Source organism: Jaculus jaculus, chromosome 13 (genome assembly GCF_020740685.1).
Source record: "Jaculus jaculus isolate mJacJac1 chromosome 13, mJacJac1.mat.Y.cur, whole genome shotgun sequence".
Taxonomy (NCBI): Eukaryota; Metazoa; Chordata; class Mammalia; order Rodentia; family Dipodidae; genus Jaculus; species Jaculus jaculus.
In genome coordinates, this window is record NC_059114.1 from 79,897,838 (window position 1) to 79,969,926 (window position 72,089).

General features: G+C 36.7%; 1 pseudogene; it reads right to left on the bottom strand.

Moving 5' to 3' along the window:
* Positions 1–7,341: 7,341 nt before the first annotated feature.
* LOC123454076 lies at positions 7,342–42,125 on the bottom strand (annotated as a pseudogene).
* Positions 42,126–72,089: the final 29,964 nt, after the last annotated feature.

Sequence of the window (72,089 nt, forward strand, 5' to 3'; positions counted from 1 at the left end):
TGACCCTAAAAATGTGAGCTTTAATTTAATTCACTAAAAAAAGAATGTTTTGCTAATATCATGTGGATTTTCTACTCTTGCATTTGTTCCCCTATCAGTTGGCCTCATGCTTGATTCTTAGTATGAAAAATACACAAATCATCATGCAATTCATTACCAATGGACCCTTTAATAATTTTGTCTACAAATATTGAGTGAACAGTCCTTATCTGCAAATCATGACTACAGGCATCATTACTGAACACATAATGAATAGCCACCAAGTAAGAGAATTTACATTACGTTCAGTTATCTCTGCACTGTATTTGTAACTACAAACATCTTTCTTTATATTGTGTGGATAGATATCCCAAGAAGATGATGAATGAGAAAGGGAAGAGGTCTTGGCAGATATTCAACTAAATCAATATTTTTAGAGAGAAAGGTATGAGCAAAACTGCCGTGGCAGTAAATGCTTACTGGCATGGAGTCATGAAAAGATCAAGAACTCACACATTCAGAAGCATGGCATATGCTGGGGTTTCATATGATTCATGTCCCTTGATGGCTTATAAATTCAGAAAGATGATTCTAGCCGAATAGATTACAGTAGAGTGCTATCAGCAGCCCAAGGAAGCTAGCCAAACAATGCTGAACGCAAACTACAAAGTGCTTTTGGCATTTGCTGTTATTTAGACAATATTGGCATTATAAGGGAAATTTATGGGAACACAATCATAAAATCTAAGCAACGTATCCCTGTGGTAAGAATAACATGGTTTCTGGGTAAAAGAGGCTAAATGTGTATATGTATACAGGAAAACACAGAGCTGCAGTAATGTGATAGATGCAAGTGGTTTCTTGGGTAAACGGATAAATCAGTTTCTGTAAAATACATTCTATGTTTCAAATAACTTAGATGGCTTGGATTAATTCTCGGATTTACAAACTGCTTCTTTTTGCTGAAATTCAAAACCCTGAATGTGAAGAGGAGCAGTGGTCCGTAACCTGCAAGCTAATATTTTGGAATGCCATGTTTTATCATTCCAGGGAGTTTGCACTTGCATGCTGCACAAACAAAATCTTTAGAAGCATGCTGCCTTCTTCCCTCTGTAGCTCCTAACCACGTTAAGTTCACAGTCAAATCTATCTCCATAATATATGGTATATTTATTTATTATTTTTCTTTTTGACAGGAGGGGGGAGAGAAAGAGAGAATGGGGAATGGGAACACCAGGGCCTCCAGCCACTGCAAATGAACTCCAGACAAATGTGCCACTTTGTGCATCTGGCTTACATGGGTCCTGGGAAATAGAACCAAGGTCCTTTTGCTTTGCAGGCAAACACCTTAACCGCTAAGCCATCTTTCCAGCCCACATATGGTATTTTTAGATAAACCAACAATGGAGTAGTGAAATGATCAACTGAATCTCTCTCTGTGTCCCTCTCTGTGTCTCACTCTCTCTCTCTCTCTCTGTCCCTTCTTGATTCCCAACCACTCTCCTCTTCTTTTCCTTGTGTGTGTGTGTGTGTGTGTGTGTGTGTGTGTGTGTGTGTGTGTGTGTTTGTGTGTGTGTGTTCTAGGACCCAAGAAATTTCCAGAGTGACATATAATCTTATTGATTTACAACATAAAATGATACTTGTTAAAAATATCTGCACTTAGTTGACACAATCTATATAAACTTTAACATTTCTATTAAGATATAAATGAATGGAAATAAATGTACCATTTGTCTGTATTCAAGTATAAAGTGACTGTCAACAAAAATAAATATTAGGAGGGGCTGGAGAGATGTGTTAGTAGTTGAAACTCTTGCATACAAGGTTGGATGGCCCCTGTGTGAATACCCAGTACTCACATTGTGTAACGCCAGAAGCACAAAGTGTAACATGGACCTGGAATTCATTTGCAGCAACAGGAAGCTCTGGCTTGACCATCCTCTTTCTCTCCCTCCCTCCCTACCTCCCTCCTTTCATCTCTCCTTCCCTCCCTCCCTCATTTCCTCCCCCCTCCCTCCTTCTCTCTCTCTCCCTGCTCACATAAAAAATAATAAATACATTTTTAAAAATACAGTTGGATAAAAAAATGATACTTGGATTCTTGAGAAAACTTATGCCTATAAAAATGCCCCATTGAACTAGGGGGCCCAGGGGCTGCATGTGGTGGTTTATGGGGGACACCTGAATAAAATTATTATATTCTGTCCCTGGGCCCCATTAATGGAGCCATCTATGATATAACATTCAATTCATTTGGTCTAACTTTAAAAGTCCCCATAGTTTTTATTAATCCCAATGATGTTCAAATATCTCCATAGTTCAGTATCTTATAACTGAGCCATAATACCAACCCCACCAAAATTTAAAAAAAAAAAAAAAAACCATAATGACACAGAATAAACACACCCTGTGAAAGATGGCAATGGACATTGCAAAGAAATATTCAACTAATACAAGATGTAAATAGGGCAAATGTCAAACTCTGTAGTGCCAATAACCATAGTCAGTGAAAAATCTCTTTCTCTGATAATTCTAAGCAGTGACAAGTCTCTGGAGTTCCAATTCTGCCCCTCCAGCTAGACTACTCACAGTCTTAGAAAATTTCATCCAGTGCTGGCTGCTCTCCTTCGCAGCCATCCCATAGTCCTAGTATCACCACTGGGTCTCCACTGCAACCCACAGTTCATCCTCATGGCACCGTCAGACTCCACACAGATAATTCAACAAGCCTGCTTCACACATCCCTTGGTCATTTCCAAAATACAAAATCATGTTGCACTTTCAATGACCCTCTTTCCTGAATTTGTTATACTCCGTAATACCAGGTGGGCTGCCAATTTGTTAACCTGGGTAGAATAAAACATACTTTGGATAAGTCAATATTTCTTTTCTAAATTTTTAAATTATTTATTTATTTATTTATTTGAGATCAACAAACAGAGAGAGAAAGAGGGAGAGAGGGCACGCCAGGGCCTCCAGCCACTGCAAATGAACTCCAGATGCATGCGCCCCCTTGTGCATCTGGATAACTTGGATCCTGGGGAATAGAGCCTTCCAGGGTCCTTAGGCTTCATAGGCATGCACTTAACCATTAAGCCATTTCTCCATCCCTAAGTCAATATTTCTTGTATCATATTTCTTTTCTGAGAGATGAAGACATTTCATATGGCATGAAATCATTTTTTCATGGTTAGCAGTTGCCAGGCCCAGAGAAGGCAGAAGAAAGTTTTCCAGTTTCCACTGGCATGAACTGACACTATTACAATAGTTATGATTATAATGGTAACAAAAATGTGATCCAAGATACCACAGCAAACGAAGGCCTCGGATTATTTGTCAGCTTTCCTCTTGAGCCTCTTACCCATACTCCAGAATACACAGAACATCATCAAACGAAAACAGTCACAACATTCTTAAAGAAATTCTTGACTTTAGACATGTATCATTTTCAAAGGGGCAAGTTTTGGGAGGGAAATTAGAGCCTAGCACTTATTAAGGAGAATAAGCTTAGTTACAGTATTAGTGTTGTATTTCTCTGCACGGCAAAAATGAGCCTAATGATGCAGAGCTGCGAACTGCTCACTCACTCATAGATTTCCATCCCTGACCAGCATCAGAATGAATGAAGCTGGCCTTCAGTCTTATCGCCTAATCCTTCTAGTACTATAGACATATAGTTTAAAACTTTTATAATATTTCAATCCACAATTGCCACTGTTACTTCAATGTACTAACCTGATAAACTATAGTTTTGTAGTTGTTTGGTAAAACAAAAGTCTACATGATGTTATGTTTTTTTTTTTAGTTTATTTTAATTTAATCAGACTAGGCTTAGTACTTTGGGTATATCATCAGAAATATTAAAGACAAAATGGAGGGTTTCTGGAGAAAACCTGTGTGTGTAGGAAAGGGGTAGGTGCTGAGAGCTGAAAACTGTAGCAAGAACTTTACACATTCTAGGCAAGCTTTCTATCGCTGAGTCCCAACCACACACGTGTATGTGTATCTATCTGTATATAAACACACACACACACACACATACACACACATTTAATTGTGTGAAATAAATTGGTTTAATGGCTAAAGCCACACTTGAATTGAGTTGTAGTAACCCGATCTGCATGCTTTGGATTTACATAACTCTGTGAGGAAACACTTTGCACTCTGCAATCCTTGAACACAATCCAGACCAGTAACAGAACTACTCCTAACCTGAACTTTGGGTATTTCAGACACACTATTACATTCATTCACAGCACAGCTATCATTATCATAAGTTCAGGTCACGACGGTAATGGGACATGCTGTGGTCTGTTCAATACCATGTGGAAGCCTTCAATGCAAAGAATGACACGCAAAAGGGAGCAGTGTTTTCTTAACTAGTGTGTAGGAAATGTTAAGAAAAACATATTTAGTTTAAAAAATATTTTGCATTAATCAGAAGTACAGAGGGATTTGAAAAAAATACATTTGAGATTAAATTATTTTATTACCTTATGAAACTCACTGTATTTAACACAATCTAATATCCTAGAGATAAAATGATTCTCCTCTGCCTTTATTTGTTAAGTTCACCTTTCAGGTGTTGCACAAGATATTTCTGTACATAAAAGAAGTTAGATATTACTTCAGTTCTCATAGAACAACAAGTAAACATGTATTTTATTATTGTATTGAGGTTATCACAAGAAAAATCCTAAATGCCTCATTACGTTCACAGGTGGAGCAATTTGCATCCTTTGGTAACAGTGGCTGTGGTGGTAGTTGGACTTAAAATGGCATTATGTAAACGTGGCAAAGGTTGGTATACAGAAACTTTGATTTCTTTGTTGGGGAATGAAATGGATAATCACATTTAAAAAACAGTGACATAGAGTATTTTTCACTAGGCGGTATTAGAACAGAACAAGTTCTGTAACAGTAGAGGAGGTCAAAAAAACTCATTGTGATTTTATTTAGACAGATCAAGGCCAAGAAATACAGAATCTTGTCTGAGTACTCAAATTTCACGGATATTTTGCTTAGTTTTTCATTGGTTCCTAATGTGTACCAACATTGAAATGCACTGTTAATATTTCAATAATACACTGAGACTAATACATTACTCTGATTAGATTTGGATACCATTTTAAGGAGAGATTTAGTAATGAACACCAATCTACTGTTAATGTTAATAGTGAGATTGTGGAAGTCCTGCAGAACAGCAGTCACACTGAGACTACTAAAGAAGAAAGTAGCAAAAACAATATTATATAGCTTAAGTGAATTATGTCAGAATACAGACCAAAAATGAACCCAATATGGCTCAGGGAAATTTTGCAGAAGAGGGGGCGGAAAGAATGTCAGAGCCACATGTTGGGTCATGATACGCAGAGACATGTTTCCTACCCATAACTGTGGGCTAACTCCACAAGGCATGACCCATATACCTCAACAAGGAGGGGCCAGGGGGAAGGGGTAGGTCATGTTTGAGAAGGTTGTGGAAGGCCCTAAGGAGCCCTGCTGGAAGAAATTTGTCAGACAGGGAGGGTGTGGCCAACATGAGCTTCTAAAATATCTGTCTGAAACAATAAGACAAATTAAATAATTTTTTCTTCCGGATTTACTTAAGGTTAGGTAGTTTGTTTCATCAAAAAAAGCTGGGCGTGGTGGCACATGCCTTTAATCCTAGCACTTGGGAGACAGAGGTAGGAGGATCGCTCTGAGTTCGAGGCCACCCTGAGACTACATAGTTAATTCCAGGTCAGCCTGGGACAGAGTGAGACCCTACCTCAAAAAAAAAAAAAAGAAAAAAAAAAGAGTAACTTGAAGTCAGTACTCAAAAATTTACTAGTACGGTCACCATTTAAGATTTTGAAAGCTGTCTAATTTGATACAATAATTTAATCAATTTAATAAATTAAAGAAATTATTTCAAATAGTAAACTCTTAAAAGTTTTCACAGTCTGTAAATTTTAACACATATAAGAAAGCTGTATTAGAAAAAATAAAACAGATTTATTAAAATATTTCAAATGAGTCAAGTTGTTGGTTAATTCATTAATGTCGTAGTATCAAAGGTTTGAAAAATAGTGCTTGAGAATGAAGCTCTTCTGAGGAAATAGTAGCTAAGAGGTCTGAGTGAAAAGTTCCCAGGCTGACTAGAAACAGCCAATGAAGTAAAACTCTAAATAAATGGATGAACTAAACCCAACATACATAAATTAATGACAATTAAATAACAAAACATAGAAACATGAGCAGTCATGAATCTCTGAAAGTCAGTGATGTCTCTGCAGGTGATGGATGAAAATTGTTCAGCTCTAGTAGAAGTGTTAATGTACGTGTGGTTTGGAAGTAAATGTCCCCCATAACCTCAGATATTTTTGACTAAGCTTCCTACTTACTCCCCAGCTGGGGCACTCTTTGGGTGATGAAGCCTTGCTGTTGGAGGTGGATTGCAGTGGGCGGAACTTGGGGATAAGGAGTCCAGCTCTGTTACATGTTCAAAGCCAGTTTATGCTTGCTGTTCTCTTTCCTGTGGATGTATGATGAAATAAACCAGCTTCCTCCACCATACTAAAACTTCTTAAAACTATAATACAGAAATAAATCCCTTCCCCTCTCACAGCCTGCTTTTGTTTGGGTGTTTTGTCTGTGCAATAAGAATGTGACTGCTGCTTTGTATTTCTCCTTTTATTCTCCTTTTATGGGCTTTGTTTACAAAGTTTCAATTCTTAGAGTTGATCTACAACTATTTATTTTATTAAGGTAATAAAACATAAGATAATTTTTGAATTTTAAATGATTTCAAAGTAGGTATAATAATTTCTAACATAATTACTTCGTTGTGAAAGATCAAATTATTCTTCCTGTATATAATTCATGATTTTGATATGTTTATTCACAATTTAGCTAAATCTCTATTGTGTACTATATAATGTATATGAATAAATTCAGTGAAATTACCTAGAGTTTCTATTGTCTTTTCTTTTCCAATCTCAAGACATATACAAGTCCAAATTCACCGTTACGTAGTTGTACGTGAGTTATTTCCTTTCTAGATCTCCAACACATAGGCAGAGAGATTGAGATCTCTGTGAAGAACCTAACTCCTCAAAGGCAGCAACATCATCCTGGGAAGTGGAACGAAGTGACATTGCTGGGGATGAAAGCATTTAAAATGAGAAGGCTATCTCACCACGGCGCATGGCTAGGAGGACGTGCCACGCAAGGACAAGTCAAGAAAGCCATCCCACCCAAGACGAGGTCTCGTAGCTATAGGCAAACAGATGGATGATGTCACACTCTAACCTATACCTTGCAGAAAGAGTTCACACTCTCCCTTGTCATTTTAGAACAGTGTAACCTCAGACTTACTTATGCCAGTTCACTCACACAGCCATCTGTGACCAGCATTTCTGAAGCACAGCTTGTCACACACTCTGTGCTCTCCAGTGCCATAGGAAGTATTGTCCTTCCATTAATATCCATTCCACAAGGGTTAACAATAGTACCTTCTTTTTGTCTGCATTTCCCTTCAAGATGTGGGGTGACCAACTTTGCAAACACTCTCATTAGCTAAAGTGTGAAATGAAGAAAAGATAGTTTATCCCTTAGAGTATTTCATAACATACATTCAAATTTTTAATCATACTTGCAAATTAGTTCTGTGGTACAAACGAGTATATAGAACTTACCTGACATCCTACTCTCCTTCGAGTCTAAACACATATCAATTACAGCACAGGAAGTATAGAGAAATAGTCAAATTTTCTGGCTCAGCCTTACTCAGAAGTAAATCACGTTTTTTTTTTTTTTTCAAAGTAAATGTGACTTTATGGAGATTTACATCTAAATTTATCTGTCTAGCCACCCATCATTATCATTATCTACTTTTGAAGTGGCAATTATTTGAGCATATATTAATATTTAATTTCTTGAATAGGCTTAAGGTCCCAGATGAAATGTCACTCCAAAATACTGGGTTTGCCCCTGCACTCTTTCCTCCCACACTCATAGCAACTGTGAAGTCTATTTTTTTTTTAAGAGACTAAGAATGCATTTATTCCCTTGCTGAATCACCATGCCAACTAAACAGGATGTATTTTATCTTTACTTGCTTTACTGTTATTATGACTGGTATTGTGGGGTCAGCCATTAAGGAAATATTTGCATGTATAAATAAACAGAATCACTGTTATTTAAGAATGTAAAATATATGCTATAACATTGTATTTTGCACTAAAACTATGCCTCATAGCTAACCATAATAAAATAAGGTGATAGTTTAAAAATATTACTAAGAGAATATTAACCAATAACTTCCATGATTAGTATTTAGTTATTAATTGTATGGAACATGTGTTTATGCTAATTTTCTTCCCTTAAATTTTCCTTAACTGACAAATGTGAGAAAGATGTTAGCTAGTTTGGGTAATAAGGATTACTGATCTTGGTTTTCAATAAAATGGCATTAAATCACTGAACATATGTCAATACTTACTAAAAACTTATGATGATTAAGCAAACTAGCAATTGAAAACAGATAGTAAAAACTACATGTATAAGAAAATATTATACTTTATGTCAATAATGCTTCAACTGAATCAGAATGGTAAATATCTTTGAGGCAATTCATTATTGAGATAAAAAATAGGTTAGAAGGTTTTTTTGTCAGAATATTAAAAAGTGTCTGATATGAATATAAAATACATAATAGATTTAATTAGTAAAATGACTTACAAGGTACAAGAATATATTCAACAAATAAAAATTGAAAAATTTGAATACATTAAATGCTAAAAAGAAAAACATGGCATCTATGAAATAAATGAGAATCCATAGACATAGAACTACTACAAATTATACCACATATAAAAATGAAAATATTTTTCTGAATACTACAGACCAAGTAATTAATTTAAAAAAATATACAAATATCATTTGTCTCTTCATCCATAGTACTATTTACTATAATTAAAATTTGGATGACTATTAGTGAATGTATAAAAAGAATATGGTGATTATATATGAGTGAATATCATTCGTCCATGTTGTAGTTTGACTGCTCAATGCCCACCATATACCTCCTATGTTTAAACACTTTGTCCTGAACTCTTTAGAAAGGTTAAGGAAACTTTAGGTAGAGCATTTCTGGAAGAAGTGTGTCCCTGGAGGTGGGCAATGGAATTGTACAGAGGAGTCACGCTTTGTATTTTTTCTCTACTGCTTATGTGGGACTGAGTCGTGTTTCGCCTCGTCCAGCTCCTCCTGCCACACCTTTCCTGCCCTGATGGACTGTACCCCCAGGAATTACAAGCCGAGGTAAACGTTTTCCTTCCTAAAGTTTCTTCTCATTGGGGATTGGTCACAACAATGAGAAAGTAACCATCAAAAGCCATAAATGTGAAACCTTGTCATGTGTAGCCACTTGCATGGAACAAACGGTCAGCATGGGAGAATGGACTCATCCAGAGGAAGAAAGACATCTGCTTTCTGAGTAGTCATTACCACTCATTTGTTACCCAAAGGAAAATTTCAGAGAATAGGATGAGAGTGTGCTCACTAGAGACTGCAAAGGATGCAGAGAAAGGGTCTGAAAGATAGTCAATAAGGTACACCCATACAGAGTTAAGGATCCATTCTGGTTCTTATGTAGAAGAGTAGTTTGTTAAAGTTGCTGTGACCAATAATTAATGACACATAAATATGAAATTCTAAAACAAATGAAAATAACTAATGTTTGAAGAGATATAAAGTTTTGAGTGCTACTTATTGTATGCAAGCATTGACTTACCATAATGTTTCACATTAACATGTACTAATATTATATTTGAATAAATGCAGAAAGAGAAAAGAAGGAAGCAAACAAGGAAGGAATAGCCAGGCAATCTAAGAGCAAGGGATTGGCTTCTGGCCAACTTCTGGTAAGGACCTCTTATTTTATTAACACATGGAGGAAATCAGAAGAGCTTAAGGATACATACAAAAAAGACAAATACAAGGGTAGTAATGGTTTATAAAAAACCACATTCATGGGCTGGAGAAATGGTTTAGCAGGTAAGGCACTTGCATGAGAAGCCTAAAGACTCATGTTCAATTCTCCAGGTCCCATGTAAGCCAGAAACACAAGGTGACGCAAGTGTGCAATGCTGCATATGCACATAAGGTGGTGCATGTGTCTGGAGCTCAATTACAGAGGCTGGAGAATTCGTATGCCAGTTCTCTCCCTGCCTGAGTCTTTTTCAGTTTTGTTCTATCAAATAAAAAGAAGTCCAGTCAGTTGGGCATGCCTCAAAAAAAAAAAAATAAAATAAAATAAAGAACTATATTCATAATAGCTAATATAGACATGCAAGAGAAAGAAATTATTTTTATTGTTATTATTATACTTACTTCATCATTAAGAAATAAGTAGTATTTTGGGGAATTTTTATTGGACATTTTGGGTTGCTGTGAGTTTAGGTAAGTGCATTTTATAAGGTTGGCATTAAATATAGGGCTTTATTTATGCTAGCAAGTTCTCTACACCTAAATTACACTCTCAGCAAAAAACAGCTACTTTTTAATAGTAGGAAGTTAATTTCAAGAATCGTTGATGACAATATTCTGTGTGATAACCTGGGCAACATTTTTCTTTGGAATTATACTTAACAAGATTGGAAGCACATTTACATTTTATGGGTGTAGTCCCATTAATATTGCATAAGATATAACTGCTAAGTTGTTAAGAGCAAATTATTTGAGTAAAAACATTATATTTATACTCACATTACAAAATAGATTCAACTGAGTACCAGTAATAAACTTAAGTTGAAATTTAAATTAAAAGTGTAATGTATTAAATTTTAAATATTATTTAATATTAAAAATGCAAATTATATAACGTTGGGTATATTTATATCATCAAAAGGTATTTGAAAGCATCAGTTACTATGTATTAAAAATATGAACATCACAGTATTTATTTATGTACTCGAAATTCATGAAAACTTAGCAAATGGTAGAATATTCAAACTAGATAGATAATGCAACATTGTTAATTCAGTTGTTGAATATTTTTGTAAGTAAACTATGATAGTTACAGAAACATCCAAGTCTATATAAACCAAGTTATTTGACCTCAAAAAATCAACTTAGGTCTTGCTCAAATATAGCCATAGATAATAGTATGCGCTCTAGTGGTGAGGTCCATGAACTTCCCTCTTGTGGTATTATCCTCACTGCTGTGTGACTGAATGTATTATATACATTGTTTTACTTTGTTTAATTTTAAAATTGCACTATGACTCTACTTAGTCCTCTTTGTTAAGTATGTGTATTGAGCTGTAAATGTATTTGGGACAGGTATTATCTCACTTTAATTCATAAGGCTGCAGCAGGAAGCTTAAAAGCTTAAATGCAGACTGGATTACACAGTGATGCGCTATCTCTAAATAAAGAAAAAAATAATGGCTGTGAAGATTTCCCGGTGGATTAGGCAATTTGCTTGCAAAACCTGCTGACCTGGTTTCGATTCCTGAACTACCCACAAAGGCAGGGCACAAAAAATGGCACAAGCATCTGGTGTTCATTTGCAGTAGCAAAGGGGTTGGTCTTGCCCATGCATGTGTTTGTGCATATGTGTAAATAAAATTTTAAAAAATTAAAATAATCTGAGGATATTTCAGTGTAATAATGAAATGACTAATGAATATAATAATTTCACTTATATAAGTATTATAACTTTGAATGGTGAAATATTCCTCTTTTTTAATTAATGATAAATCATTTTTAAAAACTGATTATGCCTTTGGTTTGCTTGAAAAGCTCTTCACATTTAATAATGGTGCAAGCCCACATAAACCTAGAGTAAGAATTTTCATTAACATGTGATAAACTTGATTTAATACTTTTGTGCTTCATTCAATTATTTGTGCAATGCCATTTGTTATCAAAATTTATCTAAATACATTGTGTAGATACTACAACATGACAGCCTCCTAAATTTTCTCTTTGCATTGCAATCTAATATCATAATGCATTTAAAATTATTCTATTTTTTGTCTCTTGCTGTAGCATTGATGCTATTTTATATCTCAACATAAATAACAACAATACAATATACTAAGAAACAAATAGCAATTCATTTTAAGAACATATATTCAGAAGTATTCCTATATTTTTGATATCCAGAACAAAATCATACATTTAATATAATATACAGGGCACATTATGATAGGGAGCATTTATTCTATGGCTTGCTTACAAATGCATGTAACTTGGGGAGCCAGAACACTGATAACATAACTTCTACTTTCTGTTCTTTCTGTCACGATGTTACTTGTGGGCTGCAACAGCAGGGACATTTTCAGGAGTCGAGCTCCTTGAGGGTGTGAACCTGTACCTGGTGTAAAGAAGGTCACCTTCGCGGCAGGACCTGTCATCAGCAGTAACCTGTGAGCAGCAATGTGCATTTCAGCCACTTCATGTAAACCACTTGCACACTAAAGGCCCACTAACGCCCTCCTACATTCAAGAAGCCATTTGATGTTGGAATTTTACTATGAGCCAAACTTTATGGTCAGATAACACTCAGTTTATGACAGACAACTCAGGTCACATGGCAGTTTGGCATTCACATAATGAATGTTCCTTTTCTCCTGAGGCTTGTTAAGCAATATAGAGAGAACTTCCTCTCACAGAGAGAGTGCTCATTCAGTAGACTAACAAAATCTCTAATTTGGCACATAAGGGCCCTGGAGAAAGCTCCCAACAACATCCCTTTCCCCCACTTTCACTCTAAGTACCATGGACTGTGATATATCTTGTGCCAAAAGTGGTGGAGAAGCTCTCACCCCAGGCTAGTTTGTTAGAAAGCCTCTCTGTCACCACTCAAAACTAGCAGCTTTTTGGATCATTCAGTAAATAGACTCGATTAACATGTAGCAATGTGAAAACACGTAGAAATATGTTGCCTTTGAAACCCAGCTAGGTACAGGAGCTTTTCTGTGGTTGTAGGACCTTCCTAAAGACCCAAGAGGAAAATGACATGTCAATGGCTTATCAAGAAATCAAGGAACTGGAGAGATGGATCAGCAGTTAAAAGCACTTGCTTGCAAAGCTTTACTCCCTGGGTTTCATTTCCCAGTATCCACATAAAGCCAGATGCACAAAGTGGCACATGATCCGGAGTTTGTTGGCAGTGGCGAGAGGGCCTGGCTTGCCTATTCCATCTCTCTCTCTGTTCTGCCTCCATCTGTCTCCATCTCTTTAAAATTAATAGATATTTTTTTTAATTGAAAAGAAGTATAGAGTCTTTATGATTTATTCCCAATGCTCAGTATATAAATATAATATCAAGTCATCAATGCAATGCATCTGTGGAATGTCTTATGCAAGATAAAGCAATCCAACATATATGTAAATGAAACCCAAATGCTGGCACATACCTTTCATTTCAGTATTGAGGGTGCGGATGCTTGAGGATCCCCATAAGTTTGAGGCAAACATGGGATAGAAAGTGAGATCTTGTCTAACAAGGCAAAAAAAAAAAAAAAAAAAAAGAAAAAGAAAAGAAGAGAAAACAGGGCTGGAGAAATTGCTTAGTGGTTACGGCTCTTGCTTGAAAAACCAAAGGACCCAGGTTTGATTTTCCAGGACCACATAAGCCAGATGCACAAGATGGTGCCTGCGTCTGGGTTCATTTGCAGTTGCTAGAGGCCCTGGAGTGTCCTTCCTCTGTCTTCTCTCCCTCTTTCTCTTTCAAAAAAAAAAATACAATATTAAAAATTGAAAAGAGAAAAATCAAATACAGAAACAAAAACATCTGTAAATAAAACTATAACACGGGTCTTAATAGTTGATACAGCTCCAATAGCAAGAAAGTTAAAAAAAAAAAAAAAGTCCCTCTCCTTCTGTCAGCTGAAAGTAAACATTCATGGTTTACCATGTGAGGTATAGACAGAAAAGAAACTTGCCAGGTCAGTATCTGGATACCACAACCAGGTCATGGAATTATTTGATCAAATAATGAAATGGCATTGCAGCTATACCTCTTGGTTAAGCTTATGATAATTAACAGAAATTCTTCAAACAAAATCTGTCTTCTACATAGAATAAATGTGAGTTATATGGAGATGTATTTGGATCACCATCCCTGCATCTTTCAAGATATTGATGGGTGAATTAATCTCCATTGCTCTTCCAATTGCTTTTGTTCTTCTGGTTTCTTAGGTATATGTATTTCTAATGATACTCACTAGGTCTTTACCACCATAATGGTCCTTCTACAGGTCAGGGAACTAGTGTGGGGATTTGCAAATTTCTAAAACTATTCTCAGGCTGGAGAGATTGCTTAGTGGTTACATGCTTGCCTGTGAAGCCTAAGGACCCGGATTCAAAGCTCAATTCCCCAGGACACATGTAAGCAAGATGCACAAGGTTTTGCATGCATCTGGAGTTTGTTTGCAGTGGCTGGAGGCCCTGGCTTTCCCATTCTCTCTCTCTCTCTGCTTCTTTCTTTCTATTTCTGTCTGTCGCTCTCAAATATATGAATTAAAAAAAATCTATTCTTATTAGACATCCTAAAATCAAGGAAATAAAAGCAGGAGGGCCTGAAGGTCTCAATGGACCCATTGGGAGATGGACATGATTTAATCAACATTGATCACCTGACCTCCATTGGTGTCTGTGACTGGAGTGTCATGGTTTGTTTTCCATCTCCTGGATTAACTGCCAGTTCATGGTCATTGTTGAGTAGTGACCGAAAAACATAACCCATGGTAGATACAAGCTGTTGAATTATATCCTGTCATAAACTACCAAATGCCAATGGATAGTTGGAAGACATGAGGGTGGGGACACAGCCTTCCAAAGATTAGAAAAAGACACTAAGAGAGGAACAGGAAATGCTAAGCACTACTACAGCTTGATAGACTAAACACATTGAGTCCTATCATGCATTCTGCGGGTCATCCATGAACACTGCTAAAGCTTAGGTTTTGTGCCCTTTGAGAGCAATGAGTGATGCCATGCAGTTGAGCCAAAACTAAATCAGAATTGCAGGGTACAGAGACTGTAGATGATCACAGCCAATGCATCCTTGGAGCAGCATGGCCCCATGCTCTGAACCTATGTGCACCTCTTAACACTTGTGGCCTACGAAGATGCACTTGGGACCAATTCCCATTTTCTTGGAGTCCTTTAATCATACCAATCTTACTGCATTAGGTAGTAATTTATGCATTATGTCATTATGTACCATTAGATTCCTCTCATGAAAATGTTTTCCATTTCAGACTAGATTTCCTGAATGTTTCACTGTTTACTTCCTTAAATGACAAATTTTGTATTTAAGTTTAATCACTGTTTTCTTAGTTCAATTTAACCAAAAGTACTCTAACAAAAGCGTGAACAATTCACTCTTGGAAACTTCTTCCACCAGACACTCCAGTTTATCCGCCTAAGATTTATACTCAGCAAGGTCCACATGGAATGGACTCCATGTGGTCAAGTTTTTCTCAATGTTATAATGAGAATGGCATCTATTACAGTTTGTTTTGCATTATTTATAAATCCCATTTGGCACTTACTATCCACATTTTTATCATCTTCTGCTAAGTACCAGGCTTTTCCTACCTGTTTTCCTTCAGTGTCCTTAGCAAACTCTTACTTTCTTGAAGCTTTGCTTATATGAACAGACTTTGATGGCATTCACTCTGCAACCACCCTGGCTTCAAATCATCACATAGTTCTCCAGTTTCATGCGCTTATAGAAAGGCAGATTCAGTTCTGTGTAGCATTGTTTTCTTGTCCTAGTCCAAATTCTGATGTTATAATAGAATATGTGAGAATGGGCAGCATATGAAGAATACAAAGTCTATTTGGCTCTTGATTCTGCTATATATCACGTCCAAGTGCATGATGCCAGGGCATCCTGAGCATTTTGTGAAGACCTTCTGGAAATATCAAAATGCAGCAGATAGTAACACCTGACAGGGCTGAGAGTGTAGGTTTTCTTAAATGTTTCTTCCTCTTCTTATAGCGCTACTAATGCAGTCAAGAGAGACTCTAGCCTCACAGATTTATGCAATCGTCAAATGATGGTTAAAACTGACTGTCTACTTAACAATTGTAGCAGTTACCTTCTCATCCATGGTGCAAAGAACAAACCCAGTGAGAGATGGTTTGTGGGAGGAAATGGTTTATTTCAGCTTATAATTTCTAGGGAAATTTCCTCATGGTGGGTAAAGCACAGCAGAGGTGGCAGTTGCTTGCCATGGCAGCAGCAAGGAGCGAGTGTGCTAGCTAACGTGCTAGAGGAGTAAAGCAAAAGGTTCACCTCCAGTGACGCGCCTCTTCCGGCGAATTTCCATCAGATCAGGACCAAACGTCCAAAGTACGTGAGGCCATGAGGGACATTTTACAGCTGTATTCCGGAGTACATGAAATGGTGATAAAACATTTCTGGGTGTGTCTGTGAGGTCACTCGTAGAGAAGATTGTCATCTGACTGAATGACAACGTTATGCTGTAAAACTGAGTTGCACCATATAAAAATCTGGAGGCTCAAATTAAAAGAAAGTGGAGAGAAAGGAAAGACTACATTTGCTCTGTTTTCTTTTTTTTTTTGAATGTATTAAGTGTATTTGTTTATTTTTGAGAGAGGGAGATAGAAGAGAGAGAGGAGAGAGAGAGAGAGCAAGAATGGGTATATCAGGACCTCTGGCTGCTACAACCAAACTGCAAATGAGTGGGCCACTTTGTGCATCTGGGTTTATGTGGGTACTGGGGAATTGAATCTGGGTCAGCAGACTTTGCAAAGCAGTGCATTTAACTGCTGAGCCAACTGCCCATCCCTTACATGTACTCTTGGCAGGACTTAAATGAATGCGTATCTTTTCCTGATGTCCCCTATGTAGTTCACCCCAGATTCTTCACCCTTTGAAAGCAAACTTGGCTCCTCAACCTGCCAGGCGCAGTTTGGACTGCACTCCTCTTTGGAATGGCACCGTTGGCTTCAGTCTTATTATGAGACTAATTGTTTTTTGGACTGAATAGCTAGCTTCCCATTTTCCTGGCTGTGCTGACCCCAGGAAACCCTTATGGGACTACTCAGTCTCTTATTATAACGGATTGAGTAAAATTTCAGTTAAAATTATTTACGTTTGAGAGGGCGTATTGTATTTATTTATTTTTTCTGCACAACGCTGAGCAATGCAGTTGAGTCATAAATGTTCTATCACAAAATACTGTCAAAATATGAATGTGGAGACAAATTTTCCAATACAAGAACTTTAGAGGAACACAGTCAACTATAAAATATACTTACAGTGCCTTTGAACTATAGTGCTGCCTTTGACCCTTGTCCCTCCAACATCCCATTGCTCTCCTTGTAATTATGTTTTCCAGTCAATTGGCTGCAGTTCCTACTGTATGGTCTGGCAGGCAAGGGGCTGAGTATGGAGCTCTGTGAAGAATCCTTGGCACCATTCATAAATGCATTTCTCGAAGTATTGTGGAAATGTTTGTCTGCTGGAACATGCCAGTTTAGATGAGTTTACTGAACTCCTATCAATTAATTCATCTCTCCTCAACTTTGTGTTTCTTCCCTCACTATCATAAACTTTTAATATTCATTTTTTATCAATGTATAAAATGTATAATTTCTACCAATATAAATTAGAATAGTCATATTGTCCTCATAGGTCACTTTTTTTTTTTTTTTTTTTTTTTTTTTTTTTGCCTGTATTGTGAGCTAACCTCAGAAGTTCATGAATGCTTTGTAAACAATGGGTCACGCTATCCACCTAACATTTAGTGACCTGAAGACATTTGAGTACAGGTGTATTTCTAAAAAGCAAAGAAGTTGGTGAGTGTCTTGATGGGGACTGGTCATGGGCTATAAAATACTGACACCATCTCCACAACCTCAGGAGGAGCTAATCAAATGTAGGTGGAAAAGGAGGACTGCCTTTTAATGGGAGGAGCCATAGAAGCTGACCTCACCACGTCTGCTTAGGACGGAGAGGCAACTTGTGCAGAGAGCAGAGAGCAATTCCATCATAATCTGACAGCTCTTTCACTGGCAAGAACCTAGGGGCTTCAAGGTGAAAGATTTATCAGGCACTTTCCACCAGCCCCAACACAATTTAAAGGATTGAATTATTTCATTCTAGGCCCTTACTTGAAGGGTAGACATTCAGAAAGAATGAACATGGGACTTGCTTTCTTATTTACCCAATTGCTGAATGCTTTCCTGCATCTTGTTCTCAGCAATTACAGTGCAGCCCTACAGAAGATAATGTTGTCTCTAGGGCATGCTCATAAACAATTAGGTCAAACACATCCTCAAAGCTCAGAGATTTATCTCTGAATAATCATTTTATTCTATCACTTTGTCTCATAGCATAAACAGCAACCAATTGCATTTTGTTTCAGAGTCCCCAGAAATGTTCAAATGTGTACAGTTACTTTTTCTCAATTTGTTTTTGGTCTTGCCTGCATATTTCTTAATGCGCAAAGCTTATGCACATTGACCATGATTATTTACATGAGATGTTGGTATATTTCTATAGTGAGATCATGATACATGTGGTCATTGTTCTTTATGGTTTTAATTTTTTTGTTTATTCTTAATTATTTGAGAGCGACAGACAGAGAGAGAAACAGGCAGAGAGAAAGCGAGAATGGACTCGCCAGGGCTTCCAACCACTGCAAATGAACTCCAGATGCGGGCGCCCACTTGTGCATCTGGTTAACGTGGGTCCTGGGGAATCAAGCCTCGAACAGGCAAGCGCTTAACCACTAAGCCATCTCTCCAGCTCTTCTTTATGGTATGATGAGCAGTCTCTCACCTCTTCCCACTAAGTCAAATTAGAAAGCCAGTTCCAGAAATTCCAATGCCAAATCATGCAAGCTCATCCTAAAATTCTTTGTCTCTGTAGTTATTCTTGGTAAAGATTTGAGATCTTTTTACAAGAAGTAAGGTTAGGTTAGCTCACACATTTTTGAGGGCTGAAGAGTTCCACCATGTACCATGTGGATATTGAGGAAGAGGAAAGCATATGGTATAACTTAAGCTGATTCCAAAGGCCTAAAGATCCATTGGAGAAACTCTCAACCTGAGATAAGGCTTAGTCTAGGGGTGGGGGGAATGGACTGCTATTGGTGTACGTGACAGTGTATGACCACATGTAAGTATGGCACTGTGCACTCAGAAGTCAGGTGGAGGTGGATATGGTAGTTGAAATAAGGAGAGGAAATATAGTTGCCTTTCTTTTGTGCTTTTGTTCTATTCAGGCCCCATGTGATTAATTGTTGGTTGCCTTCCTTAATGGATGTGATTTTTATTCCCTCATTAACAAATTCAAATGTCAATGTCATCTAGGAATAATCTCACATATACAACTACAAACAATGGTTTATCAACTATTTGAGCATTCCTGAATCCAGCCAAACTGACACAAAATTAACCATCATAGTAATAATTACTGAATGTCCATGGCTATTTCTGTGCCAATTTATAGGTAGCAGACAATGCTCATCTAGTGAGGTGAGGATAATAGCAAAACAGTCAAAGAATATATTAAGAAATTTAGTTACTAATAATCTTTGTGTGAAGTTTTGCACAAGCAAATATATGAAAAAAATCCACTTGTCACTGATCATCATTGAAATAGTAATCAAAACCTCATAAAGTTATTCCCTTACCCAAAAGAGCATCAAAGTTAATGTGTGAAAATGACATTAAGATAGACCATATTTTTTTTTTCAATTTTTTTTTTATTTGTTTATTTGAGAGCGACAGACACAGAGAGAAAGACAGATAGAGGGAGAGAGACAGAATGGGCGCGCCAGGGCTTCCAGCCTCTGCAAACGAACTCCAGACGCGTGCGCCCCCTTGTGCATCTGGCTAACGTGGGACCTGGGGAACCAAGCCTCGAACCAGGGTCCTTAGGCTTCACAGGCAAGCGCTTAACCGCTAAGCCATCTCTCCAGCCCGTGATAGACCATATTTTAAATAAATAAAAAAATGAACAGAAAATATTTTAAAAGGGCTGGAGAGATGGCTTAGCGGTTAAGCGCTTGCCTGTGAAGCCTAAGGACCCTGGTTCGAGGCTTGGTTCCCCAGGTCCCACGTTAGCCAGATGCACAAGGGAGCACATGCATCTGGAGTTCGTTTGCAGTGGCTGGAAGCCCTGGCTCGCCCTTTCTCTCTCTCTCCCTCTATCTGTCTTTCTCTCTGTGTCTGTCACTCTCAAATAAATAAATTTTTAAAAATGAACAAAAAAAAGATAGACCATATTTTCTTGCCTTATTATAATGAAATCTTTCAATGACTATACAAAAGTAATTCAGTAATGTGTGAATTGTAATCTTACCTAAAAAGTACCTTAGTATTATTTTTTTAGCATTTTTAAGATTCTTCCCTAATAATCTGACTATTATTGCAATATATTTTATGATACTATTTTATACTGTTGGTATTTTTTCCAGTGACAATAATAATTATATACCAGTGAACTGTCAGTATCTTAGCATGCGTGGAATAACATTCAGATTTTTCTTTTTGGCTTATGTTTTCCTATGCCCTACATTGCAAGTGGTTTAAATGTAACAGTAAAAACGAGAATTTAAAAGACACCACTGACATTGCTGAAAATATATTCTTCTGAGTTTCAGTAATGTGATGTTTGTTTTTTGACAAAAATATTTCCAGTCATCTCAGTATTAACCCATCTACCAACCAATCAATCATATGATGGCATTGTGTCAGAAATCTAATCCAGGTAACTGTGATATTGAACCTTATGGTCAATTCAAATATACATATTTTTAAAATGAATTTCATTACCATTATATGATAGGAAAAACACAAAAGCAATGTGGCTTATTTTTGAAAAAAATATGAAAATAAGTGTTAGTCTGCTGAGTAATAACTTAAAGTGTATCATTTTGATATTTCTATATATATTATCAAGTGCTAATGGAGTATATTATTTTATTTATGAAGATTTTGACCTATGATAGTCCTAGTAGTTTAAAATAGATTAGCTGTAATGTAAAAATCATGATCCTTAAAAAAATCATTGAGGTTAATAAAGAAGATTTTACAAAATAAATAATGATGTACCTTTACTTTTTTTTTTTTTACTTTTCTCATACAAGCTATATGGATGTATGTGTATCTACATATATGTGTTGGTGTCTGCTCATTACATGCAAACACTTATAGATATTACAAGAACCACATGCATTTGTGTACATGTTACATACGTATTAACTCATAATCAAACATTTAAGGATCATGAATAAGATGTTTCCAGTTTATGAATATTTATTCAAAACAAATCATGAAGGTGTTTTACAAAAACATTGCCACATTGTGCTTGTTCAATACTGCTTGATGTAATGGAAAATTGGAAGCAACATAGTCAACAGCAAGGAGAAGGAAGACATTGTCATGTATGATGTATTTTTTGGTGGGACAGAAGTGTTTTAATTCATGATGTCCCATTTTTCAATGTTTTGGAGCTATTTCGTGTTTTAGTATAGACCTGTTCTCAAAACTCTTGCATATACCTATCTCTTGAACCGTTTTTCTTGTGTTCTCCTATAGCAACTCAGCATTTCAGGTTCTAAATTCATGTATTTGACCCATGTTGAACTTAATTTATTATGTGAATAAACATATGGATCTAATTTCATTCTTTTTTTTCAGGCGGATATCCAGTTTTGCAGGTACCATTTGTTGGCTAGCTAATATTTTGTCCAGTGAATGCTTCTGACACCTTTGACAAAAATCAGGTGAGCAAAACTGTGTGCTTTCATTTTGGGGCCTTTGGTTCTCTTCCATTTGTCTATATGTTTGAATGTACCTGGCTGTCTGTCACTTTCTCTCTGTAGTATGGTTTGGCATTTACTGTGGTAATCTCATCCTTTCAATCTGACCTGCTTGCTTTAACACACACATATATATATATATTTTAACCTCTGTTGGGAGTCCTGTCTGTTTGCATGCACGACCCCGTCCCCCACGCCATACAGTGAAAACCCCTCCTGCCTCCCTTTTGGCCTATACAATATTTACTAAGACATCTCATTCCAAAAGAATTAGGACACTCTTTTGTGTTATTTTCTTTTGCAACTTTGGTAATCTCCTCTCTAACTTTAACCTTTAAAAGCTGGATTCTAAAATATTTATGCAGGTTTAGTTGGTTTGGGTATGCATGCTGACCTCTGACCTTCTTGCACCTGTTGTCTTGTATTCTTCTGAACATTTGCAGAATTTTGTGATATTTTCTCTTTGAAAAAAATCTTCCTTACTCTTTTGACATTCTGAATTGTCTCTTGAAATCCAATAACATAAGTATTTGCTCTTTTAATATTGCTCTTTTAATATTTTAATATTGGCCTAAAGTCCCTGCTTTATTTTGTGTTTTAATTCCTGGTGAATTTTTTTTTTTCATTATCTGATTGAATATTTTTCTCATACGCGTTTTTTGAGCTCACTAACTCTTGCATCCACTAGATGTATATTTCCATTAATAACTTTTACCTTGTTCTAATTTCATTTACTATATTTTTCACATGTACATATAATAATTTAAATTATTTATCTTTTACACACAGTAACAGATCTAGTTTTAATGGGTACAGTTGAGTTTCCTAACGAAATTGTTGTAATTTCAACATGAGAGTTTTCCCCTAGTGATTGCTATGTGAATAGTTTCTTATGCCTCATCTGATTGTTAGGTAGGGTAAAATATTACTGAAAGCTCTTAAGGCTTACAGTATGATGTATCTGGGCATTGAAATACTTAACATTTACTCAATTCTTATAATTTGGTTTTATGTGTGTCTTTCTGGAGTTTTGACCTTCTTATATTCTAGCATTGATTTCTACATGATGACAGAATTGAAAGCTGGTCTCCAAATACCTAACATTGATCACAAGTGGGAATTCAATCCCAATCTGTTACAAACATGCAAATATGTTATTCAGCGTAACTCATGGGGATATCTAACCTAGTTCTGTCTCTGTGGGGCTTCTGTAAGTAGACTCCTTGTCCAGAGTCACTGCCCAATGGTCTGTCACCATGTGATTCCTCTAGGATTTGTGAAAATCACCATGGAGTTACCAGGCTCAGCACCAATACCACACATGTGGCTGCCAATGTCTCATTGCTACAACATATCCAGAGTACTCAGCTTGACAAGACAAACACAACACATGAGTCCATACAAGACGCACACTATCATGAACTGGCTACCACAGAGGTGGACTTCTGGTTTCAAACCACTGAAACTGGCCTCAGGTGCTGAGGACCGGCTCAGAAGTCTGATGAAGTGGAGGCATAAGCCTGCCTGTCTTGGGGCTGCTCTAGAGCTTATCCACATGAGCACTGATCTGAAGACAGGAGATGGCAGGGTCTGATCAGCAATTCTGAAACCAAAGTCTTGCTTAACTACCCAGCCTATCTTCTCTGAATTTTATTCTGTGAGTGAAATATATATATATTTTTTTCCCAAACTTGTTACCAGACTTCTAGGGGAGAGGTGAGACAATATTCTACCTGGATGATGAAGGTCCAAGGACTAAGTAGGTAAGTGATGGTCTCTTTGGAAGAGCTGTGTGCTTATGTCTATTGCAAGTTCTTCTGTCATGATCTGCACCTAAGGTTTCACGTATGAGGTGAGCAGTGAATAACTTCTTCATCCCTGAGTGGGATGCATTAGTCTGCAGGTCACTTAATGTGTCAGAACACTGGCGTCAGCAATTGGTTTTGCCATGTCTTCTTTTGTAAATAATTTCATATGCAAAACCTGGGGGTTGTAGTATCTTGCTTGAACTCCATAAATATTGCGAAAGCAGTCAGCTGTATGGATAGCCATGTAAACTGCTGTGTATGTGAAGACAGAGTCAAAGGAAGATCTCAGTAGTGCTATGTTGCAATGTGTCTCTTGGATTTTAACAGTGACCTAAGGTTATGTGCCTCCATGATACTCAAGGAGTCTGGTATCTTTCCTGCATTATGTCTACCGCAAGGACCAAGACATGAGAATGCATTTGTAGGGTTACTCTGTTTTATGGGAAAAAAGACATAAATAACTTACCACAGTAGATTGTTTTCTCTCTTCTTATAGTCTTCTCTTTTCTACCCAAGATAGATTATTGAAAAAAAAAAACATATTACACTGCTATTTTTTAAAACTTTAATCAACTCTGCCTTTTACCAACTTTCCTAGGAGTTAGCTCTCATTAAGTAGTGTCCGCCTTTATAGGTGGGGTTAATCGGTTTAGGCTTCTAAATGCAGTGCCTGAGCTAGGACAATGCATCCATTAAGCATTTTTAATTCCTATGTTTGAAATATTTCAATGTCCAGCCATTACTTTCATCTTAATTGCCTTGGCCCAATGTCTCTTCCTGATTTTTGGCCCATTTAATAACCGCTATTCACATTTATTTTCTTGTATTCTCGTCTTTATTACCAAGTTCAGCATGAGGCTTACTACTTTCAGCTTTAAAATATATTTATAATTTCATTCCTTAAACATTAATTAAGGAAAAATGCTATCCAACTCCAGCAAGTAGTAGCTCATGTAACAGTTCACAAAACCGTGACCCTCTGCAATTATGTAAGTGCTGGAACTCAAACACTGTTTTTGGATGCGCATGTGTCAGAGAACCTGGCAGCTTCTCAGAACACCTCATATCTGTAACTTACAACTCTGACATCAGATGGACGTGGAGAAGTGAAAGTATTTCAACAGGGCTGTGACCGGCATTTAAGCCACTTTAAAATACGTAAAAATGAGCACTTCCTTATGATGTAGTACTTGGTTCTTAGAAAATGAGGGAAGTTAGGCAGGCAATGTCAAAACCAGCGAGGCATAAACACTTAGAGTTAAAAAAATAAAAACGGGGGATGGGCAGATTGCTCAGCGGTTAAGGCACTTTTCTGTACAACCTAATGACCTGAGTTTGGTTCCTCAGTACTAACATAAATCCAGATTCACAAGGTGGCACAACCATCTGGAGTTCGTTTACAGTGGCTGGAGGCCCTGACACACCCATTCTCCTCTCTCTCTCAATCTCTCTCTCTCTATCTCTCTCTGCTTCTCTAATAAAGAAATTAGTATATGTGCTGCCAAAGCAAGCACTGTAATAAATAAATAAATATATAAAAATTTAAAAAACAAAGATGAAATAACATTCTGAAATGTCATTCATATATAATGACCAAAACATTGTATGGTGGTTGATACATCTTGGCGTTATCAGAGTGTGCCTAAACTGCAGCATTTTATATTTCAAACATGAATATCGGTTTCTTCTATGTTAGTTTCCATGATAGTTTTACATGTAAAAGCATAGACAAAAGTGAGCATTGGGGTTCATATTTTTGTTACTTAAATTAGCGTAAAATTAATAGTAATATTTATGTTTACCTAGCACTGGATTAGCTGGTATACTTATGTAAAACAAAAACTTGCCCAAACATTCTCCTTCAAAACACTGTATGTTAGTGGAAGAAAATGACACGATCTCTCTTCTATCTGTATTACTGATGTGAACAAGGGCTTCACTAGTGCCACTACTATTGAACCTTTACCAACACAGGGTGTTTCTTAGCTGCTCCATGAACTTCTGTGAAAACCACGAGCAGATTACTGAGCATTTGCTCATGTTCTTGATATGTCTCTATGAAAAGTATGGCATATATTTTCACACGCCAAGTGGAAAATATTTAGATGATGAATTTTATAGCCACAGCAAAACATAATGACTTTTGCATATTCAAATAATGATAACTGAGTAAACATATTTCTAAAAGTAGTCATTGAAAAAGCATCTATGAAATTGAGACTTATCATGTTAAACATTTTCAACCGATATCTTTTTTATTCATTTCTGTATGTTTACAATTATTCTTAAAGTACTTCATCTTTATTTTCAAAAATCCAACCTGCTTAACAGGCTTGCATTCACATGTAAGCAAGGTTAAATTTAGTAGCAATTCAGTTTAATCACAAGCAATTATGCCATGTAGTCTTCATACTTACAAATTTCTGAAATGTCATTGAAAATCTGGCTGCTTCTTATTAGAAAAAATGCATTTAAAATCATGTTCAGGTTGTTCTAAAGGGTTTGTAATTTAAAATCTCTGTTCAGAAATGATTGTGCGATTTTGTTTTGGGACCATATCTTATCTCATGCATTCCCTCAATTTTCTTAAGGCTTTCCTACAAACAATTTTTATTTTTATTGTAATATTTATATTTGTCTCCCTTTTAGCTTCCAGGGAGTTGTATAGGCATTTTATGTCTTTATCACTGAGCTATAGTTGATTAATTTCTGTTTACATCGTAAGATTACTTTTTCCAAAAGCATGGAAGATGAAAGAAATTGTTTCTTTTCCCTCCATATCATATTCCATCTATCCAAAGACCCCTTTCCTCATTGACTGTAGCTTATTTAATAGACATAATCTTACACACAAACTTAATTTCATGTCTGTCATAAATTATCAAATTTTACTTTACAAATCTGTTTTACTGGATTCATTAATATTTCTAATTTATGAGTTATGAGACTAAATAAACATATGATTCTAGGAAAGTGACTTTATTGAGAAAATTGCTATAGAAAAACAAAAGTGTGTCTGATTAATTATTTTAAGGATTGTGAGTCAAGACTAGGCTGTATTTGAATGGAAATTGCTCTAAAACTCTTAAAGGATTTTGAATCCAAAGCACTACAGATATTTTCTGCTTGCTTTGGAAAATGAAAATGATTAATAAGTGTTCTGAATATACAATAGGGACAGTATGAAACCAACCCCTTAAACAAAGTGGTCAACATTAAGAAATTAGAACATATGTGCACATATTTCAATGAAATTGACTTCACAATGGTTGTTGGGAAATACATCATTAAGTAATCTTTTTTTCTATTAATCACTGAAGTATGCTTTATGAACAAAATTAAAATTTATTAAAATCTGGCCTGGAGATATGGCTTAGCAGTTACAGAACTTGCCTGCAAAGCCTAAGGACCGGTGTTTGACTCCAGATCCCACATAAGCCGGATGCACAAGTTGATACATGTGCAAGGTCATGTGTACACAAGATGGTGCACACTTCTAGAGTTTGATTAGTGGCTGGAGGCCCTCATATGCGCTCGCTCGCTCTCTCTCTCTCTCTCGCTCTCTCTCTCTCTCAAACAAAAAAATACCTGTCTATTTGGCCTACCTCAAAAAATTATTAAAATTTCTTTATAGTTGAAATTGTCTAACTATAAAAATTAAAGTGGGTAGACAGGGTAAAACAAATTAAATTTACTCTGAAAATTTAAAGAAATGTAAGAATTTATTTATTTTTTTGTTTTTGCTCCTGAAGACCAAAGGCCAGGTGTAAAAATATTTTCTTTCTTTTTGTATCTTCTTTCACATAACAGAGATTTTTGAAATTGAATATTAATTTAAACTGTGTAGAGAAAGGCCAATCTATCTGTCTTCAAGTCTTCTTTACCATGTGTATATACATCACTTTATTATGAAGTTACAGTTTAAGTGCACACAAATACTCAAACTTTGCCAATCTCTAACTTTTCATTTTCTTTCTTTCAATCATGCATAGATATATCATGGCACATTGTGTTATCTCTTTCTCTGTGTGTGTATACATATGTACTTACTTATAGAGTGATAAGTACTTACATTTAACATATATATATATATATATATATGCATATACATACACATTATAATTTAATCATATACATATTTTCTTATATGCTCTGTTCCATATACATCATTGAATAATCTATTATGTACTCTAACAACAGACAGTGTGTGTATCTGTGTGTGTGTGTATTTAACCTCTAGCATCCTATAGATGAGTCTAAAAGTACTACTGATTTTTTGACATTTGAAATTAACTCAAACCTCTCACATAGGTGGGATTACTTCCCAAAAGGAGATTTATCGTGTTGGGATTTTAATAAGAGTTTCTACATTTTCATCCTTACTATTGATGCACTCTTCACCAATACAGTAGCTCACTTCTCCTTGAATGCCTGGCTTCCAATTAGCACAGAGCCTTTTTGCAGACGAGGCCAAGCAGTGGAGATCACAGCCCTAAGAGAGGCTGCACCATAGTGCTTTCCCCTTTTCCATTAATTTGTCATTCTCCACCCAAAACTTTGCCAACCACACGGGTACCAGTGCCACCTCTCAGCCCCAATGCTGGCCTGTCAGCTTCAAAGGTCACATTCAGTTTCGGTCTACATGCTCAATTCCCTCTGAGGTCTTCTGTTTCACCAATCTGACAAACAAATAAAAAGCCACGCTCAGATCAAACAGCTCCCAGAGCTGCGATCCCACTCAGTAGCCCTGCTATCTGGGAAGCACATTCCCTTTGACTGATGTCTTGGACCACTTCCAAGCATCTTTTGATGTGTCTGCCTTGTGGGAACAGCCACCCTTGTAATGAAGCAGCGTCACTCCACCCTGCCCTGCTTATGTGAGCCTTTTAATTAGGCCAGAATCACACTTTCTGTTAGACAACACAGTGCATTTCTCACATTATGAGAAGTGAAGTCCCAAATTGTCGAATAAGGGAACTAATGATCTTTGAACCAAACAAGCTGGAATTTTTGTTTTGAGAGGGATATACCACTAACCATCTGGAGTTATTTTAAAGGAGTCATCTGTCTCCCCAGCAGCTTAAGTGTAACAATATTAATGCTCATTGGTTCTTATTTTAGCTTCAATCCCATCAAACCAAGAGCAAAGGTTAATTTCTTTTCTGGCCTTTGTGATTTGGCAAGTGAACACACTGAATATTAAATGAATAAAAATGACTAATCATTGCCTTTCTTTATGTGTTTAGAGAGAGTTACCATGAGAACAAATATTATAACGTTTCTTTTCTGTGCTTTTAATAGAACCATTAATAACACTAGGTAGAATGAAAGTATACAACAATGTAATGTTTTGCTTCATGCTAATTATGTTGTCAGCTTCTTGTCTGAGGGCATAATTGGCTCTGGCAGGCATCCACAGTGCAGTGTGTTAATGCCCTGTGTTGAAGTTCTGTTTATGGTGGCCCTAAAAGGGACACAACCTCAATAACTGGATTCTTTAGTCAGAGAATTCAACATAAAAGGTGTCAGTAGAGAACTTCTTGATATTGGCTAGCCTCAAAAGGCAAATTCTCTTAAGCTGAAACATCAAAGCAGCATTCTAAATTTCAGAAGCAATCACTTCTTATTGACATTATTCAGTACCTTTCAAATGTGGGAACACTTTTCACCAATACTGACCATATGTGGCTGATATTGCGAAAGTCATCTATAAACATCTAGTGAGTGGTCATATCTGGAAATTAATTGCATTTCAAACAAATATGAAACAGTACTTTCTTAACAATATGTCCTTCAACATTCTGTGCCTATACTTTTTCAGAATATGTAAATCATATGTGTGTATATGTGGGTGTGGGTGAGTGTGTATGTTTGTGAACTTATAAAAGTGAAATTGAAATTGTCCAGTTCCCTTAGATAATAGTAAAGATTGACTTATGTCCTGCTCCACTTCCTTACCACAAGTTCCTGAGCTCCTCGTCCTAAATCACTTACTTTAGAAAAATAGTACTTGTTCACCTTTTCTCTGTCTATGAGATGTACACAGTCTGCCATCTAGGATTTTATTTCTCAGAACCTGGGAATCATCCCTTTGAAACAGCATCACTAAGAGGTATAGGTCTGTTTCCAAGTACTATAAAAGTGTGGAAATTTCACCTCCACCAAAGCCATCGGCAAGCACAGGAGGGCTAATTACAAGGAACAAGCCACGAAACTCTTCTTAAAATATAGTTTTGTCCAGCATATGTAGACCTTGAATCACATTTTACTTGAAGTTTTCTTAACAAGTGGAATATAACAAATGCAATATGAGTGCTTGATAATTGATGTCCTCAAAGGTGGGGATATAGTATGCTTGTAGGACCCTTGCTAAGTCAAGCATGCAAAATGTCTCGAGTTCCATCACAAACAAGATAAAAGTAAAATAAAGTGAGAATTGTGAATCTCCTCAGTGTCTATAGCATTTCCCTGGAGGAGGTGCTCAGGCTGTCAGTGAGAGCAGCACTCATATTTAATCGACACATCCTGTGGATGCTGGCACATGACACAGACGACTCTTCTCCTGCCAGGCACTCATGTTTCTCTTCTTGCCATTAGGACAGATCTTTGATTCTCCCAGACACTGACTGTTATCTGTAAAAAAGCATGTTTTCTGACCAAGGGCGAGAGATGCATGAACGAAAGGGAATAAATATACATATTTAGAAGACTCTTTGATGGGAACAACTCTTTCACTTAGCCAGAGATCAGTGCACACTTCCCTCTATGACCTTGATTTTATTGATGCATTTAGAAACTTATCTGTTAAAAGGTACCTATAAGAAATGTGACTATAACAAATTTATTTTACCTTGAAAATTAGAATAAGAAACTTCAATATTAGATAATCATGTGTGTCTTTTTGCTCTATTATTTAATATACAAATTATTAAATAAGGTCAAGCAGAAATTCTGATCCTAGAAATTCATTATTAATCTATTACTTTTCAATAACACATATATAATTGAAAACATAAAAACCTTTTATGAGAGTAATACATTTGTTAATACTTAACTATGTTCAATTTTCTTCTAAGGAATTCTAATTTCAAATAGGTATGTGAAATATTTTAAATAGTTATTATACAAGCAATTATATAAAATCAATTTTTAAAAAAATTTTCAAAGGTGACTCCAAGAATTCTGAAACTTTCTAAAATGAAACATTTAAGTCTTGTGTATTTACACTTTATAATTTACAATGATGAAATATGAGACTAACTTTCAAAATGGTTTGAATTAAAAAAAAATCATGAATTAGATGATTCACAGCATAGCATAATGCTGCTAAGTGGGAATGACATGACCTGGAACCACTTACCTTTTCTTATTTTATCTTTGATAAAGATTAGATGGAGGTCTAATTTTGCACTTTCAAACCAATAACAAAAGATAGCTCTGTGCACATGAGGGGTACTACATACACATTATAAGAAAAATGCTTATAATTTACAAAAACATCATTTTTAGATTACTCAGCATGCAAATCTATTAATATATTCTCATAAAACCCTCTTGCTTTGAAACTGAGTTTCAGTTCTCCCAGATGGTAAATAAAATAATCACTACCTTTTAGGCCTCTCTTTTGTTAAAAGGAAAGAGATATGACAAAGACTTCCTCAAATTTTCTCCAGCATTATTCACTGAAGGCTTCATCCTCACTTTCATTTTATATGACAAACAGACCCACGAGGCATATTTTATGTGTTCACAGTTTTGTGGTTTAGGGAACCTGACTCTCAGCAGGGGAAGCCTAGAGATGGAAAGGAGTTGGCAATTGTGAGTAACTGAAGCCTGATCCTATCTTGGGAAAGTCAATAGCCAGCATAAATACATAAATTTACAACTCATTAATTGCCCAAGATAGCAGGAAGTTAATCCTAGTCCTAGGCAGGGCTGCAGGCCCTCTTGGTGCACACCTTTATTCCCAGTACTCAGCAGGCTGAGGTAGGGGGATCACCACAAATTTCTAAACTGTCTGGGCCACAGTCTGAGTTCAGGTTAGCCTGTGTTAGAGCAAGATCCTGCCTCAAAATACATACACACACACACACACACACACACACACACACACATACACACACACATATATACACATACATACATACATATAAACTGGACTGGAGAGATGGCTCAGCACCTAAGACATTTGCCGGCAAAGCCTAAGAACTTGAGTTCGATTCCGCAGTACCCACATAAAGCCACAACTTGAGTTCACATGCAGCGGCAGGAGGCCTCAGCTCACCCATTCTCTCTGTCTCTGGGTCTCTTCTCTATATCTCCCTGCTTGAAAATAAATTAAAATATTTAAATATGATTAGAAAAAGAAATTTAAAATCCTACTCCCATCTATGTTTTGCTGGGTACTGGAAGATGGAATGTGTTTAAATGACATTCAGTGTAAGTGGCACACAATTAAAAGGGTATCTGAGTGAATTACAGTAACCTATCTGACTTTAAAAAAATTCATGTGTTATGATTTCTTCCTAATCTTCCATTCTGATAATCATTAAATGTAACCAGATATAAAGTTGTTAATTTAGAAGACAATAATTCACTTCCCTATGCCAAAGAATATTTATCAAAGGCACTATAGAAAAAAAATCACTCTAGTAATGTCAACTTTTAAAGTCGTCGTAAAGCATTTGAGTGTTAGGTACATTAGAAAAAAGTCTACGTACTTGCTTCATATTTTATATTAGGCTTGAGAATTCCACTGAGAGTATCTGAATTATCTTTAATATTTTATTCATTTATGTCACCACACTATTCCAGCTGAATCTTCTCCATGCCTTCTTTCTGCCATTGCATGGGCACTTGATTAGGTGTGTGTCTGGTCCCTGAGGAACTTAGAGATTACCTCCTGCTATTCTCTGTATCAATCACTTATAATTGCATGATATAAGAGGTAGCCTATCCGAGAGGGAAGCTGGAGAGAGTATTACAAATAATTGAAGTAGAGGAACTCCAGAAGGGTAGAAGTTTTAAGAAGTGAAGGCACAGCAATTTCACATTGCACAGAAAAGTCACAGAAAGGTCACACAAACAAGACAAATGCTAGTGTTCTTTAAAGGCTCCTCAAACCTCGGAAGCAGGTTTCCAACGTTCCTTTCCACGACACAGCTCTCAAAGGATCTGGTGTCCTATTCCTGAACTTGGACACAGCAGATGTTATCATTTTCTCTGCTGCCAGAGCTTCCCTGGCCTATACTGAACCATGCGGTCATTGAACAGTTACTAAATATTTACAATATTTCCTATACACCCTTATTTTCTAGGTAACAAAAATCACAATAGCCCATTTCACATTTTCAAATTGGTCACAAGCTTATTAACTTATATGTTACAGTCAGGTTCGCATTGCTAGCAGAAATCACTGGACCAACAGCAGATTGTGGGGGAAAAAGAGGTTTATTTTGGCTTACAGGCTCGAGGGGGAAGCTCCATGATGGCAGGGAAAACGATGGCATGAGCAGTGGGTGGACATCACCCTCGAGCCAACATCAGGTGGACAATAGCAACAGGAGAGTGCCCAACGCTAGCAAGGGGGAGTTGGCCATGACACCCATAAGCCCACCCCCAACACTACATTGCCTCCAGGGGCCATTAATTCCCAAATCTCTATTAGCTGGGAACCTAGTATTCAGAACACCTAAGTTTATGAGGGACACCTGAATTAAACCACCACATTGTATGAATACAATAAATTGATAGCATGCATAACAAAAATGCTATAGTAAGTGTGGCAGAATTAAAATGCTACCCATTGGGCTGGAGAAATGGCTTAGTTGTTAAGGTGTTTGCCTGCAAAGCCTAAGGACTTAGGTTTGTTTTCCCAGTACCCACGTAAGCCAGATGAACAAGGTGGCACATCTGTCTGGAGTTAGTTTGCTGGGGCTAGAGGCCCTGGCATGCCCATTCTCTCTCTCTCTCCCTCTCCTCTTTCAAATAAATAAATAAATTCATTATGTAGCAAGGTTGTACAAATAAAAAATTAAGATTTTTTATTGTTGTTTTGAGACTGGCTATCATGTAGCAGAAGTTGGCATTGAACCAACTATGTAGGTGAGGCTGGCCTGGAAATTCTGATTTTCTTGCCTTTACTTCCTGAATGCTGGAAATTACATAGCAAGTTCAAGGCTGTCCTGGAACACTTCATGAGGTACTTCTGAAAATAACAAAACAAGCCAGTAAGATATTTGTCCATGAAATACAAAAATAGAAAAATAGAACTCAAGCTGGAGAGATGGCTCAGTGGCTAAAGCGGTTGCCTGCAAAGCTTATGGACTGATGTGCGACTCTCCAGGTCCACGCAAGTCAGAGGCACCAAGTGATGCAGGTGCATGATGTTGCGCATACTCACAAGGTAGCAAATGCATCTGCAGTTCAATTACAGGGGCTGGAGGCCCTGGTGCACAAATTCTCTCTCTCTCTCTCTTCCTCTCTCACATAAAATCAAAAAGTTCAGTCAGTTGGGCTTGTCTCAAAAAAGAAAAGAAAAGAAAAATAGATTGAAATGAACTTTATAAATGTGATCGAAAAGAAATTATACAGTATAACACAAAGTGCAGATAACATGTTTTAGACATAGCTACCTATAAAAGGGTTAAAATTCAAATATTTCAAGAAATCAGCACCTGATAGGCTGTGACTTAAGAGAGTAAATATTTACAGGGGAACTTGAGCACCAGTAGACAGAATACTGGGATAAGCATTATCAAGCTGGCAGTCGACCCTTGGGATGGTACTGAAGATGCTAGGCAAGGGTTCAACACTCAGTGTTATGAGGACAAAAAGCTGGATACACGGGCTTGGGATTTTGAGGCAGTGTGTATAGACCCAAAGGAAGACAGAATTGAAGGTTTTTTTTTTTTTTTTTTTTTTCAAAGCCAGCATTGCAACAAGCTCTAGCTCTGTGGCTTAATATCAGCCCTGTATAAAGGATTTTACAAAAATAATATATCATAGTGTTCCATGAAAATCTGAAATTGAATCTTAGCTGACTGAATATATTTGGTTACTTCTTGCTGTCAGGGGCATTTTGAATTCCTAGAAAAGAGTTATTTTAGAATACCATTAAAGAGACTCAGGAAGTGCCTGGCTTCTCTGCTGAGTGATGCAGCCAGAGAGGAGATGACACGCTTTTGAGAGGGAGATGAAGTGGCAACCCCAAGTCACTACCATCTTCATCTTCTCCAGGATGGTTTTCCGTTTCATGACAACTTCCGTTCTGGTTCCTTCATGCACAGGCATGTTACATGAGGGCACACCGGACTTCTGGGCTATGGGTGGCTCTCCTCATATCCTAAGCTTGGAAGCTAATGTTGAACAGCAAAGCGTAGTCAATTTTCCTGATAATGAAAATATCTACTGGCTGGCAGCAGTCATGCTGATGCTTCCCTTCTGTCCAGCATAGGAAGCTCAATTTCTGTAGACTAGGTAGTCCTATTTGAGTAAATAGTGCTAAACATTATTTAGAATATTGAAAATCCAATAAAAATTTAGGGCAGTCTGCAAAATTGTGTACCTATTTGTAAACTGTTAAATGTTTAAGATAACCTATACTGTGTGTATAACTTTTTTGAATATATATAAAAGTTTAAATATATATATGAAGAATTCTATAGGTGAATTATGGGGATCTAAGTGAACATACATCTAATTATATTAAGACCATTATAATTTTTAAATGAATATTCAATAGTTATATGTAATTATACAGTTTTAATTAAGAACTATTCATATTTGATTGATTTTTATCAGATCCTTATATTTTTCACCATTTGTATAGCTGGAAATATTTCTCTATTTAAACAGACATCTTTTTAATACTAATTATTTCCCTTATGAAAGCTTATAAGCTATATGATTACTGAGAAAATGGATATTTTCTTTCTTGCCGAATATTTTGAGGAAATAATTCAAATATATTTTAAAGAATTGTCTTGGTCGAGATGGGTTCTGAACTCAAGGCCCTGTGCACACTGAGCCAGAACTTTACTACAGAGCTGTACTCTCTGCCCTTCAAATTTATTTCAGACATAAAAGTCTGAAGCCTGAAGATGTTCAGTGTGAACAGTTCAAATGTTCTCAATGGAGTCATTCAGGAGAGGAAGAAATTCATATCCTTCCATCATCCTTCAGATTAAACCACATGAAGTCAAATATGAAGGCTCTGTCATTGTTCCTTATAAAAGTTCTTTTCCCCTATACCTAAGTAGATAGTCTGGGAACACATAGATGACAGATAGATAAATGCATCTTTTATTAAACATTTTGAAATTAACTTACTTTTTCATATATTATTTTGCAAACAATGTAGATACATTTATAAATTTTAGCATTGATAAACTCACTGATTATATCAACCATCACTTTTTCTCCCTCCCTCCCTCTCTCTCTCTCTCTGTCTCCCTCTCTTTCTCTCTCTCTAGTTCTCCTTTGCTTCTCAGTATTGTGTGTGTATATTTTAGCACATCAATTAAAAGTGATAGATTGGGCTGGAGAGATGGCTTAGCGGTTAAGCATTTGCCTGTGAAGCCTAAGGACCCTGGTTCGAGGCTCGGTTCCCCAGGTCCCATGTTAGCCAGATGCACAGGGGGGCACACGCATCTGGAGTTCGTTTGCAGAGGCTGGAAGCCCTGACGCACCCATTCTCTCTCTCTCCCTCTATCTGTCTTTCTCTCTGTGTCTGTCGCTCTCAAATAAATAAATAAAAAATTTTTAAAAAAGTGATAGATATTGAAGGATGGAAGTTTCTATAGATAAAATGAAAGTCTCATAAATATGAGGGTTAGAGAGATGGCTCAGCAGTTGAGGTGCTTGCTTGCAAAGCCTGACGACCCAGGTTCAATTCTCCAGTACCCACCTAAAGCCAGATGCACAAAGTGATACATGAAGCTGGAGGTCATTTACAGAGGCAAGATGACCTGTTGGATATCTTAATCCTCTTTCTCTTCCTCCCTCTCTTTCCATCTTTTCTCCTTACAAATTAATAAATAATAATATTAAAATGAAAATTTCATAAATATAAACAAAATTGCTTCAAGTTCAAATCATTTATGGAGGTACTATGTTATTTTACAAATGGAGAAGAGATAATACACTTTATGTCAGTGATGGGTAATCAGAACTCATACACTTATGGCATTCTGGAAGTGCTGCTTCTCAGTAAAAGTGATGTTTACATTAATGAAATATTGTACTTGTTTCGCACTCAGTTAATAACTCTGAAATTTATATGTTGGATTTTTCAACCCCCTAATGCCTTATAAAATAAATGCATTTATAGATGAATTCCTAAAGAGTAAAATAGAAATAGAATATATTATGGTATACTCTAATTGAATAAGAGTGGTATCCTTATAAGAATCAGACATATGGATAAACACACCCAATGAGAAAATGTTATGTGAACATGAAAATGGCTATTGAGAAGTCAAGGAGAAATACTCCAGAATAAACTAGGCCTATTCATTTGTCAATTTAGATGATTACCCTCCAGAATTGTGAGAGAATGAACTTGTGTTGTTTACATCAAACAGATGTGGCAATCATGACCATAGCCTAAGAAGATGAAGGAGCCATTCTAGGTTACCTTTCATTACAGAGGGAAGTCTCCTGTGAAAGAAATGAAAGAAGGAAGGAAGAAAGAAAGAAAAGGAAGGAAGGGAGAAAAGACAAACTCAGCTATAGTATTCCAAAGGAGAAAGTAAGAATACATTTAAAATCTTAGAACCAGGGGAACCAGGTTCTTTAGTAGTATAAAGAATGTGAATTTTTTTTTCTAGAAATTGATATATAATCAAAGTACAGAGAAATTAATAATCTTGCCTACAATTATGCTTTTGAGTAAAACTTTTGGCCAAAATTAGCTATCATTTTATGTCTTTATAAACTAAGCAAGATCATCGTTATCCCTCAAAAGGCAAAGTGATGGAAATTTCAAAATATGATAAGATGCTTTTTTATCCATACAAAGTTTCTACTCAATAACTTTATTAAAAAATTAATATAAAAATAGGGAAGCAAATCATGAAAAGATTAGGCCAAATAAAAGTGTTTGTGGTAAAAGACTACAAATAAAATATATTTATTGAAAGGTCAACCATATCTTACTCTCTTAAAGATGAAACATGCTATTAAAATATTACTCTAGATTTTTACTCTAATATTTTTTAATTAAGAATTAAAATTTAAAATTTTAAAAATTAAAAATTTTACTCTAGATATTTGAAGTAAACTTTTTTATTACAGTAGTATTTTCTTTATTTTATTTAAGTGACGTCATATTACCCCAATCTCATGGTCTGTGATGTTCTATTTTATCTTTTAGTTATTCTTTTCTTCATATATTTTTATTTATTTATTAGAGACAGAGAGAAGGATAGAGAGAGAGAGAGAGAATAGATGTGCCAGGGCTTCTTGCCATTGGAAACGAATTCCAGATGCATGTGCCCCATTATGTATCTAGCTTATTGGGATCTGGAGAATTGAATCTGGGTCCTTATTCTTCACAGGTTCCTTATCTGCTCGGCCATCTCTCCAGCCTGGTTATTCCTATTTTATGTTTTATGTCTAGATTTCATGTTTTTTGTGAATTAATAAAAGGATCGATTTTCCCTTGTTCTCTCTTTCTCCTCCTCCTACTTCTCCTCTTTTTCTTCCTCCTCTTCCTTCCTTTTCATCTTCTTCTCTTTATTAATGCAATCCAAGAAAAGCTACATTATTCATTAAAAGTTCACACCTACTTCCAATATATTTAGTAATAAATCAAGCCTAATTTTGTGGAGATATGTGTCAAAACTTTTATTTTTATTTGCATTATTTGGACAATAATATTAAGAAAAGAAACATTGCTAGCATATGCAGATTATAAATACCTCATAGTTTGGTGCTATAAATCCCTGTAAATTAATTATAAGGGGCTTTAAAGGAAATAGAAGGAAAGTAAAGATTTGTCAATAGAGTGGCTGTTCCAAATGATAACATGAAATATCAGTTATTCCAATTTAGTATGACAAACAGAAATAGTGAACTTGAAAAAAAGACTCAATTCCAAATACAGATGAAAAATGAAAAACAGAATTATTAAAAGTTTTGAGGTAACATGAAGATTTGGATATCTGCTAATGTTAGTCTACTAAGTCTGAATGAATAAATTTATAACAGCAGCCCAAAACATCTGTCATACGTCTATATCCCAAAACAGAATACATCCCTTCAGCAGCAGAATTAATACACAGTAATGATATTCTCACAGAATGCAATACATAGTCAATGGTGTCTGCCTACTACATAGCCAAAGACCCATCACATAACATAGAATCAAAACTTAGCAAAGTGGGCTGGTTCAGTGGTGAAATGTGCTTCCTCCCAAGCCTGAGGGTCGGAAGGGGCCTGAGACTGCCCTAGTTTGAATCTCCAGAACCCATATAATCACATGGCCATGACTATACCTAGCTGAAACTTAGTTTTGTGGGAAGCAGAGGGAGACACCTGAAGTTCTCCTAAGGCTGCCCCAGGAGAGCCTTCAAGATGTCTTTGGAAAGCACAAATTCATTGCTCCAGTGCATACACGTGTACACAGCATGCACACCACATCCACAGTACATCACACATACTACTGTGCACATGCAAAACAATACAGTAGGCAAAACAATAACTTCCTATGTAATTAGAAGGACTCAAGATAGGGTAAAAGAGAGTGATGCTTGGACAAAAAGAGAGAAGTATTTGGACACAGCCTGAGGGGAAGACCTACAGTGCTCCATTTCTTAGCCTGTTTATTTGTTGCGTGGATACATATTCCTAAAGTACTGGATAATTGTCTAAATTGCATAGTACATGAATATATGGAAGATATGTAGGCTTATGTATGTCCACACCTGTTTCTGATATAAATATTTATAATTCAATACTATAATTCGTTAAAGTCAATATCTAGGTGAAAATTCAGGTAAGTGTAAAAAGTGGCAGTGTAGTTTATGAATGCACTCAGGTTTAAATCAACAAGAAATAAAGACAATCTCTGAAAACTAAACAGAAAACAAAATGAATGAACCTCATCATATAGCAAGTTGTTTAAAGCAATTGTGAATAATGAAATATGGCAAGCATATTTATAGCATAGCACTGCCTTATATCTTTTTCCAAGATAGATATACTTTGTAGCCTAAGCTGTAAGCTGAACATAGATCTAAAGTTTGTTCTGGTATTTCACCACTTGGATTAGCACACTGTCATTTCTTTGAAATTTGACATATGGGCACTTACAAATAGGTGAGTGTGGGCATACAAAAAATGTAATTATACTGTTACATTTGATTTTATTAGAAAAAAAAAGTAATGTAAGTTTCAAATCAACAACGTTTTGTAACTAAACTATAATAGTAAATATCACCTACCATAATATAAACAGAGTTACTCTGATGGCCAGGGTAAAGGTGAGTCCACAGAGAGAACTGTACAACCAGCAAGGCTGGTCTATCACAGTTCCTGTGCAACAGAGCCTGCAGGGAGTGGGCGGAATGTGGATCTCTGGATAAGGCATGGTCACAGCTCAAGGAGACATGTGGTGCAAGTTAAGCAGCATCCTTGCTGAACTGCACTGCGGTGCCCTTTGTCCTGGCCAATGTTAAGAACAATCTGAGCCCCTAGCCATGGCTCGATAATTCTGTTCTCTTACCACAGTGCTCCATCCTACCGAATTTCAGGCTCCCTTCTCCATCAAACCAGGTATTCAGAGAAGGTACTTTGTAGTAATTACGGTGCTCTCGCTTCACAATATTGTGGTAAACCATGAGTCTCTGATCTCTCCCATAGAACACGAATCTCTAAAGATTTTTCTGATCTTATGTTATATTCTATTACAAAAGTTTGTTTTTTTTTTTTTTTCCTTTAAAATTCCTCTAGGATTTGTTCCTGTCCTTTTATAAAGAAGTCCAGCTACCTTGGAATTTATTTAAACCAAGAGGAAATGGTAATAACATTTTCCTGAAATACATATTTGTTTCTCTATCTAACAACTGTGACAAACAGCAGAAATAATACAGACTGCTGCTATACTTTTGATCTATTCAAAAATACCAAAATTGCAAGATGCACATGTTTAAAAAAATAATTCAGTTTTAGGGATAGTATAATAGCCAGTGCTCACAGCAATGCCTTTATGTGAATTGGGATGCTGTTTAAAAGGTAGGAAAGCTGCTGGATATGGTGGTGCACACCTGTCATCCCAGTACTCAGGAAGCAGAGGTAGGAGGATCGCCGTGAGTTCAAGGCCACCCTGACACTACACAGAGAGTTCTAGGTCAGTTCAGGGTAGAGTGACAAACTACCTCGAGAAAACAAACAAACTAAAGAAACAAAACAACAACAAGTACAAAATCTGGGCATGGTGGCACACACTTCTAATCTCAGCAACTTTGGAGGCAGAAGTTGGAGAATCCCTGTGCGTTTGAGACCAGACTGAAACTACAGAGTGAGTTTCAGGTCAGCTGGGACTAGAGTAAGACCCTACCTCAAAATAAATAAATAAATAAATAAATAAATAAATAAATAAATAACTAAATAAATACATAAATAAAAATAAATTAAAACAAAGCAATACAGTAATAGTACTCAGTTTATTTTTATAATAAGAGAAGAACATTGCACTGCCACACTATTAGAATACTACTTCTGTACAGTACCTGGACTTAAATGCAAGAGCAAAAGGCTCTCTGTCATTTTTGTGAACAACTGCATGGTAAACTTAGGCAATTTCCCTCTTCCATTTTACCTGGTAGTGGCCTTCTAAATTTTGTTTATAAGAGAGTAAGTTTCTCACTTTTATACTGATTTCTCCAGTGTTAACTTGAGCTCTCAGGAAAATTCATATTATTGACAGCTGTTTAGGCATGGCCTAGGGTTACCAGGAAGTCTGTGTATAGATTGTTTTGTGTATCAATTTACATAATAGTTACATTCAACTGGGGCTGCAATAGCATTTCTCTCCATCATCATTTCTACGAGATTGTTATGATCCTTGTGGAATATTAAATCCAGTTCTCAGACATTTTCAAAACATCCGTCTAATGTTTCCATTGATACTTGGATTTGATCTAACTTTCCAAGTTCACTTGGTGAGGAATCCACATAGAAGACAAAATATACCATTGCATAATTTCTCTAAGTCAGTTGGTTGTCAGATCTTCCGATTCGTAATCCTCTTTATAGGAAATTGCAAACAGTCTCACCTCTCTTAGACACCAAGTGGGAATTTTCCTTGATGATGAACTGTTAAGTATCTTTACTGCTGGACTGGGAAAACTTGAAGAGTCATGGTGCTAGGGTTAGTCCAGTAGATGGGCAGCAGCATGCAGGGTACCAGAAATTTCCTCCCATCTACTTGGGTAAGGCTAATAGTTTCTGCTTAGCAATAGCTGACCGTGTTTTGCCCCAGGATTTCATGGTCCACACAACGGCAAGAGTTTCCAATCCCTTGCATACTCTCAGTACCACAATTCCCATGTCTTGGGAATTGGTCTCCAATTTTATCAGTAAGTTATTTCATACTTTCGTAGGTTTGCATTTTGATGATTCAATCCCAGGAATAATTCCAAAGCTCCAACCTATACACATGAGCGAATATTTAAAAAAAAATATTTTTGGCATTTTCACCTTTTTGGTATATTGTCTCTTTACATCAAGATTTTTCTGACATCTATAAGTATAATCTTGGCAATCAAGAATGGATGTTGAGCTAGTTTCTTAGGAAAACTTGCCTTTATGACTGTAGTATCTACAACATGTTGTAGTTCAATGGATTATAGTAGGCGAAGAGAGGCAAACTCCATAAGCCCAACTAGTCCAGCCCACTTCAGTCCACAAACCCTGCTATATCTGCCCACTTGTCAGCCTGCTATGGTCCACAACGCCAGGGTCTTGTTTTGTTTTTGTTTTCCATTACTGGGTTATGACCTTCACATAACAGACCAGCCATAAAATAGTGTCTATCTTTTAAGGTGTCTAAAAATATATGTATATACTGCAGTATATATATATATATATATATATATATATATATATATATATATATATATATATATATTCTGCTCACCTCCAGCCTATGTTTCAACCTCATACAGGTCTTCCTTAAGCTACCACAGAGACATATTCCTCTCATGTTTGTCCTTTCAGAGCTGGTTAATGGGTCTCTGTCACTAAATATCCCTCTGATGATATCAGTACAGTTTTGCAATGACCAGTCAGTTCTGCTCTCTTAATAGGCACGGCCGGCTGGCTCCTCACATTCTTTGTGTGTCTGAATCATCACATCTGCCACAGCAGTCTGCTCGGCTGGAACTTTTCCAAGGGAATTGTTCAAGTGTAACATTTAACAGTTGAGGCACTGCCTTGTGCTGGGGCCTATTACACTTTATACTCTGACTGTGCCTCAGCTCATTGCATGAAACTTGAGCCAGTTCCCAATTCCATTCCTGCCAGGGTGTCAGCTATCTATTTTTGTTATTGTTTTGTTTGTTTTTGGGGGGCTAGGCTTTCATGCTAATCCAGGCTGACCTGAAATTCACTGTGTGGTTTCAAGGTGGCCTGAAACTCATGGTGATCCTCCTACCTCTGCTTCCTGAGTGCTGGGATTATCATGCATGTCATTTATCCAGAGCAACTCCTATCAATAAAATGACAAGGATGAGGATGGGAGAATGATCACAGCACAATGCAGACCTTTCTCTAGATGAAGACAGAGGAAAGCTGAAAGACCAAATGAAAACACCTTAAAGTGGACAATGGCTCTAAGGAATGAGGAAGGCCAATCTTAATCCAAACCTCTTTGATGTAGTCCTTCTGTTCTGTCTCTCTTTCTCTTTTTTTGTTTTCTTTTTTTCCTCTATCCTTTATGTCAAAATATTGATGAACTGAAAATAGTGTAGGTCTTCTGGGATAGCCACAACCAACGTGAGGCCATAGATGCATGAGTCAGTTTATGGCCAGAGAACAGGGTCTTAAAACATTCCTTCCCGTTCTAGCTCTTACATTCTAAAAACACACTTTTATGCAACGTTTCTGGTACTTGGAGGGCAAGATAGAGATGTTTTTCATAGTGATCTGATCTCAACAACCTCTTTTTTGTAGTTTTATCTATTTACAATTATTATTAATAAAGAAAAACTTCGTATGAACACATCATATGTTGATACCATTATTGCCCTCCTTCCTGCCTCCTCCACTGAGTGCCCTCCTTAGTGGGATTCTGATATTCACTACCAAGTAGTGGGTTTTCTTTGTGAGAGCATCAGTCATCCATGGGGGCAGGAACGATGTCTTGGGATATTCCCTTGCATTCTTTCCTCCCCCTACTTCCACAAAATTACCTGAGCCTTGGTGCATGTGCTTTAAGTTTATGTTAGTGTTGAGCTCTTCTGGATTTCTGCTTTGGTGTGTTTTGAATATCCCCAGTGTCTGTCTCCATCACCCTGGCCCAGGTTGTCAGGCTCACCCTGGAAGCAGCACTCTTGCTCCCCTGGCCAGTTCCTCTGTGGTTTCCCATAGGCCCAGGCTGCTGGGCTAGGGGTGCTTCATCTCCTGCCAGGGTGTCGGCTGTCTATTTTTGTTGCTGTCTTGTGTTTTTTGTTTGTTTGTTTGTTTCGTTTTGTTTTGGGGGGGTAGGGTTTCACTCTACCTGGAATTCACTATGTAGTCTCAGGGTGGCCTCAAACTCATGGTGATCCTCCTACCTCTGCCTCCTGAGTGCTGGGGTTAAAGGGGTGCACCACCTTGCCTGGTTCTCAGCTATCTATTCTTATCTCATTGATAGTTTTTGGTTGCCCTCAGTTTTTGCTTCTTTCTGAAAAAGAAAAAAATAAAAGTCCCTCCAGCAGAGTGTGAGATCAGGATGAATTAAAGGGGATAAGCACTGCTAATTTAGAGAGATTTTGATGTGTGTAGCCTCACTTTTGGTCAAAGACTAGTGGAAGTTTCTCATTGCAGTCTACGATCTTGGTCTCCATAGGATTCTGACTGGGTTCCCAGTTTAGTTATGGGTTCCTTTCCACTGAGTGGATCTCAACAATTTATCCAGCACCATTTGTTGAAGATTTTGCCTTTTCTCCAGTGTACATTGTTGGCTTCTCTGTCAAAGATCAAGTAACCAGTAGTTACTTGAACTAAGGGTTGGGTCAATTCTGTTTCATTGTTTCATACATTTGCTTTTATGTCAGTACCATGCTGGGTTTTATTATTATTTTTATCATTATGACTTTCTAGTATAACTTCACATCAGGCACAGTGATACTTGCAGAGGTGTTTCTTTTGCTGAAAATATTTTTGGATGTCTGAGGCCTTTTGCCATTCCATATAAACGTTGAGATTATATTTTCTACTTCTGTGAAGAATGATGTTGGGGTTTTTATTGGTATTGCATTGAAATTAATTGTATTGATATCATGATATATTATACTTGGTAGAATTGACAGATTCATAATATTAATTCTACCTATCCAGGAGCATGAAATATCATTCTATCTTCCCATTTCCTCTTCTATTTCTTTTTCCAGGGTTTTTATGTTTTTATTATATAAGTCTTTCACATCCTTATTTAATGTTATTCCAAGGTATTTTTATGGCTATTGAAAATTGGTCAGTCTCACTAATTTCTTTGTCTATATATTTGTCTTTTGTGTATAGAAAGGCTACTGATTTTTGTGTGTTGGTTTTGTATCCTGCCAATTTGTTGAATGAATTTAACACCTTTAGGAGTTTTCAAGATTTTTTTCATCCAGGTTCATCAGGGATATATAAGTATAGTTTTCTTTTCTTGCTGTATCTTTGTCTAGTTTTGGTAGTAGGATAATGTCAGCTTCATAGAAAGAGGTGATGAGTATTAAATATTCTCTAATTATTTTAAGTATATTAAGTAAAAGTGGTTTCAGTTCTCTGAAGAAAGTGTGGTAGAATTCATCTGAATCCGTCAGGTACTGGGCTTTTCCTTTCCTTTTTGGAAGGTTTTCTTCATATAATATATATATATATATATATATATATATATATATATATATATATATATATATATATATTTGTATGTATGTATATTCAATCTTGATGGACAGGTTTGCTTAGGAAAGTTATCTAATCTGAAATTAATTTTGATAGGTTGCCTGTGTCTAGAAATTCATCCATTTCTCCATTTCTTCCAGGTTATCCAGTTTTGTGGGATAGAGGTTTTGGAAATATGTCCTGTTGATTCTTTCAATTCCATTGATGTCAGTTTTGACCTCTCTCTTTCCTAATTTGCTTAATTTGAAACTTTTTTTTTCCATTTAATCAAATTGGCTAAGAGTTTATCAATCTTGTTTATTTTTTTCAAAGAATAAACCATTGGTTTCTTCAATTTTCTTAATTGTTTTGTTAGTTTTCCGTTCATTAATTTCTGCTCTGATCTTAATTATTTCTTTCTGCCTGGAACTCTCAGGCTTGGATCGGTCTTTTTCCAGTGCCTTTAGGTGGAAGGCTAGGTTATTTATGTGAGATCTATCTGTCTTTGTTATGAAGATGTTTAGTGCTTTGAATTTTCCCCTAGGGGCTTCCTTCACTGTGTATCATAAGTTTCAGGGTGCTGTGTTTTCGTTATTATAAGTACTAGAAATTTTAGTTTCCTTTCTGACTTTTTCCACAACTGATTCAGTGTTCAATACTATGTTCCTCAGCCTCCAAGAGCTAGTGTAATTTATTCTGTTTCTCTTATTGTGAATTTTTAGCTTTAGGGTATTGTGGTCCGGTATGATGCAGGAAGTAACATCAATTTTTCTGAATGCATGGAGGCATGCATTATCCCTAATATATGACTTATATTGGAGAAGGTTTCATGGGCTGTTGAGAAGAATAAATAATCTGTGGAATTCTGGTAGAATGTTCTGTAGACCTCATTGATCTATGGTTATTGTTAAGCTCTTTTAATTTTCTAATGATTTTCTGCGTGCATGTTCTGTCTATTGATGGTAGTGTGGTATTGAAGCTCCCTACTATGATGGATTTGGGATTTATTTATGGTTTATTGTTGATGGTTGTGTTATATAAAATGTGTGCGCCTGGCTGGAGAGATGGCTTAGTAGTTAAGGCACTTGCCGACAAAACCAAAGGATCCCAGGTCGACTTTCCAGGACCCACATAAACCAGATGCACAAGGGGGCACATGCCTCTGGAGTTCATTTGCAGTGGTTGGGAGCCCTGGTGTGCCCACTTCTTTCTATTTCTCTCTTTTTTTTTCTCTCTTCTTCCTCCTCCACCTTCTCCTTCTTTCTCCCAAATAAATAAATAAAATATACTTTTTATAAAAAAAAATGGGTTCACCTGTGTTTGGAGCATATAAATATATGGTTGGAATATCCTCTTGTTGGAATATTCCCTTGAGTGAAAAGTTGTCTTCTTTATCCTTTTTGATTTATTTCGGCTTAAAGCCTTTTTTTTTTTTTTTTTTTTCAGATATTGTTGTAGCCTTATCTGCATGCTTGTGATTTCTTTTTATTATTCCATTTGTTTGGAAGATCATTTTCCACCCTTCACCCTGAGGAGGTGTGTGTCATTAGTGGTGAGGTGGGTTTCCTAAAGATAGCAGATGGAACGCTCCATTTTTATGATCCATCTTGATAACTTGTGTCTTTTAACTGATGAGTTAAGATAGTTAATATTTAAGGTTATAATTGTGAGTTTGATCTAATTCCTGCCCTGTTCTAGGCTTTAAGTGTTTAGTGCTTTTTTGTGGTTTGTATACTTTTGTGCCTATTTTAGTTTCAGTTATTATGTTCTTCCTCTTTTAGGCTCTTGATGTTCATTGTTTGATTCTTGTGTATGGAGTGTTCTCTAAAGTACTCTCTGTAGGTTTGTCTTTATCTAGTCATACAGCTGACTGTGATCATGGAAGATTTTCCTTTCACCATCTATTATGAGAGATGCTTTTTGCTGGGAATAGTAGTTTGGGTGAGAAGCCATTTGACTTTGAAGTGCTCCATTCCAAGCTCTTCTGGCTTGCACAATTTCTTTGGAAAAGTCTGTGGTAATTCTGATGGGATTGCCGTTGTATATAATGAGCCACTTCTTTCTTGAGGCTTTTTGCAATCTCTTTCTTTTTAATCCTTAGGGTGTTAACTATGATGTGCTTTGGAGAGTTTCTTCTTCAGCCCAGTCTTTTTGGTGTTCTGTGAGATTCTTGGATCTGGATGGGCTCTCTTTTGAGAGTGTGGAAAAGTTTTCTTCAATAATTTCATTGACTATGTACTCCATACATTTTTGTCTGAATATCTTCCTTTTCTGGCATACACATGGTCCATATTTTCAGGTATTTTAGGATATCCCACAATTCCCTAATATTCTATCCACAGGCTTTTTTTTGAAGTTAGCAACCATTTTGAATTCTTGAGCAAATTCTTCTGTCTTGTCTTCTAGATCTGAGGTTCTGTCCTCCATATGATTAACTCTGTTAGTGAGGGCTTGAGAGAGACTTCTACAAGCCCTATTCAATTTTTGTTTTCTGTTACATTTTTCTGTCTTGTATCCATCCCTTTATCAAGTTCAATTTTCAGGTTGTGGTTTAATTTTTTCTTTTTATGATTCTTGGCATTATTACTGTGTTTAAGCATGTCTTCCTTAAGCTTAATCACATGGTTGTTGAGACCCTCTCATTATTGTCTCATCTTCAATTCATGTGTCTCTCTTTTGAGGTCTCTCTGGATTTCTTCCATTAAGTTAAGCCTTGTAATGAAAGCTGTATGCATTTCATTTATATGATTGTTGATATTTAGATTACTTGCTTCTAGTTTGGCCATTCACTTAGTCACGGTCACATAATTTATTGTGTTTTAATTGTGAGGTTCTATTTCTGTTGTCTTCTTCATATTTTCACTGGAGACATTTGTTGTAGGACTAGACAATATTGATCTCTGGGGTAAAATTCTGTAGTTTTTTGTTTTTTTGTTTTGTTTTGTTTTTTCCAAGGAGGAAGCAAAATTTGGCCTTGTAGGATCCTTAGTGCATGTTCTGTTTTGAGTACAGACCAACTTTGTGTGGGATGTCATTGTATCTACGGATTGCAAATTGTGGAGGGTCAAGTGCACCAGAAACTCTGGGCTAGTGACTGATACATGAGCTGTGGCTGTAGTTCCTCAGTCTCTTCAGTCCGTTATTCTAGCAGCATCGAGTTCAGAAGCAACAGTGCTTGCCTCTGCTGCGCTGCTGCATGCCAGCTGAGGTTGTTGTGAAGGAAATGCTGGTACCTGCTGGTAGGTAGTTGCCTGATATTCCTGTCTAGGGCATTGGCAGGTGGGTGATGGTGGTAGGAAAGTAGAGTGGGAGTGTAGTCTGGTAGGATTGTGGAATCCAGGAACCAGGCCTCAAGATAGTCTAAGGAGGTGGCTGGTATGGGGTCTTAGGTATTCAGAGGTGGCCAGTGGCATCTTCATAAGAGGTGGCAGAGGCTGTGAAAATCTGCTGAGGCTGGAGCCTTGGAAAACTTCAGGGATCAGAGATGGGGAGCCACAGTGTCTGGCTGCTGGTGTGGGTCAGAAGAAGGCCTTAGCCTCTGTCACCCATAGACATCAGTGACAAAGGGACCATGGGGATGTATAGAGTCCAATGGCATGGGTGGGGCAGAAGCTTGGGCCCCTGCTCTGGCACTCTGGGGACCAGAATTATGGGGATCTGGTGTGTGGCAAATGAGGCCTGGTGGTGTGCAAGTTCAGTGAAGGGAGCTAGGTGGACTGCAGTGTAAGGCAGATGGAGATGGCTGAGGCAACTGCACGCACGTGTTGCTGGGTTCCTCCAGGTGAGCATCCGTGTTGCCCGTGTCAAAGGCACTGGGGTTGAAGTGTGGCTCCCTCTGCCTACATTGTGTGTACACTGTCAGTGCATTGCTTCCCTCTCTGAGAACTTGGGGTGTGCAGGAAGGTCAATTGCCAGACTGCCCTGCACACCTGAACTCATCCAGTAGATGAGGTAGGCACCAGTCCACCCCAGCCTGTGCTTGCACCCGAGCTGTGCTCAAGAGCATATTGGAATTAGCAGATTCCTGAATATGCACCCCTTGCCCACCTAGTGGCGATCCTTGAGGACCTATAACTGGAGCCCCCACCGCCAATTCTTGTCTGATTTCATTCCCAGAGCTCTAGCTTGATTATGTGTCTACCATCTTGACCAGAAGATCAACAGCCTCTGATTTTAAGCTTTGAAGGATGAAGTTTGGGTCTTTTCACACTGCCAAGTCCATAGAAAAGTTTCTCTGACTAGTTTTATGAGCAGTGGTAATGTTCTTTCTGCAACCTCCTCTACCTCCTTCCTGAGCCCTGTTGGGTGTGATAGAGATAGAGATGACTCTATTTCCTAATCACCATGATGATTTTGGTGGCTCACGAGTATTCACTGCAATATAATTTATTCAATTTGATGGTCTCAAAGGATATATTTAGCCAAAGAGGAATGGTACGTCTATCTAGGTCCTGTGTCCTACCAAGCCATATGTGCTTAACTCAGTTTCAGTACCAGGCATAAATTTCCTCCCTACTCCGAGGCCCTTATATTCAGTCACCTGCACAATTTATGTGCCACTATTGCATCCATGGGCACATCTTTCCTGGCTGGTTGATTACTCGCAGGCTCCACTCTTTGTTAAGACTGTTGGTTTCTCTTCTTCCCCAGCATCCTACATATCATCCTTTGCAGCACTGTGGCAGCCAGCCAGAATGGAGATGACTTCAAGGTCAGTTCCAGCATCATTTCTCAGGTCCCTGTAACCACAGCATGTGGCCTCTTTAGCAGTAGAGTCTACCATTTGCACTAGGCTTGTAACCAAGACCATTGGTTATAGCCTGCATGTTTTTGAAGGACTCATGGCACTCACAGGGAGTGTCACCCATCCGTGTTGCCGAGATTTACCAGAAATAACTTATGGCTTTAGGGTAAAGCTAAAATAGAAAAGGTTAAGGAATATCAGGGATAAGGGGAATTCAGGTCAGAGTACAGGTTATTTCAAGAAGTTTTTTTTTTTTTTTAATTATTATGTATGTAGACCAGAGAACTTGAGCACAGAAATATGTTCCAAAGGAAATTAGTTATAGATAGATGGCTTTTTCTTTTGTAAGGCAAAGTGAATACTGTGCCAGAATAAAGATAAGATGGAAATAATAGAGGGAAAATTATTGATCTAAAGAATTATGGAAATAATATTTAGTAGTAGTATTAAGCTGGAGGGATCATCTTTATCTTTAGTAGCAAAATATGGAAGAGAGTATATAGATCTAAATGCTGTTAGGTAGGTAGACCATAAGGAAATTATTATGAAAGTGCTTGCTGAGAGTTGCACTATTTGAATGCCAGCTTATGCAAGGAGAACCTCAGGATACTATTCCAAGAAGACATGGCAGTGGATGTCTAGGTGATGTGCTGAAAATGCCACAAATGTACACGAGGATAAATAAGCAGCTAGATTTTTATTTATTTATTTATTTATTATTTTATTATTATTATTTGGGGGGTCCCAACGTAAAGTCTCACTCTACCTGGAATTCACTGTGTAATCTCAGGGTGGCTTCAAACTCACAGTGATCCTCTTATCTCTGTCTCCCAAGTGCTGGGATTAAAGGTGTGTGCCACCACAATTGCCTAGCAGCTAGATTTTTGAAAGTAGGGTGAAACAGGACTTGCTGGATGACTCCAGGATTTGGAATCCTTTGCCTGAGTGTTAAGGAAGTTTGGGAGCAACTTGCTAATGCTAGTGAAGCAATAAAATTGGGGTATCCCAGGATCCTCGCTTTATTAATTTAAAGAATTAAATCCATGGCTCATAGGGTAAGACAGATATTATTAGATTAAAAGAAGGAAAGATGAGACAATTACACAGAGCCCCTGCCACCTGGAAGACAGAATGGGGAGGGAGCAAACATGGAGTAGGAGAACCCTTGTCTCAGACCAGCAGGTCAGAGATGAGGGGAACTTACCAGAGCAGGAACCTGGAAGTGCAGGAATGGTAAACAGCCAGAAAGAGGCCTCCCAGCCTAGTAAGGACCTAGTTGTGATCTTATCATGCATGGCTTTGCTGTCAGGCTCAGGTGGGCCTGAGAGAGAGATGATTGGTCTGGTCTCAGGAAAGGTAGGCACACCTGGGTGGATCAGAGACAGGATCAGATGCTGAATTCCACTCGCAACTTTTTCATTCCCTCTTTTGGATCTTCTCCTAATTTCCCCCATAATAATAACAAAACTGATACCTACTATTGAGGGGACAACAGCAAAAGCAACTCTAATGTGTCTCCTAGTAAATGTGATATGTGACATAAAGATGTACTCTCCTTCAGGGTTCATTAATATTCGACTGGTTTTTCTAAAAGTTGGAAAACATTACTTTGGGCAAGGATACAAATTTCTTTGCTGAAGCTATGTGGGGATATTTAGAATGAGTCGACATGAAACAGCACTTTTAACTACTCAACCACTTCCTAAGCCAATTACCTCTAATATTTCTACTAAGAATTTTCTCTGTGTTAACACTTTACAGGTCATGAGGGTTAAATAGTAGATTTTCACAGGTGCCATCCACAACCACATAAAGCAGGATGGAAAGTACCATATGCATGTATGATTCTAATGCGCCTAACACTATGGGAGCTTGTGGTCCAGCTAGTCAGACAGTTCCATTGCAGTGGCACAGACCCTTTCTTAAAGAAAAAGGAGCAAAGACAACTCAAAGGTAAATAATATAAGAAATATTGGTGAGGAACAAATTTGTGGAATGAAGTGAGCATAATAAAATAATTATTAGCAAAATCATCTAGGAATTCTTCCAAAATTGACTTAGTTCAGTGGTAAAGGGGAAAACCTGACCCATGTATATTAAGAATCAAAAGGGAGGAAAGATAGCATGCCTTCTGCAAATGGCTAATGGTATTAGTTAGAAGCCTGGCTCTATAATTCAAACAACTTTAAAGTTATAGCTCTGGACAAATTCTACCCAGTATAGTATTCTGTTTATTTCAGATGTATTTCATCATTGTTGAATAAGACCAAGGGCAACCACGTTCACTTTATTGCCATTTAAGAGTCTGAGCTTAGATAGATTCGTGAACATCTGGGATTTCTACTCTTATATATGTAGTACAGATAAAATCCATACATTTCCTTTCTCTTCCCCTGCCTTAGTCTGCCCTCTGTGGATGCCTATTATAATACAAAGGACACAGCCCTCACCTCAAAGGGGACAAGAGGCACTTTATTCTGGAGACAAATATGAGTAACCATTGTGCAGGAACACAGTTTGGTTACCCCAATTACATGTTCCAGTATGTTAACAATATCATAAAGATTTTATAGGCACAGAGCAGAAGAAAGTCATAAATCCAAATACTTTTCAAATACACTGGCTACCTGTCAGTAGGTGCTTTACAGAATACTGGTGAAATCTCCACCACTAGCCTTAGAAGCTATCTGCTGACATGCTTAGCCTTTGCTTTAGTGGAAGGTAAAAGTCTGCTCTTAATTCCAAAAGGAACAAACTGGATCCACTTATAGTCACCAGGATGTTAGGTCAGACACAAGGTGGTCAATAAATGTCTAATGAGTGGCCAAATGTAGCTCACGTTAATTTGTCTCTGATCCTGCAACATTCACTCTTTACAGGCGACCATTTGGCCTTCTCTGAGGCAGATGGAGCACTTTCCAGAAACTTCAGTTCACAATGCCCCGCATTCCATGTCACTTAAAAGCTTGTCTAAAGGGTAGTATATAGGGATAATATTCCACTTTCCATTCTTACAACAAAATCATTGATACCATGTAATTATTCAAGAACAGAAATATATTTCACTCAAGTTTCTGTAGTCTAGAAGTTTGAAATATGATGCTACCATCTTAACATTTGGGAGGGACAAGCTATTGCACTAAGCATGATGGAAGATGTCACAAGGTAAAACCGATTAAGCATGTTGCACATATTAATCTCTTCCTACAAAGACATTAACCCCACCGTGAAGGCAGGACCCTAATGATCTCCCTGAGCCCTAACCTCCTCCAACATCTCCCCAGAAACCTTATGCATATAAATTTTTGTGATTCATCCTCTGACAAAGGGAATTTAGGGAACACAATCAAACCATAATAATATATAGTACCTAGTAAGGCATAAAATTACTTTTGTGTGAAATCTAAATGTATAGCAGAATGGTTTCAGAAAACATGGCTTAATATATTTGTTTATTGACTATACTATTGAAAATTAAATAAAAAGCAATATTCCAAAAGGAACACTTAACACGAGGTGAAATGCAGATTAATGATTATGCTATATTACTCATTAAACTGTTAAGGTCACTTCACCTACCAGTATGAGTTACTCTTCCATTGTGGCACATGTTCTTATTTTTTTATATTGAATAAAGGAATCAAACCAAGAAATTAAAATTACTCAAAATTATACCTGTTGTTAGTATGATCCTGTTGTGAGCACATGTATGTTTAACAGAAATAAAATGATCAATAATTATTATTTCAGAAATAATACCTGAAGAAAAATAAGAATGCTAAGTAATTGTGTTTGCATCCACATGACAGATTATAATGTATTTGTAGCAACTGTGTTAGTGCTAACATGTTCAAGTAACAATATTCTTTTGACAATAATCAATATAGTAGTCACCATAAAAGTAAAAAATTAAATTCTAGACATTTTCTCAAAAAGGAGGTATTGTTTTGTTATATCAATATATATCTTCTATCAATAATTGTTTTTGTTCCTCAACTTTACATAATGGTGTTTATTAAATTATATTGCAGTAAAGGGTAATAAGTTATCCATTATTTCATTTAAATTAATTAAGGTTTTAAGATTTGGTCAAAAGAAAATAGCAATGAATAAAGGCCTAAAGACACTTGTTGCCTACTTGTACCATTATAGAGTTGTTAATTTTTTCATGAAAAAATATTATTTTTTAATTAAAAAACAGTGATGAATTTTATTTTATTGGTTTATGTTATCACTTATATATACTTATTCAATAATTTACTTAAATAAAAGCATGTGAGCATATATGAAAGATTGTCAATGAATATTGTATTTGTGAAGGTATATAACAAATAAGAGTAATGCTCCTTAAATCCCTACTTAGCATATATTTTTACTGAGACTGCTATCCCTCTGAATAGAAATTAATATGCCAAGAAAATAACTTACTACTTTCTATTTACCAAACATAATAGCCAGAGAACAAATGTTTTCCTCAGAAGTATAGAGATGTCTTATATTTTCTGATCTTAGTTACCAAATTGCTATGCCAAAGCTATATATTTTGCTTATTCTTATATTTGTATTAGTCAGGCTGATCTAGCAGAACAGTTTTATTAGCCTGAATATGGATTATAAAAGGGATGTATTAAATTTGAGTACAGGATGTGAGCTAGGCCATCCAGCAATGCTGTGTATGCACACTGGAGAGGCTGAGACTCTCATTTATGAGGCTACATGCCTGTATTCAGCTGACATTGGAAGGTTCTTTAAAACCTTTCTTGTAATAGCTTACCACTGGAAGGCTCACTCACTCTGATGGAAAGCCTCCCTCTGTTAATTCTTCATGAAAATTCTGACTCACTCAAGAAGTGTGTCTGGTCGGGGGTGGTGGTCCGTGCCTTTAGTCACAGCACTCGGGAGACAGAGGTAGGAGGATCTCCATGAGTTTGAAGCTACCCTGAAAATCCATAGTGAATTCCAGGTCAGCCTGAGCTAGAGTGAGATCCTATCAAAATAAATAAATAAATAAATAAATAAATAAATAAATAAATAAATAAAAATAAAACAAAAAAAAGTGTGTTTGTCTGGATTTCTGTGTGAGTAGGGAGAAAACTCAATAGCATAGACAAGTAAGCTAGAAAGGAGATATAAAGGGAATAGGATGGTATTGTATGTATGTAAGTAGAGGAACAGATTAATGGGTGTGAAAAGGCCTAAGTGAAATCAGGGGAAGAGACTGAGTAAGGATAGGTAGAATGAGATCTAATCAAAATCTAAAAGGATATAGATATGTCACATGGAAACCAACTTTTTTGGACAATGGAACACACAGGAGCCAGAGATTGTTATTAGAAAATTTTCAGTGCCAAGGATGGAATACCCTCCAGTGAGTTGCTGGCCAGGTTAATCCCTGATAACCCAAAAATATTACAGGCCATTGCCAGGGTACTTGATTTCACACCAGAAATAGTAAGACTCTATTGCTGAAGACTCCACATACTTGGGCTGCAAGGTCACTGTAAAACCCTGCTGGAGCTGAGCTAAAAATCTCCTCCATGTAGATAAACTGACAGAAAGCTGGAAAAAGCCACACTGCATGCAGTTCAATGGGAGAGAGAGAAATCAACAGTGAACATACCCAACAGTGGATACTGCAAGCCTTATATTTGGCCAGCCAGGCCAAATGAGCCAACAGGTGCAATAGTGACATGTCTTAGGATAACTGAGAAGGGACCAAGGCACTGAGAAGAAGTAACAGAGGAGTGCTCAACACTGAAATATCTCAATCACACCTTCCATGGCTCAGAGTCCATTGTGGGAGAGCTGGTGGAAAAAATGTAAGATGGAAGAGTAGGACTCCTTACAACATGCTCTTCCAGACACAAAATGGCCTGGATATCCACGACCTCACAGTGCCTGACACTATATACACAAGACCGTCATAATAGGAAGAAAAGATCATGACATCAAAATAAAAGAGAGGGGGAGGGGATATGATGAAGAGTGTAGTTTCAAAGGGGAAAGTGAGGAGAGGGAGGGAATTTCCATGGGACATTGTTTACAGTTATGGAAGTTGTCATTAATACATAAATAAGAAAATAAATAAATAAAATTTTAAAAAGCAACAAAAATATAGAAAAGAAAAGTTGGCAATGAATATAACCCTCATCCTTACCAAGGCTTGAAATTAACCAGGATCCATATTGGATTTAATATGGTTTAAACTGTTACTTACCTAGCCATGCTATTATTCCAGCGTTCCTTGTAAGATTTAAATAGATATTTACTGTGTTACACATATATTAAATTCAGTTAATAATTTAGTTTACTCAAGAAGTAATCTTTCACAAAATTCAATTTTGATATACTTTTACTTTCTCATATGGATTGACATACATCTGAGTATGGAATGTTGGATAACAAATGGTGCCTTTTCATATGATATGGCATATATGTGGATGCTGGCTATATTACTCCTATGTTAGTAAACTTTGTACTGACATTGATGGACGTGTTTCCTTGTTTATTATGTGACTATGAAACAGTTTCAATTAACTTGAAGATCAAAAATGTATGAAAGAAAACTGGTTTTCTATAGATACATTTATTCTCAAAAAGTCTAACTATTATATATTCTGAGCTAATTTTTCATTCTAATATTATATTTTTCTTCAATAGCAAATACACTGTTAAAATGCATTTCTTGTTCTTTATTCTTTAGCAGAAAGAAATGTTTCTCATGGAGAAAACAGAATAGATAGATAGATAGATAGATAGATAGATAGATAGATAGATAGATAGATGACAGATATAGATAGATGGATGATAGACAGACAAATAGGTAGATATATGGATGGATGGATGGATGGATGGATGGATGGATGGATAGATAGATAGATAGATAGATAGATAGATAGATAGATAGATAGATAGAAACATAAGTAGCTGCATCATTTAAACATTCAAATGTAATTTTGTGGAGGAGAGGGCTGTATAGATTACTCAAGAGTTTAGAGATACTTGTTTCAAATCCTGCTGGAGGAGTTCAATTCCCTAGCCACTCACCCATGTAATGCTGAGTGGTTCTTTACATGAAGATGTAAGTTATTGACACACACACACATTTGTGTGCATGCTTAGACACAAATACATAAAAAATTAAAATGTAAATATCTTTTCCTTTTCCATAAATGGAAATACTATATCCTCATGGAGAAGTCTCCTTTTGGCAAGGGAATAAGCCTTTGAATTACTTCTATTGCAAGGTAAGGATGACTTCATTTCCAAACAAGATTGCACATCGGGCCATACTGTTTTACAACAAATATCAACTGCCAAGTTCTCCTACCAAAGAACTTGTTTTTCTCAGGACTTCAATGGGTAGTTTTCCTAGAAAGGCAAAAAATTATAATTTTTAATCAATGAGAATGTTGTTAAAAACACTAAATCTTTTGTTAAATTTTTGTCACCCTTATTAACATGAATGAAGGGAAAATTCCATGCAGTCCCTAAGAAGAAATTCGTTATAAAAGAGAGTAACAATTGACTCCTATGGGTCCTTCATCAACTGTAGTTCTGTTAACACTGAAGAGTGTTGTGATTATCAAGTGACACAAAGAACAAGAATAAATCAGAGTTGACTTCACATTGGGAGGAAAAAAATAAAGTCTTTGTAGTAACTACTCACATGAAAACCAGGAGTGCTGATAAGTCATAATGGGGAATAAGCAATTTGTGATATAAGACAGCCTTCTCCATGTGTAACTTGGGAAAGAGTGACCTGCTTTGTGATTTGAAAACAACTGTGGCTTAAGTCAATTGTATTGTGTCTTCAGCCCCATGCAACAGAGGCTGCTGAGAACTGAGAGCTGACTTCCCCTACAATGGTTTCTGAAGGTATTTCTTCAAAACCCTCTTACCAATGCCATGCTCTTTTCTGCTGTTTTCAAAAGCAAGTGAGCTGATCTTGAGGCAGCTTCAAGCGCCAGGCAGGTCAAAAACACAACAAAGTGGCTTCTGTGTGACATGAAAAGTCTATCTAATTTTCTATTTCCCACATATAGCTATGAAACATTCACTACCAGAACTTGTGTGTGCTTTTCGAGTATTTTTTTAAAGAGATTGAGGAAGTGATAAATGTCAAAACAGATATGTAGTATCTACATTAAAAAAGAAAATTAATATGGTTCAAAGTTACTAATGAGAGCCAAAATAATAGAAGTTAAAGATTTTCCAATTAAACTATATTTTTACGTAAAGTTATGCAGTGATATTAGATTAGATTCAAAATGATCATGAAAACTCATGCCTATAAGGAAAAATAAATAGAAAGGATTAGAAGAGCCTTTGATTTTAGGTGAATTTATTTTTCACAATCATTCAGTAGAACACACTGTTAAAGAACTATTTTTAACATATCCAATCTGGTGCTCCAAATAAATTAGACAACAACATGTAATTATTTCCACCATAGCTAGGCACTATGATATACGTATTTGTAGAAAGAATTTAATAATGCATATCATAAGTCATTAACTGATATTGGAATAATCATCCAGAAATTTATCTTATGGAAATAAGTATACTGACAAGTATTTACTTAACAAACACAAAAATAATTTAAATATTTTAAATATCAAATAAAAGTTGCAGATAAATTGCATAGGCATAAAAGTTAGTATGTTATGGAATCTATGAAATTATTTTGACACATGAGTATTTAACCATATACCAATATTAAAATATATATAAATAATGACATTATCATAGCAAATGCATCATAATGATGTTCAAACATTTTATTAGTCTATTTTATTTATTTATTTATTTGAGCCAGAGGTGGGGAAGAAAGAGCGAGAGAGATAGAGAGTGAGAATGAGTGTGGCAGGGCCTCCAGCCACTGCAAAAGAATTCCTGATGCATGTGCCTCCATATGCATCTGGCTTATGTGGGACCTGGAGAATTGAACCTGGGTCCTTAGCCTTCACAGGCATACACCTTAACTACTAAGCCATCTCTCCAGCCCCCACAATGATGTTTTATTACTTTTTAAAAAATTTTTCATCTGTTTATTGTAATAGGTTTAGTAGTATATTGGGTAGGAACATGCATTTATTTTTAGTGTAATATGCATCATGATAATTTATGCTTGTTCAATTCTCTTGTCTTCCTTCATGAGCAATGTCTAATATGCTTAGACTCAGAGTTGTCTGTTTTGTTTGCAAGACATAGTGTAGAAGTCATTGAAGCAAAGAAACAAAATTTACACTAGAGGTCTGATCACAGTACTCCAGCATTGTTAGGTAGTCTACATAGTTGTGAAAAGCATAATTTAATTCTAATACTTGTTACCATTAAAGAAAAGTAAAAAAACCACATATATGCCCACAAATTTACTTTATATATTTTAACAGTTTATTCTTTAAAACATAAATATCTTTGGGCAGGAGAGATGGCTTAGTGGTTAAGCGCTTGCCTGTGAAACCCTGGTTTGAGGCTCGATTCTCCAGGACCCACGTTAGCCAGATGCAGAAGGGGGCGCACACATCTGGAGTTCATTTGCAGTGGCTAGAAGTCCTGGCATGCCTATTCTCCCTCTCTCTCTCTCTCTCTCCCTCCCTCTCTCTCTCTCTCTCTCTCTCTCTCTCTTTCTATCTCTGTCACTCTCAAATAAATAAGTAAAAATGAACAACAAAAAAATAAAAAACATAAATGTCTTTAAAAATAAAGCACATGCCAAATTAAAATTATATAAATCTAAAAGTAAATGTATATGAAAAGCAAGTAACATGATGGTCTGAAAAATAAATTCAAAATATGTGAAATAGGTATGCCAAGAGAAAACATAGCACAGACAAGGAGACTTGATGGGCCTTACTAAAATGGCGGTGGCCAATTTAGAAAGAGACTCTGTCTCTCTGAAATTGCAGAGGAGTGTCAGAAGACAGACACCTTTCTCCTTGAGCATCATACACCTGCAAGTGTACTTTCACATACACATCTTTACACCACACACACACACACACACACACACACTACAAATATAAAATGAAAGGAGGTCTGTCTATGAGCTGAAGTAAATTAAATAACTAGATTTATTCGTTTTCTAGGTATTGCTACTACATTATTGTGAAATGATATTCAGTTACCAAACATATTTTCTTTTTTTATATTTTTTTTGTTCATTTTTATTTATTTATTTGAAAGTGACAGAGAGAGAAGGAGAGAAAGAGACAGATAGAGAGGGAATGGGTGTGCCAGGGCCTCCAGCCACTGCAAATAAACTCCAGACGCATGCGCCCCCTTGTGCATCTGGCTAAGGTGGGTCCTGGGGAAACAAGCCTCGAACCAGGGTCCTTAGGCTACACAGGCAAGCACTTAACCGTTGAGCCCTCTCTCCAGCCCACAAACATATTTTCAAATGCTCATGTATGACCTTAAAATATGGTAACATAAGACAATAAAGAAAAAACACACATTCTAACAAAGTAATATTGTACTTTATCTTACTTATGTTCTTTGAGTACTATATATATAAAATAGAATATTCAAATCTAGTAAAGCACATTTGTCATGCAAAAATGTTTCTTCTATATTCTTCTTGAACAGTAATATATTTAGTCATAACTTATTATTAATGTGTAATAAAAACACTATAATAATATTACTGAGATGTAATTGAATTTTCAGTTACTGTTAAACTCAGACTAAAATGATTTCTATATATAATGCTGCTAATTAAGTTAATCCATCCATGCAAAAATATTTAATGAAACTAATTAATATATTACAGCAGATTAATTGATCAATGAGGAATTTAAGAAAACAAGGAATATTGTAAAATAATAATGCAATTAAGAACTTGAACATTTGATTATTCCTCCATTAATTAACAAATGAATACATATAACAAGTAGAATAGTTTAATGATTGATGGATATAAAACTGGAAAACAAAGCTGGGCATGGTGGCACACGCTTTTAATCCCAGCACTCAAGAGGCAGAGATAGGAGGATTACCATGAGTTAGGCCACCTTGAGACTACACAGTGAATTCCAGGTCAGCCTGAGCTAGAGTGAGACCCTACCTTGAAATAAAAAAAATAAATAAAATAAAATAAAATAAAAAGCAAGACACGCAAGACAAAGGAAAATGATGACTCAGTGGTTAAATGTACTTGGATTACAAAGCCTCCTGGACGAGGGTTCAGTTTTACAGCCTTTCATGTAAAGCTGAATGGGTATCATATGCAGCAACAGGAGACCCTGGAGCAAATACACACACACACACACACACACACACACACACACACACGTACAAATAAATAAATAAAGATCAATTGAGTATTTATGTTATCTTCCAGTTATGCTAAATGTAGTGAAGACTGTGTCATTAGGGTAAAGCCATCCCTGTAGAGAGGCATCTTCTTGGTTGCCCACAGTTGCTATGGTGGACTTTGGATTCCCAGGTTTCCTTTCATTGTCTGAGGTATATTTTCCAACAAGTAAAAACGGTGATTATTACTTAAATAGCTGACAGGAGGGGTTAGAGAAGGAAATATGAAAACTGTCTCTGGAGCACCATGCTGGCCAGAAGGTGAAGACTGTCAAACAGCAGGCAAACAAGTGTTACATCTCATAGCGTCTCAGTGGGTCAGGGGCACTTGAAGGTCAGCAGACAGCTTTCAGGAGAAATATTAAACAGATTAGGTAATAACATTTGTATTAAAATTATAACTCAGGGGGCTAGAGAAATAGCTCAGAGTTTAAGAAGTTTCTCTGCAAAGCCTAAAGATCAGGATTAGACTTCCCATTATGCACCTGAAGCCAGATGCACAAGATGGCACATTGCAATTGGAGTTTCTTTGCAGTGACTAGAGCCCTGCCAAGCCCATTCTCTCTCTCTCTCTCTCTCTCTCTCTCTCTCCATATATATATATATATATATATATATATATATATATATATATATGTGTGTGTGTGTGTGTGTGTGTGTGTGTATTTATAAAATAAATAAAAACAAATTAAATAAATTATAGCAAAAGCATAAAAAGATGATGAGGTCATTTCCATAAAAATTATTGAATAAATAAGAGAGCATAGAGGTGTTATCTATCCACAGAGAAGAGCCAAAAAATTGCTGGAGAGTTTTGGTCCTCAAGGGAGGGTGGTAAGACACATAGATTACTTTTATTATACCCTGTCTCAATTCACAGCACCAGCCCAATAACTACCAAGCCAGGCATAAGTCTTTTCTTTGTTTTGGGGGGGAGGGTTCGAGGTAGGGTCTCACTCTGGCACAGGCTGACCTGGAATTCATTATGTAGTCTCAGGGTGGCAATCCTCCTACCTCTGCCTCCCGAGTCCTGGAATAAAAGGCACGTGCCACCACACCCGGCTTTATAAATCTTAATTTAGAAAAATTTCTGAAAGTACCAAACCAGTACTTCTCACAATTATCAAAAAAAAAACAACAAATATAGGAAAAAATCCAGAGAAATTTTCAGAGCAGAGAAACAGAAGAACACTTGACAACTAAATTTAATGTCATGATCTGGGTGAGATTCATAGAGTAAAAGGGCTTCAGTCACACAACTATAGAAACTGAAAAGAAAGTGGCTGGTAAGTTGCAATGTGTCAATCTTTCTTCATTAACTGGAACCATTGTGCAATACCAACAGGTTGGTAACGTGCCAAAACTCTATGTATTTTCTTCAGAATTTTTTTCTCAAAGTTGAAAGTGGCTCTAAAATAAATTTACTTCATTTTCATTACAGAGTAACACAAATAACACCTTGGAAATGATATGGTTTAAGGGTCTATGATAAAAGTGATTAAAATTTGAATGTATTCATATTTGTCTTAGGAAAAACAAACATTGCCTTTTTTGTTCTGTTATTTAAATCCAAGGTTCAATATGAGAAAGTTAACTATCATTGAGGCCACTCCACTGAGTCATTTCTAATGCAGATGAAGATATGTGGAGTAAAATTAACATTGTATTTAAATTGAGCCCATTAATAGTGATATAAAAATATTTTCATCTCATAAAATCATTATTATAATCTTTAAGACAATTAGTAAAGCCTATAAAATGCTAAACACTTTCTTCACTATCCATCACCTAATAATGATGTCTTCAATGGTGAATATTCAAAACACTAAACCTTCAATGAATATTGATGATTAAAGAGGTTAAATAGTTTGATTATTTTATTTATTTTTCTGGGAGAATGGGTTTACCAGAACTACCAGTAACTGCAAACAAACTCCAGACACATGTGCCACAATATGCATCTGGCATACTTGGACTCTCAGGAGTTTGAGACTTCATAGGCAAGTGCCTTAACTGCTAAGCCCGTCTCTTCAGCCCATAGTTTGATTTATTTATTTATTTTTATTATTTATTTATTCATTTATTTTGGTTTTTCAAGATAGGGTCTTACTTTATCCCTGGCTGACCTGGAATTCACTATGTAATCTCAGGGTGGCCTCAAATTCATGGTGATCCTCCTACCTCTGCCTCCCAAGTGCTGGGATTAAAGGCATACGCTACCACACCTGGCTTCATAGTTTGATTTTTATTAAAATAAAATCTCCACTGTGCTATCTCATATACTGCAGTGACCATGATCAAGATAATAGAAATCAATGGTCTCATTTCCTCCTTTCCTCTTTAATCTGTTTGATTTAAAAAAAAATCAAGAATTTTATAATATGCAAAATTGGATGAAATGTAAGAGTATAGAATAAAAACCACAAGCCTCTGTGCTTTCTTTCATTCCTTGTATTTATGGTTGAAGTTGCTGGCTATGACCTCTTTTCTGTACATCCTTCCAACACTTTGGATGGTGGGGTATCTTTATCACTTTCAAAGTACAAGTGGGCTTTGCCAACTTTTCAGTCAAAGATATTTTTATTTATTCATGCATATTAAGCCTCTTTTGGTCCCCCATAAAACCCTGACTTGCTCAGAAGGAACATCACCTCCAGATTACTGTGCTTATGTGGCATCCTGATAGCTCTGGTTTCAGGTCGGATGAGGGCAATGATATGTAAATGGTGTCCTGTTTCAAGGTGTGTGCAGAGCACTTTGTACCAAGATAAGCTTGCAGTAGAAGGTTAACAATGAGAGTGAACAATGAGAGTGAACTAGGACTTCAATGCTGACATCTTGGTGGCATGCAACCTTTGTTGCTGACCCAGATGAGCACCCAGTGAAATGACAAAATGCAATGACAATTTGCCAACATGTGCATTTAATGACAAATTCACGAGAAGCTATTAAGAATTAGTGAAATACTTTTTAATGTTTGCTTAAAATGCATGGATTTTCCCCACACTTGCCTGTGGATGGGATCGCAATCGTTTTGTGCTCTTTCTGAATGTGGTGGTTTGTATTAGGAGTACCCCATATACTTAGGTGTTCTGAATACTCGGTCCCCACCTGGTGGCAATTTGGGAACTGAGGCCTCTTGGAGGCAGTGTACTGTTGGGGCAGGCTTGAGAGTGTTATAGCAATTTCCCCTTGCCAGTGTTTGGCACCGTCTCCTGTTCCTGTTGCCCACCTGATGTTGGCCAGCAGGTCATATTCACCCTCTGCTCATGCCATCATTTTTCTTGCCACCATGGAGCTCCCTCTTAGGTCTGTAAGTCCAAATAAACCCTTTTCTTCCATAAACTGCTTTTGGTCCTGTCCTTTGTACAGCATCAGAAGTTCACTGCAACCATAACATTGGTACTAGGAGTGAGGTCATTGCTACTAGAAACTTCTGTAGCTTTGGAATCTTGGAACTAATGAAGAAGGAAAGTGGAAGGATTTGAAGCCTTGGCCTAAGAGATGCCTTGCAGAGCTCTAAGTACAGCTTGATGGACGAAATGGTCACAGCTGAAAGACCTGAATGCACTAAGTGCTATGGAGTGTGAGGTTTGACTTAGGAGGGTGAGAAAGAGCTTTGCCCAGATTGGGCTAAAAGCAGTTTGTGTGAAAGGCTGCTGTTATGCCCATGTTCTGAGAAGTTGTGCATGGTTGCACTGTGTAAAAATGAATGGACTGGTGTGAACAGAGGGATATGACACAGAAATAAATGAAATCTTTGGGCCAAAACTCCTGCCTGTTCAGCTGCAATTTTTTGAGAGATTACAACCATTTAGATTGGGGCAGATGACCCGCATTGGGACAACAAGAAGAATGCAAACTCTGTGGAAGGGGCCTGAGTGCTGAAGGAGTGTTCTGCTGTTCAAAATATGCTTTATTCCTTTTTGGATTAACAAGTTGTCAGCACACCTTGTATTATGGAGTATAACAAACAAAAAATGAGAGTCATTGAAATTACAGCATAGTTTCTGGCCTTGGGCAGTGTGAAGCAGGTTTTCTGGATTGCCTGCATGGAGGCTTGATGGAGCCATGAGGATGAATTTAGGATTGCAGTAAAGACCCAGTAGAGATGCCAGGACTCTTAGATGGTTGCCAAGAGCATCTGCGGGCACCAGATGAAGTGTCCTGGGATGGTGAGTCGTCTAGCTGGAGGGGAAGAATTGGTATTTTAGAGACCTGTCACTGGTTAGAATAATCAGACTTTGAGACTTGTCACTGGCTAGAGTTGTCAGATTTGGAAGTACAGAGTTTGATGTGTGCCCTGTTTGTTTTAAATCTTGTATTTGTTGATTATTTCTTTGCTATGCCCAGTGCCAGTTTTTGTAGTGTGAATATTTATTCTGTGCTATCACTTTTTTAATTAAAGCTCTGTTAAAAGACCTTGGATTGGGCTGGAGAAATGGCTTAGCGGTTAAGCGCTTGCCTGTGTAGCCTAAGGACCCTGGTTTGAGGCTCAGTTCCCCAGGTCCCACGTTAGCCAGATGCACAAGGGGGTGCATGCGTCTGGAGTTCATTTGCAGAGGCTGGAAGCCCTGGAGCGCCCATTCTCTCTCTCTCCCTGTATCTGTCTTACTCTCTGTGTCTGTCGCTCTCAAATAAATAAATAATAATAAAAAATAAAAATAAAATAAATAAAATAAAATAAAAAGACCTTGGATTATGGGGGTGTTTGAACATCATTGGGATTGATAAAAACTATGGGGACTTTGGAAGTTGGACTGAATGCATTGCATTTTACACCATGGATGGTTGTCAACTTATGGGGGCCATGGGTAGAATGTGGTGGTTTGAATAAGTTGCCTGGTAAACTTATGTGTTCTGAATACTTGGTCCCCACCTGGTGGCAATTTGGGAATTGGAGCCCCTTGGAGGGAGTGTATTATTGGGGCCAGTCCTACCAGTGTTATAGCCAGCTTCCTCTTGCCAGTGTTTGGCACACTCTCCTGCTGCTGTTTTCTACCTGATGCTGGCCAGGAGGTGATGTCCATCCTCTGCTCATGCCATCATTTTCCTTGCCATCATAGAGCTTACCCTTGAGTCTGTAAGCCAAAATAAACCCTTTCCTCCTATAAACTTCTTTTGGTCAGCTTCTTTGTGCAACATCATAAAGCTGATTATAACAAGTTACCAATAAATTATTAAGAAAAAGTGGAATATGATTTAATGTTTCCTTAAAATGCTTATATATTTCCCACATTGGCCTGTGGATTAGATCCCAACAGTCTTGTGCTTTTTCTAGGTAACATTAATTGTGCACATATAACTGCACATGTTACTTTCGGGGGTCGGGGTGTCTTTTGTAGTGCTACAATTCAAAACCAGGGTTTTTAACAAGAAAATATGGAAGACACATAAGCACATGCACATACATACACACACACACACACACACACACACACACACACAAACACACATATACATATATGTGTGTGATCTGATATATGTGATATATTGATCAGAAAAACCTATATAATAGGTAAATAACTTAAATGAAATTTAATGAAAAAGTCTAATTTGTATAAGGTTAAAAAGGCACAAAGGAAAATGATTGGTCATGAAATAAATTTTAAAATAGATGTCAAATTAAGTTCCTCTTGTAGTTCTTTACAACTTATTTTTAGCTCCATTCAGTAATAATAAGTATTTGGGGTTACCAACCAGACTACATCATAGATGCTGATTGCAGATAATGAAAATATAGGAAATAACTTAGAGGCAGAATCTTTTTCATAGTTATCTTAGTTTATTTACCTCGGGATAAGGGAACTGCAGGGATTCACAAGGTAATAGTATGCAAATTGTCCCTAACTGAGCACAAAGAAATACATTTTCGGTCAATGATAAACAAAGGGACTTACATAGACAAGGAAAAAGGCAGTGCATTATGTTTTAATCCTTTATGGTGGATCCCACTCTGTGACTGCAAGAGCCCTGAGCTGCTTAAGGTAGGTCCATAATTCCCAGAACAGAGAAGGAAACCGGATTATTGACTGAAGGAATCAAATGAGATGATAACAGCTTTTAAAAAAAGGAAACTAAGCAAGAATTATGAGCAGTCTAAGATATTTGAGGATAATGGGAAACAGCTGAGAATAAGGTAAGGCTGGGTAACCAGAGTAGTATACAGACAATGATCCTAGCCAGAAGAAATACAATTGAATCCTCCTCACTTCAGATGGGCTTTCTTCTTACACCTGCAGCTTCTGCACACTGGTAAACTTACATCTCAATCAAATTTACTTCTAAACATTAGATTTATTTTAGTATAATTTTCATTTCCTTGATTAACTTGACATACATTTATACAACTATGTCTACTAATGATCATAGTTGTGCAAAAGGTTTTGGTATATTTCCATATAAGTATAGGATGTACTTTGACAACTACATCATCAGTAATATCTTCAACCTAAATATGTGGATATCTGTTGCTTCATTGAAGGTCTTAGTATTTTTTGGTATTATGTCAAAAGTTCTAATCTAACTGGACTATAATACACCTCCAGTCTTCTGTAGGATTCTATCTTCATTTAAATATCATGCAAATTGCTAGTAGCTAAATGAAAACTGAGTTCAATAACTATCAGCAGGAAAATTACAAATTAAAACTGCAATGATATATTACCACACATTGAAATGTTTTCTTTAAAAAAAGAGTTTAAAAAATAAATGTTAGTGGCAGGAACAGAAAATGAATCCCCACATTTCTGCAAAGAATGTGAGTGAGTCCAGCAATGATGGGAATGAATATTATGGCTGCTAAAAAAAAAAAGTCAGTGGGTCTAGATTATTACACAGCACTATCATAACTAGGTGTATTCAAAGGAAATGAAAAGTTTCTGAAAGCAATTACTTTCCAATGCAGTATTAGTCACTATAGTCCACAGATGAAACAAACCCATGTCATCAATAAATAAAAGCTAAAGAAAGTGTTGTATATGTTTTCTTTATGTACCATCATATATAAAGGCAGGATGGAGTAATAGCTGGCCTTTCAAAGAAAATTCTGTAATGTATAACATAAATGTACCTACAGGACATTGTGTGAGGTGAAGTAAGACAGGTAAAATAGCGCAAATTAATCTTATTTTTGTATGAAACAACAAAAAATATCTTAAGGCAAAAATAAAATAGCAATTACCGGGGGCTGGAGAATATGGAAAAGAAGGGAAATATTGTTTGCAAAAGCACAGTTTCAGTTAAATTAATTAGTGCCACAGATCTTTTGTGCTACATAGTAATTATAGTTACCACTACAATTCAGTTGTTAGATTTTTTATTATTGTAGGTATTAAGTAAAAAGAAAATACATAAGCTTTAGAGCACAAAAAATAGGATTTTCTACAGTGTATGTATGCAAATATCAATAGGGCCTTCATGATAAATATAGGTCGTTTTATTTGTTAGTTAAAAATGACAACTATGGACTTAAAAATGCCCCAAAACTCATCTTCTGAGCCATTAATATCATCTATCTCTCTTTAGCCTAACTCTCACATTACACCTCTACTAATATTTATGTATTTATTTCCTGTGTAGCACATCAAAGGCCATCCTATTCATTTGGACCAACACAAAGACTGGGTGTCATATACAGTATGGTTATGTAATATCATATGTCAACTATGATGTGAAATGCATGCAGCTTCTAAGTCATCTCCAAGATGATAATTCATTTAATTTCTTCAATCATCTGAGAAGTCAAGTATGTCAAGATACATGGTAATAAAATTAGAATGTCGTTGCTGATACAGACACTCATATTGACAGATATTTATCATTTCTATAAGTAGGAGAAAGTTACTAAAAGTTGAAAAATCCTCTGAAGACAACCTTCAGATCCCTTCCCCTAAGTGTAACATATCAGTAGACATTAAGTCATTTAAAAATGGCAAACGTGAATTTAGTGAGCGTATTATGAACAGGAATGGAGAACCCATAGTTCAAATTGCAATTGTGTAAAATATATTGTGTTTCCCTAAAACAAAGTATTGTTCACATTTATATCTTATTCTTTGATATTCTCAAAAATAAAGTCTTCTGTCTAGAAAAGTTTCAATATTTTATTTATTTATTTATTTGGTTTTTAGAGGTAGGGTTTCACACTAGCCCAGGCTGACCTAGAACTCACAATGCAGTCTCAGGGTGGCCTCAAACTCACAGTGGTTCTCCTACCTCTGCCTCCTTTGTGCTGAGATTAAAGGTGCACATGACGGCACCCGGCTCCAAACACTTTATGTTGAATTGTTTGATGATGATGTCTAAAATAAACACTCACGCTGAAAAAACAGTGAGAAGAAATGTAATTGTCCTCTATGGCAGACGACCAAGTCCCATAAAAGAACCACAGGGCCATGCCAGAGCTGTGACATGTGGTACTGATGGTGTGGGATAATAGAGTGCATGGGGCTGGGTAAAGGAAAAAATAGCAGAGAGGTGTGCAGTCCAGAGAGGAAGAGCATGCTTATGAACAAATGGTATGTGTGTTCTCTGGGAGTAAGTCTGATTTATTATTAGCTAGTAGAAGGAGAAGAAATTTACAATACATTTTTTTAAATCGTGAAAAATAATAGTTACATATTGTATAAGGAGATTAAATATATGAACTGAATATGTATATTATATAAGTATATATTATATACTATTATATATAAGTATATATATATAGACATATTACTACATATATCTGAATGTATACTAACTATATTGATCAACTATATATAAGAAATATACAAACATATACAATCATATATATAGACTTAGAATACATGTTTAATTGTTATAATCTTAATAATTTATGTAATATATGCAAATATCCTCATCTGTGTATTTCTCAGGCTTCTTCAGAGACAAATAGACAATGGATAGATAGATAAATAGAGATTTTATCATAACAATTAGGATGAGCTGCATGATGGTGGGCGCTGAGAAATGTCACCCGAGGTCATTTCTAGGCTGGAAAACTTGAAGAAGAGCCCATGAGTCCATCCAAGTCTAAAAGTGTATCCAAACACTTTCATTCTTAGTCTGAGGCTACAAGTTTCAGAATCCAGGCATGCCTCTACTTATTCTAGAAACATCAAAGTGAGGAGCTTGGACTTCTGATGTCCAAAGGCAGGGGTAGAAGAGAGGATTTCCACTCCCCTGGAAATAAAAAAAAAATCCTTTTCTCTGTGTTTTTCCTCTCTGTAAGTTCACAGTTAAGTGGATGGGACTTTCTTTCATACCACTCAGTAGTCAATCTTCCTGGATGCACTCAGAGAAACTCTTAGGGGTAATTTCATAGCCCTCAAATATTTCTGGTTAAGTTAAGTTATAATTCTTCACTACAGGGTTGGAGAGATGGCTTAACCATTAAGGCACTTGTCTGTGAAACCTAAGGACCCGCATATGATTCCCTCGTACCCATATGAGCCATATGCACATGTTGGTGCATGTGTCTGGAATTTTTTGCAGTGACTGGAGGCCCTGGTGCAAAAATTCTCATTCTCTCTCTCTCTCTGTCTCTCTCACTCTCTTCCTCTCTCAAATAATTAAAAATAAAATATTAAAAAAAAAAAAAAACTCTTCAGGGCTGGAGAGATGGCTGAGCAGTTAAGGAACTTGCTTGCAAAACCAAAGGACCAAGGTTCGGTTCCCCAGGACCCATATAAGCCAGCTGCACAAGGTCATGCATGCATGTGGAGTTCATTTTCAGTAGCTGGAGGCCCTAGTGCACCCACTTAATCTTTCCCTCTCTATTTATTTATTTATTTTTGGTTTTTCAAGGTAGGGTCTCATTCTGGCCCAGGCTGACCTGGAATTAACTCTGTAGTCTCAGGGTGGCCTTGAACTCATGGTGATCCTCCTACCTCTGACTCCTGAGTGCTGCGATTAAAGGTGTGTGCCACCACGCCCGGCTCCTCTCTCTATTTCTATCTCTCTCAGAAAGTTCTGCACTACAATCTAGAAAGATATAAGTAGAGTTCACTCATCTAATGAAAATAATGGACAGAATTGTTAGTAGTACACTGAAGAAGGAGTAAGCAGTGATTGTTTTTTTTCATGTTCCTACTAAGTGATACTTTCTGCCATGTGTAAAAGCTAAGCAAACTGGTTTCCAAGGCAACCACACCTAGGCTGAATGCTGGATGTCAGAATAAACATGATGTACCTTTTTGATAAAGTAAGTGGGACTGTGGTGGGCCAGCATTAAAACTCTACAACAGAGTGAGGAAAGGAAGCGAGGCTTAGTAGAACATGCTGTGCAGCTCTTTGTAAAATCTCCACAAACATTGAACACTCTTGGGCTTATGTAACTTTTCTGGAGAAAAGAAG